Below are 60,948 nucleotides of genomic sequence, written 5' to 3' on the forward strand. Positions count from 1 at the left end.
CCACTTCTGTACATAACCCCCTCCATGTACTTATATCCAACTGGAGACAACTTAGGAGAAATTCCAACTTTTCTATCCAGTGACTGCAGGTGACATGTCCTCGGATTGTAGTTGTTCTCTATCATCTCCTTTGGGTCCAGCATCGCCATGTCTCCTCTTCCATGTATGCGTACATACATAGATTCTGGTTTGTACACAGTACAACACTCACTAAGTGCTGTCCCCTCAAACTCCAGTGATGTCCCCCATAGCCTTTACTAAGTAATGTCCCACAGCCACCAGTAAATAATTTCCCCACAGCCCCCACTAAGTAAAGTCCCTACAGTCCCCACTGAGTAATGTCCCCGCAGCCCCCACTAAGTAATGTTGCTACAGCCCCCAGCAATGTTCCCCACAGCTCTCACCAATAAGGTCCCCACCTTCCCCAAGTGTGTCCCCAATAGCCCACAGTAATGTCCTCCACAGCTCCCAGTATCATGAACAGCAAGTGATGTCCCCTTCAGTAAAGCCCACCCTCAACTGCTTCTCCCCACTGCATAATTAAAAAAATCAAACACTCACTTTTCTTTTCCATCCACCTTCCCGCAGTACAATGCAGGATGAGGCATGGCGACTCCATAAACTCGCTTTTCCTGTTACCAGCAATATAGCCTGCCGCTTAAAGCAGGAGGTGTGGTGTAATGACATTACTGTGTCTCCTGGGCTCTGTAGCTAACCCGCAGTCATTCGGGGCTCTGGTCAAAATATCTGGGGCACCAGCCCAGGGTCTTCTGACCTAGTGACACCCCTGGTTATCAGGCTCCCTGCCGTCATGTAGTATAAAATTAGTACTGTTTTCCTGAAGTGGAGACAGGAGTAAAATGACTCTCATCCAACACTGACTATATGAACACTATACTAATCTTCTGATTATAACCTGGTAACTGCACTATTTTTAAATTACAGAAAATAATTCCATTCTCATCCCTCATATTTCTTCCATAGTTCAATCAGAAGACATTTAACAATGATATTGCACTGTTGGAACTAACAAGCAGTGTAGTAGTATCTCCAAGCACAATTCCAGTGTGTCTCCCTGCAGTACCCATGGACCCAGCTCCTGGAACAAACTGCTACATTGCTGGATGGGGTTCTCTTTATGAAGGTCAGTTTACTAATATATCCTTCATCAATTACATTTAAAGGGAACCTGTCAGGTTATTTCAGAACCAGTAGTTGGCCCCTGTATCAGATGCATCTTCGAATCACTTTTCAAAAACTCCATGTAATGTAACTGATGGATGTGCAATCCCCCATTCTGTAAAAACAGTGGGGCAGATTTATCAAGCTGTCTGAAAGTCAGAATATTTCCAGTTGCACATGGCAACCAATCACAGCTCCCCATTAAAATATTCATGAGCACTGGTAAAATGAAAGCTGAGCTCTGATTGGTTGCCATGGGCAACTAGAAATATTCTGACTTTCAGACTGCTTGATAAATCTTCCCCAGTATGTTGGTTCATATCATATTTAATGAAATATTGGATGTTTATTTTCTGTACCTTTTTCTGCTATATGTTAAAAACAGATGGTCCTCCGTCAGATGTTATAATGGAAGCTCGTGTCCCAGTTCTGAGTCAAGAATCATGCAAGAGCACCTTGGGGAAGGACATGTTGACCAATACCATGTTCTGTGCTGGCTATCTCACTGGGGGAATAGACTCTTGCCAGGTAACTTCTTTTCACAGGTCTGGCTTTGTCCTCTGTTTATAGGACTTTTGGGGGCTTTTTTACTGGTCAGGTGTGTCTTGGCAGTTTTTCCTTATTGACACATGTGGTGTTTGGAAGGGGGGCTGCTGAGCATTTCATTAGTGATAGGAGGCTGCTGGGCATTATAATAGTCAGGGGAGGCTGATTGACATTTCATTAGTGGGGTAGGCTGAAGGTCATTATTAGTGGGGGAGGCTCCTGGGCATTTCAATACTGGGTGAGGCTGCTTGGCATTTCATTAGTCGAAGAGGCTAAAGGGCATTTTATTAGAGGGGGAGAATGATGGGCATTTCATTTGTGGGGGAAGCTGTTGATTATTTTTGTGGTAAAATTACATATATACTCAACTATATACAGTAACTGAATATAGAATTAAAATCTAAAATAAAAAACTGTATGCAGTATAAACAGTAGGTGGAATAGGTATCCACCACATAAAAGTGCTTGACATAAAATTCCCACAAGATGTCATTAACACATCGCACAAAAAGTATTCAACAAGCCTACTGAAATTTATTTTATACTTTATACAAAGACTTTGATGGTGATGCCTCCTACAGTATGTGGAGAAACTAGTCACCTGCATTGCTCAGGTGTGAGTTTGGCTTATTCGTCCACGAATTCTTCTTCAGATCTTGAAGCTTTTGTGGGTTTCTTCCATTAACTTGAAGCTTTAGTTCAGTTCATAGATTTTCTATTGGATTTCCTATTGTCTCAGGTCAGGTGATTGGCCAAGGTATTTTAGCAGCTTTATTTATTTTATTTCTCTGAAACCAATTGAGAGTGGAAAAACAGCCGCACACCATGATATTACCATCTCCATACTTCGCTGTTCACATGGTGTTTTTGAAATTATGCAGTGCCTTTATTTCTCCTGCTGTATATACTAAACGTCTCATTGTTTTTCTTAAATTACAGGGAGACTCTGGAGGACCGTTAACATGCCAAGATCCTACCTCTAAGCAATACGTAATTTATGGCATAACATCATGGGGCAATGGCTGTGGAGAGAGAGGAAAGCCTGGAGTTTACACTAGAGTAACAGCCTTCATCGAATGGATCAGGAATCAGATGAACAGTAAGAACATTCTACAAATATGGAAGCAGCTTCTAATTGAATGATTATGAGTATCTTCAGGCACTATGTTTCTAGGTAACTAATGGGTAACCACAAAGTAACTGGAATTTTTAGTGATCATTGACTAATGCATCTGGATGTACAGTTATCTCATTCTAAAGAAGCAGCTAAAAGTAATGGCTGAAAGGTAGGCTCCTGCAGCAGCATCTGTTGTTAGGGATAACACTAAGGGCATTTTTTATTAAACTCCAACACCATTTTCAACTTTTCATAACATAAATTACAAAAAAATACTCTATACAGACATAAAAAAAGAAAAAAACAACAATACAAGAACTTAAAACAGAACCATAGAGGTAATATCTCACTTACCCACAAGTAAAGAATTCTACTCCCGTCAAGCGCAGATGGCATGAAGATAGATACACACAACAGGTAAAGATCATTACATTAACCATGAGAATTAAATAATTCTAGGCTCAAAATCTATTTAGGGCAACAAACGTTAAGTAACGATCATCGGGAATAAGGCAGGTTGGAGACCCCAGGGCAGACCATGATAATAGAGAGACCCCAGAGTAGACAATAATAATACAGGAAACCCCCGGAGCAGATAAATAATACTGGAGACTCCCAGAGCAGAGAAAAAAAAGAAATCTCATTTCCTGTCTCCTCACACAAGACACAGAGCGGCAGGAGAGGACCTAGGACAGTGGTGGCGAACCTATGGCACTGGTGCCAGAGATGGCACGAAGAGACATTTCTGTCGGCATGCTGGCAGTCTCCCAGGCACACAGTTTGCCAGATATGGCACCTTCCTGCAGTCTCAGGCAGTCCAAGTAGCGCCCTGCTATTTTAAAGTGACCCATCCTGTGCTTCTTGGTCCTGTCCGAAGAGTGCGAAGGTGTGGACAGGGTCGGGTTGGAGCTCAAAGATTCTGGTAGCAATAAGTTTGTTACTGCCTTAATTGCTGTGTTGGCACTTGGGGTAAAGCTAGTGTGTTTTGGGTCTTATTTTGGGCACTCAATCTCTAAAAGGTTCACCATCACTGACCTAGGAGAACTTCTTAGCTGTGCTCATCACTACCCAGCCTCCTGCACCAATGTTATGGAAGCGCTCATTAGACTCTCACTGTGAGCAGGCTGCGGGACACAACTCAATTGTACTTCTAGGTGTCTACTGGGCTTTATGTCATTGATGTCCATGATTTTACTGCTCATATAAGGAAGCTGGATGAGAGAAGCAATTATTTAACTGGTTTGGCATTTCTTTGACATTATTAGTGTATAACACCCACAAACTCAGTCTAGTCTCACTTTATTTTGCCACAAAACCATAAAAGTAATTTAAGCAAGTCCAGACGCAGAAGATTTTGCTAATAAAAATAATGAATCTTTTCTAACTTAAGACAACTTAGCATTTACGTGACCTATACTGATATTTATGCTGGCAGTCTGCTTTTCCCATAACAATATAAACTCTCCGATAAATAACTGCAATATGTGCCGTTTACATTGCCTGCACAAACATGAAATGGAAACAAGACACTAAAATATTTATACTACTGAATTGTCTTCAATTATCTCCAATTTTTGTTTCTTTCTTTTTCAGAATCAACTCCAAATCGAGAGCCATCATGCTTTGAGTTGGGAGCAATGACAGATACTCAACAAAATAACCCAAATTCGGCAGTCAGTCCCCTGTGTTCTTTTTACAAACAGTCGTGTCCGGCTCCCCTCAGTCCTGCGGCCTGTACACATTTAGCAGAAGAGAAGTGTAGGCAGAAGAAAAGACGTTGTGGTGAGTCTTTATGTAAATTGCCTTCATATTGCGTTGCTTTCATATTGCGTTGCCATCATTGGAGAAATAAAGTATTACACGGTTCTTTTTGAAATGAATATAATTGATGGATTAGCTGGAGGTTGATCATCTAAAGAGAGAAATGCTTCCCTCATAGAGTGTTAGAAAAGGTTTATAAGGCAGACAACCCGTCTAACAAATGTTGTTTATCATCAAATGGCTCTAAGGGGTTGAATGTTTTTGTTTGGTGCTGGTCTCAAAACACAAATATACTTTGTGCTGGAGACAATAAACATTATAAATAAAGTAATCAATGTCCCTGATAAAAATGCGAGACAAGGAAGTAAATTTAAACCTCTATTATGTATCTTATGTCTCCTCCACATTTTCCACTTACTTATGCAGCTAACCTATACACGTAGGAACCTTTATCTACCTTTACATAAGCAATTACAATATTTGTCAGCTTGTAGTAAACATTTGCATCAATGCCTAGACAGACATTCTATATGTAGCTACTCTTTCAAGGGGGGAAATGTATCATAGTTTTTTCTTTCTATGGTGAATTTTTGAGACATTTGGTAGCTCTTTTTTGTGCCTTATGTACAATCATGTCTTTTTACTTGTGATACAAGTATACAGCGAGGCTCCGTGCAAATTTTGGCTTCTTTTTGAGACTATTTGTTGCAAATGTCTCAAATCCACATGGACACAAGCCATGTGAGGAGTTATATGCAAAAGTGGATACAGAAAATTTGGGATTTGAGGCTGTGTCTCAAGCACTGTAGTCACATCCCAGGGAGATGACAACATATGAGGCTTCCGTCACACGTTGCATTTTAATTGCATTTTGAAATATATTACAACAGCTGAGAAGAAGTGATTTTCCTAATTACATTACTGTTAACATTTGCATTTACAAAACACATAGTAAACACGATGTCAATGCATGCCTTAACGCCACGTTTCCATTGCGTTGTGTACATTGCGTTGTGTAAAGACAAATGTTATCAGTAATGTAATAAGGCAAATCACCTCTCCTCAGCTGTTGTAATGCGTTTCAAAACTCAACCAAAACACCACGTGTGACCTCACTCTTAAGTAACCAATACATTTAATTTTCAAAATACAGGCTATTGTGCAAAATTTTAAACATTTAAAGCGTATGAAATTATTCCAATTTACATGTTAAAAAAGGGTCCATGAAAAAAATCCTTCCTTTGCACATGCCCTGGACCAGGTGCAGATTTGCACCTAAAAAGTCGCAAAAATAAGCAAAAAACTGTGGTACATAAGTGAAATGTCGTATGGAACACCTGGAAAATAAATACATAAGGCACACTGCACAAGGTGCATACCAAGGTGTACTTGAAAAACGACAACAAAAGTAGCAGTGAAAAGTCGGAAAAACTACAAAAGTCACAAAAATTAGACAATCAAACTAGCAGAAATAAAGATACATGTCTCCCAATGTCTGCCCATAAAAAATCCTTGAAACGTGAGCACAGTTTTTAGCAAGCCAACTAATATTAGCCTAAATTTAGAATAAATATGCTTTATAAGAAAGAGCGATGTGCATGCAGTTTATTTCACAATTACAGTGGATTCAAATAGTATTCAAACCCCATTACATTTTTTACTCTTTGTTCATTCCAACCTTTGTACACTCTGCACCCCATCATGACATAAAAAACAGAAATGTATATATTTTTGCCAATTTATTAAACATATTGGGGCAGATTTATCAAGCAGTCTGAAAGTCAGAATATTTCCAGTTGCCCATGGCAACCAATCACAGCTCAGCTTTCATTTCACCAGCGCTCATGAATATTTTAAAGGGGAGCTGTGATTGGTTGCCATGGGCAATTGGAAATATTCTGACTTTCAGACTGCTTGATAAATCTGCCCCATTGTCAGTATGGGATACAGAGTGTACATTAAAGAGATTTTTTGATCTTACCAATTGGCTGCAATGAAAAAGAATAAAAAATTTAAAGTGGTCTGAATACTTTCCGTACCCACTGTACATTTAATAAGAATGGCCTAAAGATTCTGCATTCTGTTTGAGCTGTGTTAGGAGCATTGCAGAATAAATGAAGTGTGCAGCTTTTTCTACAAGACCCAAAAGCAAAGCAGAAATCTACAGTAGAGTCATATGACAAGCCCAGGATAACAGGATATATAAAGTCCTCTCTGATGCTAATGCTTCCTTCATTCTGATGTGTTTGACCTACATTATGTCTAACTTCATGGAACATTTATACTTGTAATATACGTGTATAAGATCCTGTAGTCAGCAGAGTTACAGTGCAAAAAAATAACAGCCATTATCAATAATTTACGATTATTAGAGTTACAAGACACTAACTAAAAATATAGTGCTAATATAACCTATAAATATTCATTTCATGACCGTATAAAAAAGTGATGAGTTCCTACTTAGGACAGCTGTTACAGCTGACAGTTTCCCTGGGCTGAAAGGAAACTAATCATTGAGTGAGTTAGTACCTGAGAAGTGGTAGAGGTGCATAAATGTGTAGGCTTTTCGTTTCACGTTGGGCAATTGACTTATATCACATCTTGTATCAACTGGAATTATTATTTGGAATTTTTGCAGAGCTTCGTTCCTACCTCCAGATGCTCCTGAATTTGCTCCGCAAGGCAGAGGAATTCGTGCGTAACAGCGTAGATTTATCCTTCTTCACTCAGACTATTCCACAGTTCATGGAAGACATGTACAGCGATCTATTTCCCCACAGAACCCGGAGAGATCTTACTGGTATGACGTCATGAAAAGACTATTAGCATAATAAATGTACCCATAACAATTCATGCCTAAAGGCACAGTCATCTCCTAAAGTTGTCTTAAGGAACAGTTATCTCCAACCGTATTTCTCGTATGTCTGCCATTTACCCTTTTAACTCTAAAAAAGGGACCTGGACTTATTACCAGGAATTTTTCAAAGGTCTCTGTCCCTAGAGTAGCCTTGGAGTGGAGGTAAGGAAGCATATAAGTGGATGTTGTCAGGGACTAGCTGGGAGTTGTCAGCTTTAGCCATCAGGATTACCGAGAGGGTCACTAAATCACTATAAAGCAGTGGTCAATGGCTAGAGAAGTACAAAAGAACTTTGTAGATCCAAAGATAGAAAGAAAAGAAAATAATCAAAGACAAGTGGATATTAGGAACTGAATCTGAGTACACACCCATACAAAAGAGAAGACTTGAAATTCCTGTTACCAGGGTAATAGCCTTCTTACTTAGTAGCCTAATGCTGGACGACATCACATTTCATTTAATAATAGTATACTTCAGTACAGCTTCAATTGCATATAAACTCCGTTCAGAAAATGTATTGAAAATTTCCACCATCTTTCCTGTCAAAAAAACACACACATCAGTGGAACTTTTGGGGACCATGGCATCTATTATAAGAGAAATGTGATTGTCTTCAGCTAATTTTCATATGGTTTTGGAGGTGATTGTTTATAGGTAAATGGGCGAGAGTTCATGTAAAAGAGCAAATTCTAGAAAGGACATTTCATAATCGACCTGATGTGGATTAAAAGTTAGTGACAAGTTAGTAAGTCCATTTAAATCCATAATGAAATAATCTTGAGAACTGTAAACTCTAGCACAATGTACAAATACATAATTTCATAAAACCAGGCAAAGTAGACCTTGAAAAGTTAAGCAATTAACCCACAATCTACTACTATCATTTTTGAAACTTCATGTATTTTGTTGATTTGCAAACTGCTATGGAATTTGATGCCTCTCTATAAATAAAGATTATTATTATAATTTACAGCTTCCCCATATATAGACTGCATAAGGTAGTAACTGGACCTTTAATGTGTTCTTGTATTTTTTCTTTAAAAGAACAGAATCCAGTAGTGCATGCAATGGATAAAGAACACATGGAAATCATCTCAGATGAAAAAAATGGAACAGACAGCAAAACTGAAAATGATATTCACAGGTAGCCTGAATAGACTTTACTAGACAACAAAGAAAATCAAAGTCATGTATTCTTATAGACAGATATTACTTCCAAAGTACAGCTTTTATCTGTGGACTAAATTTTCATCTATTTTCACCAAATTCATCTATAAGCCAAAATGGAGAGCACCTATTGTGGAGGTCACAAGCCGTATCACGAGTAATACCAATCATTTGAATGGCTTTCATGTAATATTAAATTCATAGCCTCAGTTCCTCTGACATAAAGTCTACAATGCTATTATTCGAGCACAGAAATCCAATACCCTCAGTATTCATGTTATATATTAATATATCATTTTTTTATTCAGAGAACTGCAAAATACTTCATTTGAGGAGCTTTTTCCAGATCTTGGACAAAGACTAGATGACTGGATTTCACTTCTGCATCATATGGACCTTTCAAACTTACCTCAGAAAACAAAATACGTAGGGGAGGAAATTGAGAGTGTGGAAGAGCAGCTTTTCCTGGAGGTATTATGATAATAGTAATAATAGTATCTTTGTCTTAGATCTCATGCACACAAATGTGTCACATGTTGATAACACTAGGATAAATCTGTATGGGTTGCAAACTCTGGCAGGAATAGGACCTGCTCTAAAATTTGTGACTAAGGCAGTCAGCTTACTCACGGGATGTGTGCTAGATGCTAAAAAAGCAGTAGCGCATGGCCCCAAACAACAGTCATTGTGCCTCATATTCATTTCGTCTCTCCCAACTAGACTTAAAGACCTGTCAGGTTCCCTATAGACCTGTGGTTTAGGGCTCAAATCGACCTTTCTTAAGACTTTACGTGTAGAAAAATAAAAATAATAAACTTTTATAGTCACCGTGATGTGAGTCCAATGAGGCACATCAGACTTACATCAGAAGATCCTCTCATGATGCTGTGAGTGAATCCGGGATAATGCCCCGGCTTTACTGTGCTGTACCTACGGGGCTTGCACAGTGAAGCTGGGGTGTACTATGCCGGCTTCACTTGCTGCACTGCACTGCCACTGAAGGAAGTAAGAGATGGGGTGTGTATGATGAAGTTTTCAACATTGTAGCACATTGCCGTACAACTAGATGTGGCTGGACCTGCATGTCCATCTTTAAAAGGAACTGACTAAAGGAACTATGTGAACTAATAAACACCAGTGTCCTGCCACTTAACAATAACTCCATACTGGGACACTACTATACGCTGACTGTATAATACCAGTGTTAAAGGTTTAACTGCTTTCTTGAAAGTATCTGTATTTTTCGATTGCAAAATTAACATATTAAAAGTAACATATTAAAATATATTGTATTTAGAAGAAACTAAACAATATATATACATTCACTGGCATGTATGGATCAGCAGTGACATCTATAAAGAAAAGGGGAGCGTAACCTTAATTTTAAAAAAGACAGCTCCATCATTTCTGCTGACCATGAAAAGTAACTGAAAAAGTTTAATTCTAGGGTCAAAGCCTGTCTTGTTAAATGTACTCTACTTCTCAGCACTTTGAAACATTTTATTCTTCCCTAGTGTATAACAGTGGTCACAAATCACTTAAGAATTCTAGTCTTTCATAAAATAGCACATAAAGTCTAATCTATTCTGATGCTTTCTTGACATTCCAGAAGAATGATGATTCAGTGGAGGAACTAATAGAAATAGGACGACAGGTCGTTCACAACCTAAAGTCAGGGCTCAGAAGTTATGGAATCCTCACAGATGACCCTTTGGTTCCAGAGCAAGGTATGGGTTTGCCATACAGGGATCCAACAGCATAACCCTTCAGTATTGAGACTGTCCAGTGTAGTATGGAGAGAGTTGTAATGTATATTTCCATTATGTATCATATGCCATTACTTCACCTGTGAACTTATGTCTACTTAACAGAATCTATACCTGTTCATTCTCAACCACAAAAGAGAGACGTCCCAAGTGTAACTGGAGACACCAAAATAACTGTCCAAGGTACATTAGTAGTCAGGATTATGAATAATTTCTATACTGCATGGTTGTGAAGACTCCTGACACCAGCTCTTGTTATCTTTCACATATTGGGAAAATGCGTTACAGTGAGAGGAACTAGTTACAACAAAATCTCTCCCTTAGCCCCAAAGCTCATTAACCCTAGGCTTCTGCATAGGAGCAACGTCTTTTAACCAGGCCTCTGTGTCACCCAAGAGGTCCATGAAGAGTATTCATGTGGTCATTCACTAATAGAATGCTACAGGTACAAAAAAAGAACCTGTCAGTTGTGGTGTCAATAAATGCGGAGGTGGTGTCTGAAATACCTAGTTGCAGTATTGAAGGACCACCCAGAAATATTAATAGAATTAAGATGCTTTCCAGAAATATAGGAAATTATTCTCTGCTGGGAAAACAGTGCTGGTGGTGATGGGACCCACTACCAATTTAGTGGACACCAAAAGAGCTCCTGAAAAACCTTTTTATATAAAATAATAAAAGTTATGTCAGATTTAAAAAATAAAATATATTGGAAATCTTGGCAACTAAACATAGAGAAATGTTTTCTTATGTTTATTGGAGATTTTGAAGCCTCCATTTAAAATTCTTCTCAATAACAAGAGTAACCAGGTAAACCTTATCATAAGTCAGAAGGGTCAGTGGAGTGGGATGGTACCTAAAGCACATAAGATCCAGAAAAGCTTAGGGATTTACGTTAAAAGAGGAATCCGCTGCAATCTGAGTCATATGGGCTCCTGTTATTTTCGATACAGTGTAATGCTGTTTTGAATTTTTTTTTTGTCCTCTTATAAGACCTTAGTAAAAATGTAGACGGTTGTCAATGTTCCTAAGATTACACACCCAGCACTGAGGAGAAAGGCTACAATTTTTTACTTTATAGAATAGTTTTCTACAATGTGTTTAGTCTTCTAAACTAGTTTTAAATAAAAGCAATAGTACCACCTACATCATTGTGCCTGGGCCACAGAACTAACCAACCAGTGGATATTGGACTGGCGAGTTCTGAATATTGGTTGAAGGGATTCATACAGCCTGAATATTCTGAGTGTTTTAGTAAGCTTAGACTTGTTAGTGTTGAGACTCTTATAATCCTATTCCTAAATAATGTACTCTACACAGGTTGCCATCGACTGTCAGATGCCATTAATAAAGTTCAGTCCATTAAAGAGAGGAACAGATGGATTCTGCAGATTCCAGAGAGAGATCTATCAATGAAGTTCCAAGAGGTGAGAAGTTTAGTAAATTGTAATGCAATCCCACAATCTTCTAGTAATTGTACTCTTCAATGAAAATAGATTGGTAGCTTTGGAGCTTTGGACATACCAGTCATAAGAGGTCATAATCCATGTCTGCTAGACTCTTTCATCATTAACGGCACAAGGAATACAAAAAAAAGTTACATATGGCTTTCTTAAGCCTGGTGTATACCATGTTGCTCATGGACCCATGTGTATAACAGAATTAATATGAACCGTATAAATTCATGCACACTGGCCTCATGTTTATTACACAAAACATGGACCCATAGAACTGCATGTGTAGACTGACTTCATATGTATGATATCGAAAACATGGAGCCATAGAACTGCATGTGTAGACTGACTTTATATATATGACATCGTGAACATGGCCCATAGAACTGCATACACGGACCTCATGTATGTGAAAGACTGAACATGGACATACAGTACTGCAGGCTGTAATTCAAGCAACCATTTTTTGGACATTGGTTCATGTTCTTTGTGGAATAAATGCAGCAGTGATAAATAATAAATCAAAGTTTAAGACTGAATATCTAACTTTATACCTTGTAACTGCTAGGTTACTTTACACCACAAAGAAAATGTGCCACATCTTAGGCCAGATGCCCTTTCCCATGAAGGCAAGCTCCCCTTCACAAGGACAAGGCATTGTAAAAAAAAAAAAAAAAAGGATGTATAGTTCATAGTTTCAACAAAACACATTTGTTTTGTAAGAACCACTTTAACATTGATGATAATGATTAACCCCCCTCAAGACCAATTATTTTTTTTTTTTTGGTGTCTCCATTTTCACTCCTCTCCTTCCACAAGCCGTTACTTTTTGATTTTTTCATTTACAATGCAGCCTTGTTATATGTGAGACAAATTGTACTTTCCAGTGTTGCCATTTAATATTCTGTGGCATGTACTGAGAAGCTGGCAAAAGAAATTCCAAATGTGGTGGTATAGGCAAAAAAACACAGTTGTGCCTTATTCTGATGGGTGTTATTTTTTTTTACGACTTTCAATGTGTTTTTGAAACATTTCCTTTATTCTTTGGATCAGTATGATTGTAGAGATACCAAATTTATATAGTTTTCTTATGTCTTAATGCCTTTAGAAAAAAAATGTTTTGAAAATTGTACAACCTTTTTATCACTTTATATTCAAATTTTTATTGGCAGCAAAATGGAAAATAATGTAGATTTGTACTTTATGTTTATAACTGTTCTAGAGAAAGGGGGGGTGATTTGAATTTTTTTCATATTTTTTAAAACTTTTTTTTATTTTTACTGGGGGAGTCTTATTACTTATACAATTGTAGGTATATTACTTCTGTATTACAGTCTGTCTCAGAGTACAGAAATAGTAATGACAGATATGGGAGTCTTTAATATGGGGTGTCATTGCATCGATCAGCGCCCTCCGATGACGCCACATGCGGACCCTCAATTAAAAATGGCGGCACCCAGCAGCAGACCTGTTAGTAGCCGCAGTCTAGTTTGACCACGGCACCTACATGTTACCTACTTATATTGACAATGGGCGTTAATAAAGGGGTTAAAGGAACATGCCAGTATAAGCTAATACATTGAAAAATGCTTGGTGAGGGGTCGGAAGGGAGGAGCATAGCTCATTTGCATTGTATTCTTAGAACCTTGATAGAACCAAGAGTCCTGCTCCTCCCTTCAGGCCCTACACAAGATATCATTCAATGTATGAGCATTTGTTTCCAATGAAAAAGTATCATGTTAACCCAGATTGAGGTGTCTGTCATCATCATCATCAGTGATGATTGTCAGGAGTCAACATCAGCGAAAGCTGTAAGTTTCAGGTATAAACATGAGGAATCAGGTATATACGTAAACCATCAGCATTGCCAATTGTCATCAAGTATGGGGTGTCGGATGTCAGCATTCAGGGGCATTCACAGGTTCCGTTTCAAAACACAATCAAGGTGAAACGTGTGGGGGGGCTTGACTGGATTGTAAATGCATTTCATCAGTAACGAGCACTCTGTGTTGTATTATTTACATCGCGATACAACCCAAATGCAATGCAGACGGAACGTGTGAGCGCAGCCTGAATATGATTCTCCGCTGGCATCATATTGCCAGCCTTCACTTTCAGTTATGAGGACCAGTTTCAGCATCAGATGTCAGTGTATGTTTTAAGAATGAACATGATCAGATATTACTAGAATGTGAAACTTACATTAATATAATGTTCTCATTGTTTTAAATCCTGTTGTTCTGAAAAATAAGTGACTTTCCCTTTGGTGAATAAACACGTGAGAGCATTTTTGAAGATAAGTTTATTTCTATATAAAGTGTACAGTAGAAGAGTCATGACACTAGTCTAACTTTCCACTAGTGGGCAGAAGTTTTACTGTTTGTGCACAGAGTAGGGCATACGTCGCTGGTATGCGGGTGCAAACAATGGTCCCGTGAGCTGCATCCCGTTTGTCATCCGTGGGTGAGCCCCGCTCATATTGTGGTAGATAAATTCTATGCTTGCTTAAGTGTAATATTAGAAGTTAACAATAAAGTACATTTAATTATTGAGATAGATAATAACCATCTCCCCTCTCATAGATCCTGGTGGACCTGGGCTCACAGAATGGAAAAGGTTTGTACAGAGCTCGGGTTCGAGTGTGTGTGGCTGGAAGGTCTTCATCGTTCATCAGTCTGGTAGGTCTGGACAACAGTTCCCTTTATCGTAGTATGCCAGGACTCATTGCACTTTCAATGGACAGATTGAAAACTTAAGAAGCTGACAACAATATAACAGGCATGGAAGAGATCTCAATGATCTATACAGATGCGGTTACTGCATAAACTCATCCTGTTCATTCAAGGAACTTAAAGGGAACTGCCAAAATCCAATCTTGAAATGAAATCAGCATCTTCTACCTTACAAGAAAATGTGGATCCTTATGACTTTTTGGATGTGCACTTTTAAGACTTTGGGGCTTTATTATTTAATTAACCAAACATTATTAGGTGGTTGAAGCAATGACAACTATATGTTCATGTAAAGATCTGTTCATTTCTACAGGATGGAAGCAATGACTTACACCAAATTGACATTGAATAATATAACTTATTCACTTAGCAATGCCATGAGATGAGTGCTGTGGTACCTTCACTTTCTACGTAGAACACTGCTTTACAAAGTACAGAAGCTGTGCTGTATATGTCAGCTTAGCCCTGTTCACTTGTATAGGACTGAGCTGTCTATGAGTCATATGAGGGATGTAAGCAATGTCAGTGGCCTATGAAGAAGAAGAGACGCTTAAAGAAGTTCTGTGAACGCTTTCTGTAGTTAAAAGGCTGATGTTGGACTACAAATAGGTCATCAATTATTTAAACTTAGAATATCCATTGAATATAAAGGGCTGCATCATGTAGCATGTCAATATTAATTCATATTTATTAATTTTTTCTGCCTCAACTATGCATTCATTTACTTTCCCTTAATGTGATCTGCAGTCTTGAACACGCACATGAAAAACGCAAGTGTGGAAGGGGCCTAACTGAAGCTGAGATGATGGAAGGTAAGAGTTAGGCCCCTTCCACACTTGCGTTTTTCATGCGTGTGTTCTGCACGTGCTTTTGACACGTAGAACTTGTATTGCACTCTGTCCCATTGTAATCAATGGACTTTTTCAGTTTTGCATTATTTTTCACGCACGTTTTTTTAACGCACGTTTAAATCTCAGCATGCTTTACTTTTGCAAGTCACGCGCATGAAAAACGCACTATACAAGGCTTAACGCATTGCACTCTGAGACACATGCAAGTGCAATGCATTTTTCACGCATCAATTGGCATAGAAAAGATAGAGCTCATTGTCTGTGCGTGAAAAACGCATTGAAATTGCATTGAAAATGTGCGTGAAAACCGAGACACTGAACAAACTCTGTCTGAAAACTGATTGCACTCTGATGCAAAATGTCAGTTTTTCACTGACCAAACACTGATCGCACCCTGAACAGACTCTGACGTGATCTAGTAGTAACTAGTTTAACTAGCCATTTTTCACATACTTAATAAATGACTTTTATTGCAATCCAGGCATGGTGGCCTTAATTATGCAAATACCTGTGAAAAGTTTATGTTTTCAGCCAGATCTTGTCATTTAACAAATATCCTCATTTTGTCTTAAAGGACATCTACTATTAGTTTCACTGATGGTAGATGTGTAGCACTTAATGCATGTTTACTTATGCATTAACTGTTCTTTGTGAATAAAGAAACGGCACAATAAGTGAGAAAAAGAGCTTAAAAAATATGTAAATTAGCTGGCATCGCTGTCTTTTAATTTCTTAATGCCCCACACTGCTGGTCCTGCTCCCGCCCAAGTGAAGTCACCAGTTAGCTCTTAGCAACTTGGACGGGAGCAGGACCAGCAGTGTGGGGCATTAAGAAATTAAAAGACGGCGAGGCGTCAAGAGGCGTTCCGGTGACGTCAGCCTGTGCGCCTCGGGCTAATTTACATATTTTTAAAACTCTTTTTCTCACTAATTGTGCTGTATGCAGGTGTTTATAAAGTTGTATATATAGTTATGAAGCTGTTCTACCCATTTCATTGTTTCTGTGTGTTTTCAGTGTTGCTCTCCGGGGGTCTTGTTGTAAATCATCATAATCATTCCAATGTTTGGGATAATTGTATATAGTAAGAGATGGGGTGTAATAAAGAAATGGGGGAATTTAATTGGCCATGAGTAATGAGATGAAGCTAATTGTTCTTAGAAAGCCTGTTTATCTGCAACAATAAAGGTAAAATGATAATGCAGATTAAACAGGACAATTCAATACTCTTTTTTCCCCTGATATGTGAGTTGTTTTAAATAAACTCATGCAATCAATCCAAATCTGGTCAAAGTAAGAATGATAAACTGATGGTAAACTGCAGCTGATGATCTACTGGTGTATATATTGACTATATAAAATATAAATAGCTGAGCAAAGACAAGACATCTACATTATATTCATACTTATTTTGTACATGTAACATTTCCATTACACATACCCTCAATGAACAGTGCAGAACTGTTCAAAATTAGGGTTCATCAAGTTCATTAAAATACCGGGAAAAATTTTGGTTCAGGACCTGGAATTCAGAATGAACTTGAACCCAAACACCAACCACATTGAAATCAATGATGACCCAAAAATAGCTGTAACTTGGAAGTAGTAAGGGCTAGAGGGCCGAAAAACAGTGATAATAACAGGGCAGTTTAAATGCCCAAAATGGGATAGGGAAAGTACTTAACATAATAATATTACATATAAAAATTAATAAACAAAGAAATAAAGGTAAAAAAATATTGTTGAAACCCAGTTCATTCACACAGAAGATTAAAGAATCAGTGGAAAAACTACACACCCTTCCTCTCACTATAGTGAGATGCAGGTAATGCAGAATTTGACAATTTCAAGTTTAAATTCAGGTAATGCAGAATTAGACAATTTTAAGTTAAAATGTAGGTACTGCAGAATTTCATAGTTTCATAATATTATAAGTCAATCAAGTTCAAGAACAAAGGTTGTGAATAAAGGTTTATGATGCGACTTGCAACTGTGGCTGGCTTGTAGTGCATCCTAGCTCCAGGTATATGTCACGGGTGGCTTGGTCCAGGTACAAACGCCTCATCAATGTACGTCAGAGCCAGCAAGAGGATGCAAGAATAGGGGGAGACCACAGTGCATTGACAATTTCTCCCTGGGGGACTCTCAATGTATGTGTATTGATAGATCCTCATGCAGATGGTGAAGGGGAGACCCACAGTGTCAGCCAGGGATCACACTTGAAGACAGGGATGTTAAACAATAAACTCACAATCTCTTTACTGGACATTAAGTCCAAAGCAGCAGCAGTTGGTAACAGGTGGTAATGGTTACTGGTCTTTCCTGGTCCGGTTAACAAAAAAATTAACATATGTGGCCATAGCTCCCAACCGTCCCATATTTGATGGGACAGTCCCAGATTTTCACCTCTGTCTTGCCATCATGGGCAGCTGGGAGATTGTCCCGGACATTCCCTCCAGGTCTCGCACTGGCTGGGGTTGTCCCGGCTCTGTGTCCCGCCTAGTATAGTTTCAAAGACAGAACTTGCGGCACTGAATGACTTCTACAGACATTGGCAGGGAATCCTTTTGATTTAGCGCAGAGCAGGGATCACGTCATTAGGGAGAGATCACCATCTGTCTCTATTTAATTCAATTAAATAAATTTCTGCCAAGCCCAAGATTTGAACCCACAACCTCGAGCTGCCATAGAGAATCAGAGCCTCTATCCACTAGGCCAGTGGTGGCGAACCAATGGCACGGGTGCCAGAGGTGGCACTCAGAACCCTTTCTGTGGGCACTCAGGCCATCACCCCAGGAAAGAGTTCACCAAACAGGACAAAATCCACAGATTATTCCTTCCTCCCAGGCAACTTAAGAAATGCTCCCATCAGCGCTATTTAAAGCAACACTTCATTGATTGTGTGGAACTGCAGGAAAAATGAGAAGGTTTTGATAGAAAAACTTTGAAGGTCCTTCTGCTGGACCCACAATTCTTCTTGTATAGAGAGACCCTGGAAAGAAGCTACAATCATGGGCTGAATTTGCAATCTTTCTTTCAACTGTATTGGTGGCCTCAGGGGGCCAATACAATTGAAAAATGTTGAAGAACTGGTAGCAATAAGTTACCGCCAGAATGCTATGTTGGCACTTCACAGTAAATAAGTGGATTTTGGTTGTCGTTTGGGCACTCGGTCTCCAAGAGGTTCACCCTCACTGCACTAGGCTATGGGCTTAATGGTCGTTTATACAGGTACACTGTGACATAGGCTCCATACACTGGTATATAGAGAGATTATTATTTTTAATGAGATTATTATTATTAGTATGGAGATTATCATATTTTAGACATATAATACAGTTAAATTAAATGAATAAAAATGTATAAGACAAAAAATAAGGGCTCATTCAGACGGATGTGGCTGCTTATCTACACAAATTGCAGACACAATGTCTGTGATCAGTCCATTTTGTATCCGTACACCATCCGTTCTTTTCACATTTGGAAAAAAAGATGATGGGTTTCTTATCTACTAATAATGATCTCCATAATAATAATAATCATCTAAATAATAACAATAATAATCGCTGAGAAGATAGATCCCTTTCTATATAGCAGTGCATGGAGCCTGTGTCACTGTGTAACAATGAAGCTCTTGGTTACAGAAAATCCTGCCATAAACAACCACTAAGACCATAGCCGGCGACTTTTTATATGTGCTTCTTGGCAAAAGCCTCTTGATGTATGCCACTGCGAAAAAACATGAGCGCCGGCATTTGATAAATATGCCCCCTTGTGTCTGGGGAAGCCCTGGGAGATGTAGAGACCATATATGGACAGATGGTGATCTCTCCCTGATGATGTTTTCTTTATAACTAAATGTCCTTCCTAGTGACAGTATTAAATATTCCACACATTTTACTGGGAAGCTTGGAAAAAATCCAAATATGGAAAATTTGACAAAAAACCCCCACAATTTTCTTTCTGGACCTGCTTTTATGGCTTTTACTGTATGCTCCAGATGACACCTCCCTTTATTCTTTGAGTCAGGACAATCAAGGGAATACCAAATTCAGACAAGTTTTATAATTTTTTTTAGCAAATCAGGCCTTTTGGGGAATATAATGGAAGGACTCCCTGTCTGCCGACCGAACTGCAGTAATCATGATGCTTGCTGGTGCAAATATGGGGCGTGGCTAGGGTGTGCTTAGGGGTGTGGCTTAGGGAGAATAGCTGTGGCACGCTACATGTGCCGCCATTTTGTCCCTCTCTCTCTTCCAGAAATGTTGTGAGAAATGTACACATATATGCGTCCTCTGTCGATACAGCATCTTCAGAGGAGTTAAATGACTAGATTTGTAAATAAAATAAGAACTTACAATCCAATGAAGAACAGAGTTCAGACTTTCATGGGTCGCTTCCTTTGTGTAATTATGCAGACAGATGTCAGCTTGTGAATGACAACAACAGCCTGTCATCTTCTTAGAGGGTTGCAGGGAGGAGCAGCTGATGTCTGCCTGAAGTAGGTGGTACACATCATGGTAGGGATTTATACAACCAGTGCTGGAGCTAACTAAATTAATGACAAAAGGATATTTATTTTTAGGCAAATGAAAGTGTAGTTATCTTGGGATAGTGGTGCATATAGTTTTAATAGGGGGACTGTATATATAATTATTATAGGAGGCTATATATAGTTATTATAGGGGGACTGTATATAGTTATTATAGGGAGGCTGCATATAGTTATTATAGGGGGACTGTATATAGTTATTATAGTAGGTGTATATAGTTATTATAGGGAGGCTGTATATAGTTATTATAGGGGACAGTATATAATTATTATAGGGGGACTGTATATAGTTATTATAGGGAGGCTGTATATAGTTATTATAGGGGGGTTGTATATATTATAGGGGCTGTTTATATATTAGGGGGGACTGTTTATAGTTATTATAGGGGGACTGTATGTAGTTATTATAGAGGGCTGTATATAGTTATTATAGGAGGATTGTATAGTTATTATAGGGTAGCTGTATATAGTTATTATAGGGAGGCTGTATATAGTTATGAAAGGGGGATTGTATATAGTTATTATAGGGGGGACTATATATGGTTATTATATGGAAGCTGTATTTATTATAGGGGTGCTGGATATAGGTATTAGTGGGGCTGGATATTTTTATAACGGGGGCTGGGTATAGGTATTAGGGGGGCTGGATATTTTTATTATGGAGGTCTGGATATATTTATTACTAGCAACAATTGTATGGAATAACCCCGCCAGTTTGCACCCAGGGGCCTCCACCACCCTAAATCTAGCCCTGGGCGACTGCATATTATTAATCCATGGGGGCGAGGCTGCTGTATACAATTAATCTGTGGAGTTGAGAAGACTGTATATAATTAATCCATGGGTGGGTGCATATAATTAAACCATGGGGGTGTGAAGGCTATATATAATTAATCTATAGGTGGGTGTACATAATTAATCCATGGGGTGAGAAGGCTGTGTATAATTAATCCATGCTGCCACATGAGTTTACAGGGCCCACTGAGGCTCTGTCAACCATGAGCCTACTGAAACCAGCCCTGGCCTCAATATTAAAGGTGTACCAAAATAGTTGGTGCACTCTGTCAGAGCAATTCAGGGTGCACCAGATTCCTGAAGAACGTGCGCCACTGTCAGGATTCGGATCAGTGGATCCTCTGGACCACCGCAGGAGGTGGTACTAGCCGACACCTGGGATCGGAATCTAAGTGGCACCTGGTCTTCACCAGAGCCCACCGCAAAGCGGAATGGTCTTGCTATGGCAGGGTACCACCAGGTCGTGCACAGGTGCAATTAGCCTTGGCAGCCAAGGTCAAGATACCTTAGCAGAAGACAGTCTCGTGGTCAGGTTCAGGCACAGGGTCAGGGCAGGCAGCAGAGGTGCAAGGTCAAGTCCAATCTGGGGTCAGTAATGGGAGGTCCAGGCAGATGGTAACAGGAAAACAGGAACACACAGGAGCACGGGAACTGGAACGCAGGAATACACAGGACACCGAAACACGGGAACTCAGGAGCAGGAACACATAGGAACGCAGGAATGTTGCAGGGGAGCTTTCTCTAATGCGTAGGCAATAGATCCTGCACAGAGTGCAGAAAGAGGCAGGCTTAATTTTGCTGAAAATGGGCAGCGCCAATTAACGGCGCACTGGCCCTTTAAATTTACCAAAGGCGGCACTCGCGCCGCGCTGCCAGTGTCAGCGCTAGATCGCGGCGAGGTGACTGACTTGCCGGGGGACCGGGACAGCAGCGGAGAGGGGCACGGAGATTGCAGGAGCACCCCTGACAGCCACAATTCATGAATCTGGGGCACCAGTTTGCAGTGGTTTTAATAAATGTGGGCCATTGTTCTCTAATTTCCATCTCCAGTGTATGTATAGATCTGATGATCTGAGGAATTGAGTGGGTGATTCGCCCTTGTATCCTGTCGGCAGTTGGCTCTTTGATTCTTTTTTTTTCTGTGTATTCATGGTATGTTATTTATTTCCTAGTGTCCTGCACCTGCTTCTGTCTATCTACATTGCGGGGTCACATTTCCTTTTCATAGTCTCTTCTATGCTGTGAGTCTGTATGTGGAGGAAGGGGCAGCAAAGGGGAACAGAGATACTGCCCCAGGAACAGCAGTGTAGCTGTGAATTATGGAACTATTATGGGTTATTGTCACACTGACTTTTGCTCTTTATTGTCAAGGTAAGGACTTCTTATTCTTTATTATCCTACTGCTAGTTCTGATAATTTGAATGTTTTAGGACTTACCACCTATCAATAGAACGTGTTATGACTTATCTACTGTGTCTTGTCTTATGAATAGAACCTTCAATTCAAGTTTTTACTTATTTGTATGTTTTATGTCTTATCAATATTATCATTTGTAGGCATTTGTATTAGATTTCACATGCATTGGGTTCAAACTTAATTTATGTAGGATAATAAGGAATTTATTGAGTTTAAAGATATATATATATACACAGGGTCGCCATACCAAGACAAATTTGTTTCCCATGGTGTACACATGGTATAGTGTTAGTATAAGTTTAACATTATCACTGGACCTGGCCTGTAAAGAGAATGTGACCTCACAATGCCCAAGAGTTTTTAATCTGATATTAAGTGCATACAAACTAATATATAACATAGCCTGTTACACAGAAATTATTATATTAGATAGGGACAGAACCAATCCCAAACTTACTACATAGATACATAACAGGAACCAAGCTGAATACATATAAATGTTACCAGAACCAAGTTTTCTACATAGAAATGTTACCAGAACAATAAATACTATACAGATACAGATACAGGACCAGCACCAAAATGACTACAGAGATATAGGTACAGAATCAAGATCACTACATAAATATCTTAGCAGAACCAAGATTACTCCTTAGATGTCAGAACTTGCAAATTGCTTCCAGAACTACAGAACTGCCTCTGATTGACAGCTCCTCCTCAAGATCTTTCCTTGGGAAAGCTGGGTGTGAGTTTGAACTCGTTTTGTCTGCATCTGTAGTTTGAGTGATGGACGGCTGAACCAGTAAGTGTTGGAGGCAGTGTCCATTACTCGCCTTATATTTTGCCCAGTCCCTTCAGAGGGTGCTGGTTATTTAGTCTTTTCTCTGCTCTAGTGCTTTTGTCATTTTGTGGTTGCGGGTCTGTGTATTTGACCTCTGCTACATGTAACAACCATTTTATTGCTATACCTTTGGTGTCATCTTGTTTTTTACCCGCTTCTTTCCGACTACGTCTGTATCTGTTGGTTGTCCATTAGTGTCGTGTATCTCCTGTGTTACCCCGATTCCCCTGTCCCAGGTATGTTTGGTTCATGCTTGACACTTTTCTGTAGTTTCTAGTTACCTGTCCGAGTCACATTTGTGGCGCACACTGCACTAGTCACCATGCTACACACATTTCTGCACTGAAGTGAGCGTTCCGGTGCACAGTCGGACCATGCAACACATTTATCATGCAGCGTCCAACAGAATTGTGTCAACATGCTAAGTAAAAGGTGCACCAAAGAAAAGTTGGTGCACTCTGTCGGAGCAGTGCAGAGGGCGGCATGAAGAAGGTGAGACACATCTCATGAATCTGGTGCACCCTGCACAATCCACAGGCAAACTGCATCTGGAGCAGTTTTCACTGTTTATGATAAATGTGGGTAACTGTCTGACGCTGAATGATAACTATGATGTAGTATAAGACTGTAGTATAAGGTGAAGATAATAGGGAGTCACAACACAGAGTATATGCTACAGATTTATGAGTAATACCAGCAGTTACTGTAAAGCTTGTGACAGATGACGCCTTTGATCATAGGACTTTTTCTTTTCTTTTTCTACCTGGCCACCATGTGTGCTTCTTCCAGCTACCAAGCCTGGCCATCATGTGTGCTTCTTCCAGCTACAATTCATCTCTACAGATTTAGCAACAATTAGAAACTTCTGTTCTGCTATTCTTAAAGAGATCACTATTCGGCCCCTACAGTAACCAATATAGCAGTACAGTGACAATACAGTGACATTGCCCAAACCGTAGTACCCAATATAATAACTGTGTCCCCATAGTAGACACTAAAGTTACAATGCTGCTACTTTATTTGTTAGGCCAGGGACACACATTGCAGAGTTGCCACTGTTCTTCCCTTATCAATGACTAGCAGCATGAAATATATTATTAGCTGGCAAATGGTAAAAGTCAGTTATTGGGCAGAAGTGAGTCTGATAACCCCATTGCCTATTAAACCCTTGAAGGGGTTGTCCAAGATAAGTTCTTTATTTTGAGCCCCAGAGCAACACTTGTCTGTGGGTGTGGCCTATATAACGCAGCAGCGGGGGCTTCCTGTTAATGTCTGCCTCAGTGATGGGCCTCTGTATGACCTCTGCATTGATAGGAGGTGATGCACTACATTGGAGAGAGTTACAAATGTAACAAATGCAAATTCTTGTTTGTTTTTGTCTTGATTTTATTTTACCCACTGGGACACACATTTAAAAAAATCTAATCCTGAATAACTTTTAGTACATACAGTGTAAAAATTGTTGTTTGGTATACTTGGTGCATCTTTAGATGTTGTGTCTTTCTTTATCCATATAGGTTCTACATTAGAAAGTGAAGAGGGACATTTACTTAGATACCTGTTCCAGGAGAAAGGTTACAGGAAGGATCTCCGGCCAGTGGAAAACCCAGATGACACAGTTGATGTATATATTGCTTTGACACTTTCCAATCTTATCTCACTTGTAAGTCCATATGATGTGTTGCCATCATTTTACCATTTGAGATTCACAAGTGGTGCTTTATGATATTTTAAATGTATGTCATGCATAACCATGGAGTAGACGCTGGAACAAAGCAAAGATTATGTAGAATGACAGGATGGCATGAGTAGATGCTGAACCAGTGAAAGAGTTTGGTCCAATATTTAAAGTTATCCATTTGCAACAGGCAGGGCCGATTCTAGCATATTTGCTACCTGAGGCGAATATTAAAATGCTACCCCGTCCCCCCACCCCCGGCTCCCTGTTAATTAAATCCTTAAACTTTACTAACAATTAACAACCCTACAGACAGCTCCCTGACACTGTGTGACTGACTACAGGTTCGGGGAGTCATTAGTGGCATCTAGTACCTTAGAGATGACAATCTCTTCCATCAGTAGAACTTTATTCTGGGTTCTCCAATCCATAACATATCACTGCTGAATTCACGGCCTGATATCTTCAGCTCCGTGCAGCATCTCCACCCGGCGTCCCTAAAAATACCACAGTCACTTACAGTATAAAGTCTCCTGGATAACAACACTGGGCTCCTAAATAATATATACCCCTCACAACACAACTGACCGCACTCTCCACACATACAAAACATCCCTTCACTATATAGGGATAAAATCTTGCCCCACATATACAGTCCCCTCCCAGCTTAGTAATATACTGTATCCCATATACAGCCCCTGCAGCTAAGTTATATACTGCACCCGATATACAGCCCCCCCAGCTTAGTAATATACTGTATCCCATATACATCCCCCCAGCTTACTGATACAGGCAGTCCCCGGGTTACATACAAGATAGGGTCTGTAGGTTTGTTCTTAAGTTAAGTTTGTATGTAAGTCGGAACTGTATATTTTATCATTGTAATCCAAGCCAGAACTTTTTTGGTCTCGGTGACAATTGGATTTTAAAAATGTTGGGTTGTCATAAGAATCAATATTAACACTAAAGCTTCATTACAGACACCTGTGATAACTGTTATAGCTGTTTATTGTAGCCTAGGACTAAAGTACAATAAATTACCAATATCCAGAGGTCCGTTTGTAACTAGGGGTTGTATGTAAGTCGAGTGTACTTAAGTAGGGGACCGCCTGTATACTGTATCCCATATACATCCCCCCAGCTTAGTGATATATAATATATACAGTACCCACCAGTATAAAATGATTCTGGTCCCATATAATATATATAGCATCCCCCCCAGTATAAAATAATTATAGCCCCAAATAATATCTATAGCATCCTCCCCCAGTATAAAATAATTATAGCCCCAAATCCCCAAACAAAATATACAGAACCCCCCCCAGTATAAAATAATTATGGCCCCATATAATATATACAGCACCCCCCTAGTATAAAATAATTATAGCCCCAAATAATATCTATAGCATCCCCCCCAGTATAAAATAATTACGGTATAGCCCCAAATAATATAAATATATATAGCATCCCCCCCCAGTATAAAATAATTATAGCCCCAAATAGAATACATAGCATTCCATCACCCCCCCCCCCACCCCAGTAGAAAATAATCCTGGCCCCATATGATATTTATAGCGCCCCCCCAGTATAAAATAATTATAGCCCCAAATAAATTACATAGCATTCCATCATCCCCCCCCCAGTATAAAATAATCATAGCCCCAAATAATATATATATAGCATCCCCCCCCCCAGTAGAAAATAATTACGGTATAGCCCCAAATAATATAAATATATATAGCATCCCCCCCCCAGTATAAAATAATTATAGCCCCAAATAAAATACATAGCATTCCATCACCCCACCCCACCCCAGTAGAAAATAATCCTGGCCCCATATGATATTTATAGCGCCCCCCCAGTATAAAATAATTATAGCCCCAAATAAATTACATAGCATTCCATCACCCCCCCCCCCCAGTATAAAATAATCCGAGCCCCATATGATATATATCCCCCCCCCCCAGTATTTTATTAGCCACATTTAATTAATTAAAATACATGAAAAATAATAAAATATATACTCACCTGCAGGCAGCTGCTCCCTCGGCACGCGGCTCTCCTGTAAGCCGCGGCTCCGCACAGTGACACAGGCGGCGTGACGTCATGAAGCCTGTGTCACTGATTAGAACGGAGCGACGCAGCTGCCAGAAAGGCGCCACATATAAATCGTGCCTGTTTCTTAAAGAGACATGCGCAATTTATTTAGCTGGTGGGCGATTCGGGCATTAATGGACGCCCGAATCGCCCACTTTAGAGCGGCAAATTTCGCCGCCCTTTACAGGGACCCGCATTCTGCCGCCTGAAGCAAGATTTTCATCTCGCCTCATGGCAGATGCGGCCCTGGCCACAGGATCTAAAGAGTGGAGATTCTTATCGGCCTACCTACTACAATTGCAGAAAATGAAAACAATGATATACATAAACCCGGAGCTGGAATCAAGTGTATAACTAGTACTCATTCTAATGTCTACATTAAATGCACGGACCCCAGTACATGAGTTATAGTGGACAATCCCCTTAAAGACCTGTCTACATTTCTAGAATACTAACAAGCTGTATATTTATTGCAGAAAGAAGCAGATGAAACACTTACTACCAACGTTTGGGTCGAGCAGGTAAATTAGTGACTTTTAGGAGGCTTTTATCTTCAACACTTTTACTTTCATTTTTTTTTTTTTTGTGACTTTTAATCTTGTTCCACAATTAAAACGCCCCTCACTACAACAATCATACACAGATGAGATCATATAGATAAGTCCACATAATTATCAGATCTTACTTCAGGTTCCATTATCTTTGATATTGAGTTTATTGTACAGAGCTTTAATTACAGATATTCTGTTCCCACACATTGACATGGTCATGCCCTGCCTCTTGGGTTATTGATTTTATCTACCCTTCATCTTGTGTTCCATTATGTCCTTTTATTGGGCAACTAAGGGAGGGTGTTGAAATGAAAGGGGTCACATGATTATATTTCAATCATTTTATTAAATTTTCAGTAACACATGACTCAGTGATGATGAACAAGATGCGTGTTGAGTCAGGCCTTCACCTTGTGCAACAAGATGATGTTATGATGTTATGTTTGTCCTCAGCTCTTAGGCAAGAAAAGATCTATCATGCATAAACACCACTTAGAGTCCAACCTGTGAGGGAGAGAATGCGCAGATATCATTCCAGGGGTAGCTCAGAATTCCACCCCTGGTAGCTGAACCCTGTGTAGAGAAAGCTTACGAAAACACCACGGCTGTCCACCACCAGGGAGTAAGATACTGGTAAACTAGGGCTAGCATGCCAACAGTCTCCCTGAGGCCTATTGCTCTATTAATCGGTAAAGTGATACACCACCAGACAGGACGCCTGCACACATTTTGGACAGGACGCGTGGAGGGTACAAGACAAAGAACACAGGGATAACACTGAAAGGAGACCGGGGAGGGAAAATGCAGTGGAAGGAGTGTAATGTAAAGGGTGATACATGGACTATGTATCCATTCCTGGCAGGGTGCCCGAGTCTAAGAGGTTTTTGAATCTCCTGGAAGAGCATCCAGGGCTTCCACAGCTTTATGTGTTTCTCGGTGGTGTCAAGGGTGTCTGCCATTATTTCCTCCATGCAATAAATGGACAGGAGTTCTTGGGCCCAAACGGAGATAGATGGAGGTGTAGCTGTGCAGAACCTACGGGGGATGACTGTGCGGGCATCTATGAGGGAGAACCTCAGGAGGCTGCTTTTCTGTTTCTGTATGGTACCTGGAAGGATAGAGAGCAAACTCCGGAGTTTTGGGGGATAGTGATCCAGTAATTTCGGATGTCACCTCAAATGTCACCTGGTTCCAGAAAGGAATTATTTTATGGCATGTCCACCAAACTTGTAGCATGTCACTGCTATCCCTTTCACATCTCTAGCATGTGTCCTGAATCGAGGGGTAAATCGAGTGTAGTAGGGTTGGGACCCTATACCATCTGGAGAGGATTTTATAATTTCTCTCTTGAGCACCGCAGGAAATTGAGAGTTTGTGCCTTGTCCCAGTCTTTAGGAGATAGAGGGATGTTCAAGTCAGAAGCCCATTTGTCAAGAAAGGGCGGAGGTGAACCATCCGATTCTTTTATGATAAGGCCATAAATCAGTGATATGCAATGCTCCAGAGGGAATGCTGTGCGGAACAGAGTCTCAAAGGGTCTGAGTGGGGCATTAACCCCTTAAGGACGCAGGGTTTTTCGGCCGATTTCTCGCTCTCCAACTTCAAAAATCCATAACTTTTTCATTTTTACGTGTACAGACCTGTGTGAGGGCTTATTTTGTGCGTAACAAATTTTACTTTCCCGTGATGTTATTTATTTTAACATGCCGTGTACTGCGAAGCTGAAAAAAAATTCCAAATGTGGAAAAATTTTTAAAAAACGTCACGTGCGTCACATTCTTGTGGGCTCTGTTTTTACGACTTTCACTCTTCGCTCCAAATAACACGCCTACTTTACTCTTTTGTTCGGTTCGATTGCGGTGATCCCAAATTTATATAGGTTTTATTGTGTTTTAATACATTTTCAAAAATTAAACTAATGTGTACAAAAAAGAAAAAAATTTTTTTGCCATCTTCTGACGCTAATAACTTTTTCATACTTTGGCGCACGGAGATGTGTGAGGTGTCATTTTTTGCAAAATGAGGCGACGTTTTCATTGCTACCATTTTGAGGTCTGTGTGACATTTTGATCATTTTTTATTTCATTTTTTATGTTATGTAAAAAGGTGTAAAAGTCGCATTTCGGACATTTGGGCGCCATTTCCCGCCTCGGAGGTCACCGCCGGCCGTAACCGTTTTTATATTTTGATAGATCGGGCATTTAGGCGATACCTAATATGTTTGTGATTTTTGCTGTTTATTATGTTTTATATCCTTTCTAGGGAAAGGGGGGTGATTTGAACTTTTAATATTTTATTATTTTTTTTTATTTTTTAAACTTTTTTTTTTCTTTTTTTTTTTCACTATTTTTTAGACCATCTAGGGTACATTAACCCTAGATGGTCAGATCGCTCCTACCATATACTGCAATACTACAGTATTGCAATATATGGCATTTTTGCAGGTCATACATTACAATGAACCACTGGCTCATTGTAACGAACCTGCATAAGCCATGTAGCCTCGTGTCAAAAGAAGACCCGAGGCTACCATGGTAACCGATCGCCGCCCCCCGATGACGTTCGGGGGCGTGGCGATGGGAAAAAAGATGGCGGCGCCCGCGCGCCGGCGGCGTTGAGAGGGTTAATAGCCGCGATCGGTGCAAACACCGACCCATGATTATTAGCGGTGGGGGTTTTGTGCAAAATGCAAAAACCCCCACCTCTGTATGAAGAGGACTCAGCCTGTGAGCCCTCTTCATACATCCCTTATACCTCTGTGCCGTAGAGCTACGGCGCAGAGCGTTAAGGGGTTAAAGGCAGCTGCGGTCCCTGGTTGTTTGAGGAAATCTCCCAGTTGAGTCATTTTCAAACATGAAAGTTTTGAGGATGAAGCTAAATCCAGTAGCTCCGCATGAGACAGGATAGGGTCTTTCCCCAGGATATCATGCATGTGTATATCTTCGTGGCTGGAGCGGCCTATGAACGTGGTTCTAGAGAAGGCCAGTTGGAAGTCCGGATTGTGAAACAATAGGGTAAGGGGGCTGAAAGGTTGGGAAAGGATTTCCCGTTGGACTAAGGATCTCCAGAGTTTTAGGGTTTGAGCGAGAAACAGTGTTTGGGGTTCTATCTCTACCTGTTGGGAGGACACCTATGTTAGCACGCGAATAGGTATCGGGGAACTGTATTGTTCCAGTTGTTCCCATTGCTTGGTATGTAGGTGGTAATGCCAGTCTATTAACCTCACCAGTACTGTGGCCTGATAGTAGGTTTTGAGATCAGTTAAGCCCAATCCTCCCGCTGATTTTGGTTTCATCAGGATCCGCCAGCCAGTACGAGGGCTGATGAAACGCAGGATAGCTGTACATAGGCATGTGAAGAACGAGGATGTTGGGGGGCTCCCTGAAAAAGGTAAAGAAAGCGGGGCAGAATATCCATTTTTATTACATTAATTTGACCGAACAAGACAGTTGTTTCCTATTATAGTTGGTGATGTCCCACATAGTGCGTTCTAATAAAGGCAAGTAATAATTGAATATATATTAAAGAGATCCGTGATGTAGGGCGCCAACAAAATGAAAAATTATCTTTTACAAGCTGGATATCGTCTGCCTGAAGGGAGATATTCAATGCCTCAGACTTATTGAAGTTTATTTTAAAATTACTCAGCTGACTATAGGTTTTAAATTCTTTGAGGAGAGATGGGAGTGAGATCCTTGGTTGAGAAATATAAAGCAAGAGGTCGTCTGCAAACAAAGCCGCATTATATTGACGCTAACCAACATGGACGCCATGTATGTCACGATTGTTTCTAATAGCGTTGGCCAGGTGTTCTATTACTATTACATTAAGGATGAGGGAGAGGGGGCATCCTTGGCGGGTGCCATTTCCAATATGTATTGGAGCAGAGAAAAACCTGTTTGCTTTGACCCTGGCCGTTGGACGATTATAAAGGGCCAGGATTCGTCCCAAGAATTTAGGTCCCAATCCTAAGTGGGAGAGGGCCCTGGACAGGAAGCCCCAATATACCCTGTGAAAGGCTTTTTCTGTCTATTGTCTATTGACAAGAGGCAGACGAGGACCAATTTTTTCTGAGCCTGTGCCATTAAAAGAAATATTTTGTTCAAGTTATCCCTGGCCTCTCTACCTCTGACAAATCCCATCAGCCAATATCTTGGAGTGCAACTTCAGGTCCACGTTTAAGAGAGAGATAGGCCTATAGCTGGCCATTGACAGAGGGTCTTTATCTGGTTTTAGAAGGATGCTGATGTTGGCCTCCAAGGACTGTGGGTGAAAGGCGACAGTAGGGGAGATGGCATTGAAGAACCTTATTAAAATTGAGGGAGAGCCTCTCTGAATAGCTAATGAAAGGCTGGGGAGAAGCCATTATGGTCGGGACTTTTCCCTGAGGGGGGCATTGTTAATGGCAGTAAGAATTTCCTCTGAGCTGAAGTCCGATTCCAACGCCTCAATCCCGTCCTCATCAATGGGGGGCAGAGCCGTGTCTCTGATATGCGTTTCTATTTTCTCCAACGATAAGGCTGGGTCAAGATCCGCTAGCTGGCCCTTTATATTGTACAGCCGGGAGTAAAACAAGCCGAATTCCACACTAATATTAACCAGGTTGTTCGTGATGGTACCCTCAGCTGTTTTGATGCGGGGGATATGTGTCAATCCGGACTAGGTGTGTAGAAACCACGCAAGTGGGCGCCCACATTTGTTTGAATGTTCGTACAGGTGGCTTTTAAACTACATACGCTGAGCCAGAGATTTCCTGTCTAGTAGAGCCCTAATCTCATCTCTGTCAAGTCTGTCAGGTCCTCAGAGGTTTGGTTGGCCTTATGTCTAGATTCTAAATGATACATCCTCTGTAGTATGGAGTTAAGTTTGGCAGAATTTTCCCTCTTCAGTCACAACGCCATGTTCTGTGAAGTGGCTCCGGAGTTCGCATTTAAGAGCCTCCCATTTCATTGGGAGGCCTTCCAGACAGAGATCAGGAGTAAGTATTCAATGGTGCTCTTGACATCCCGTACACAGAGTGCGTCCTTTAACAGATGGTCATTCAGGCGCCAGGACCACGGTCGCTTAGCAACTGAGGGACCGACAAGTAGATTGGGGCATGGTCCGACAGAACAATATTACCGATAGAGGCCATTGGTTCCCAAGAAAGGGTTCTGTGCTGGATAAGGAAAAAGTCTATATGACTGTGCAAATCATATCAAACGGGGAGTAGTAGGTATAATTTCGGTCCATAGGGTGTAAGATCCGCCAGACATCTACTAATTGGAGACTACACAAATCCTTCCTAAGGGAGCTCAGCTGCTGCAATGGAATATGACACTTCTCCAAGGAGGTGTCAAACCTGATGTCCAAAGTGAAGTTAAAGTCTCCGCCTAGCACTAGCATCCCCTCCGAAAACACCGACAGCTCATGTAGTATCTTCCTGCAGATACTATTACGGTTAGGAAGATATGAAAATCTGTTCAAAGATTTGCAATTTAATAAAAACAAGTCGCTCGCCCAGGACAACATGTGGGAGGGAGCGATGGACAGCAATCGACATGCCCCCAGATCGTGAATAAGGATTGCAGCTATGGAACCAGGTGTCGAAGTATCGATCTCTAATCACTGGGAGTGGCCAGTTTTAAAGTGTGTCTTCTGTAAAAATAAGACTTTGACACCATATCTGTGCATGCCATAAAGAATTTTGGATCTTTTCTGTGGGACATTCAACCCCTGTGCGTTCAGAGACCCAAGTTTCACAGTCACCATGGGTCTAAGGCGGTGTACGCGCAAGCCCCAGAGGGGAACTAGCAAGCTAAGGTGGGAAGGCAAGCGAGTTGCATACACCCCCCTTTAAGCTGTAGTTGAAAATAAGTTAAGAAATGTGAAATGAAAGCCATCTAGCACTAAGGTAATATTTGATCCTCCAACAGAACCCCTATTATTGGCTATATAAGCTAAATAACATGTGATAAACTAAACTTACAGGGGTAAGGTAATCAAATACCCTCTGCTTAGAATGTAATATGTAACGTGTTATAGAGAAGTGACTACCCATAACTACACTTCCGGCCCAGAACTCAGATGCGGGGGCCACATGTTTACTTGCAATATGACGATCCAGTGGTGGCAGTCCCGATCTCTGGTCCGCTTAGGGACGTGGGGCTCTCGGTGGTTGTGGAGACGCTGGGCATGGGGAGACCGCTCTACCACCCCTACCCCCGCGACCCTTGTGCCTGGGAGGTCTAGCCAGCAGCGGAGGAGGGGTCCCCCCCCCTCTGAGACCCTCTTGAATGGGAAGCCTTGGTCATTCAGTTATAGCTGGAGCTATAAATCCCAAAGTGGCAGAAATCCCCAGAACATCCATTGGATGTTGCAGGGTGTATCTTCTGGCCGAATGGCAGATGTGCAGGCAAAATGGGAACCCCCACGAGTAGTGGACATCTCTGCCTCAATTCCCCCAAAGAATGTTTTGAGCGCCTTGCATTTGAGAAGGGTAAGAAGTGATAAATCTGGAAGCAGCTGTAGAGCTACATCCTGGAAGACAACTTCTCCTGCTTCCCTGGCTTTGGACATGATAGCATCTTTGAGTTGGTACTTGTGGACCCTGCAAATGACATCTCTTGGAGGATCTCGGACAGCAGGCTTCGCTTGTAGGGAATGGTGAGCTCTGTCCAACTCTAGGGGTGTGTCTTCTGGGACCCCGAGTACGGAGTTAAAGATTTGCAGGGTAACACTGTAGCTGAGCTGTTTATACCGTTTCAGGCAGCCCTCACACCCGAATGTTTTTGCACGACCTCTATTTTCGGTGTCATTCAATTGATCAGCTAGAAGCTGGAGCTGGAACATGAGTGTGTGGCCAGAATAGAGGCTTGGTTATCCACTCGCTCACCTAGAGTGGTCTGGTTATCTTCAACAGTGGTAACCCTGATAGCTATTCTCTGAACATCTTCTCGCACCACGTTTAGCTCCGCAGTATGACTACTCCAGCCTAGCCACATAACTTTCCATGTCCTCTCTAGTGGGAATTAAGCGGAGGTGTGTACGAAAAGGAAGAGCTCTCAACTCGGCTAGGGCGCCCAGTTCTTGTGTCAACATCATTTGTGGCTGATGTGGAGGCGAGAGCGAGCTGCTAGGGCAAGGTGACATCATGAGGTCCAAACCTTCCAGACCCTGAAGGGCAGATGATGGGATAGAGGAAGGCGGAGGTACGGCCGCTGGGGAGCCCCCTGCAGGTGTGGAGGGCCATTCTCCCCCTTGCGACGGGCACAGAACTGGGGAATGCAGGGTCTCATATGAGCACCTTGGTTGGGGCAGCATGGGTGGTTTGGGGTGTGCCTGGGATGTCCTGGGTTGAAGTGTCCATGATGTGGATGTGCCAAACCAGGCCTGGTGGTAGGGTACCCAGAGGGGATGAGTGGCTGTGAGTGTCTGTGAGTGCCATCTCATAGTAGACCTCCGGAGGATGATCAGAATGCAGGCTGTGATGCAGAGCATAGATGGCACCCCCAGGGGCAGAGACCCCCTGAGGTCCCACTATGTCCAGCGCCCAAATCTCCTGTTGCTCCCGGCCACTGTGGTCTGGCATCACCTCATTTGCCGTGTGAGTTGCTGACGCTGGTCCTGCGATTCCAAGCCCAGGTGGCTGCAGCTCACCTGCCCCATGGTCTTCTTCGAGATCCGTGAGCCTGCCCTGCTAGTCTCCTCCTCAAGGTAGTGCAGCTCCGGAGATGTCGGGCGCCTTCCATCTTGCCTGAGCGGTTAGACTGAAAGCGTGTGGGATTCGCCGGGACTCTATGCAGAGATGCGGCTTCCTCTTTCTTGCCGCCGCCGGGAGTGTCGGGTGCCACCTCATTCTCCCCCGCGATGTCCTGGATGGGCAATGTTCGGGAGGCTCGTGCTGCGGCCAGGCCATTTGCCATAGTGGAGCCTTGTGGTGCAGGTGCGGGAGCCACGGTGTGGTTATGGGGGTGCTGGGCGCCTTAGGGTCTACTCTTCTTTTGGGTCCCATCTAGGGTGTCAAAAAGTGCTGGATAGCAGAGCTGCACAGCTAAAGCTGGGGGTTAGAGCAGGAGTTAGCCCAAGACACGTCCATTCACCACCATAGCTAGGCCACGCCCCCGGGTCACATGATTATTACTACAATATATTGAGCTTTTATTTTATGGGCCACTAGAGCAAGAGTGGAGGAGATGACAATATAATCTTTAACTCTTTTAAGATCCACAATAGATTATTACTGTATTTTTCATAACTTTCTTTTCAGGAAAGGCACAGAGGACTATTTGTTGGCTCTGAAAGGTCCTTTGTTTGCATGCTAATGTACTTGAAATAGGTTGATTCATTTCGTATAACCATGTGCTGGGAAGTAGACAGGTGAGAGGAGGTCTGGTCTCCCTATTACAGGGCCATCTGTACTTATGCGTTAGAAGCCCTGAGAATACACCCCAGTCAGCTATCCCATTTTGTACAGGATAGATGCATTGTTGATTGATCAACCTAACTATGATTTGGGGTGGAATAAATGGATGATTCCAGGAATGTTATAATAAGAATATGAGCATCTGTGGTATAGAAATAATATGTGATGTTTCTGTAATATCATTCTTCTTATGCTCTTTTAACAGGGCTGGTATGACACACGACTGTCATGGAATAAGACAGAGTTCTATGGCATTGATATACTCCGAGTTACCCCAGACATGGTGTGGCAACCAAAACTTATCCTGGAGAACAAGTAAGGATGGCCATTAAAGGGCCAAGATTCTTAAATATACTCAGGATAACAAAATAACACATTCTCTTAGTCACAATTTTTACAGAAATACAGCAGCGTTTCACAGATATAATTCCAACCTGCCTCTATCAATTGTATACATTTGTATAAAGTTTCGGTTGCCCATGATCCGACCATAAAGCTTCTTATTTTTATGGTCGGGCAGATTCTTCTCATGAATAGCTTATCCTGTCTGCAGGATGCAGTGTGCTCTCTGCCCCTCCCCCTCCATTACAAGATGAGCTCACACACAGACACTTCCTGCTCGCAAGCAGCCTGCACAGACTTACTCTACAAGCTACAGGCAAAATAAGATCTATATAGCAGTGGAAGGAGTTATAGCAGAGCTAACTGTGTGTGTGTGTTTAGCTTAGTGCCATTGTGTGTTATATGGTGCAGTAGACAGACCCAGATGAAGATATTGGAAGTTCAGAGGTTGCCGGCACTTATACTAGTAAAGGTTCCTCAGTCCAGGTTCAGATGAGGATCTTTTATTAAATTTTGCAATGCGTTTCGGCTCGGGAACCAAGCCTTCGTCAAGCATACCATTGTGTGTTATATGCATCTCATGGATCTCAGCATCTCTCATCTGTGATAAGATAAGATAATCCTTTATAATTCCCACAGTGGGGAAATTCACAGCGTCACAGCAGCAGAGAGAGTACAGTACAAACAATGTCAGAACAATAGTATTAGGGGTAAATGAACAAAAAGAAAAAAAAGATAAAAGACAAACAAAAAAAAGAAGACAAGCAATCATCAGCAGTTTGGTATTCAATGTGTGGATGGGACCTGCAGGGACTTGTTAGGTGCTGGGCACAGGTTACTTCTGTTTGGGCCTTGTTTGTTGCACAGCCTAATAAAAGCAGGGAGTAATGACTTATGTTAACACTTCCTTTCACACTCGGGGTGAAGCAGTCGGCAGGGCCGGTGCTAGACAAAGTGGGGCCCTGGGCAAAACTAAAAGTGGGGCCCCAAAATAAAATTTTATGACCAGTCACAGTCAGTAAGAGGCTCCCTTTAGTATGGTAAAACAAACTGTAATATGGGAGAATTATAGGAGATAGATAGATGATAGGGAGAATGATGGGCAGCGCGGTGGCTCAGTGGTTAGCACTACAGCCTTGCAGCGCTGGTCAACATCTGCAAAGAGTTTGTATGTTCTCTCTGTGTTCCTCCCACACTCCACAAAATGACTGGTATGTTGAATAGATTGTGAGCATTATTAATTATAATTATTATGATAAAAGATAAATGTGAAAGATGATAGAGATTTCTAGATGCAGAACTATAACATAGTCATAGTATATATACAGGAGATGGATGAGAGATAAATACAGTAGAAGAGAAATAGAAGATTGATTGAAAAATAGATAGAGAAAAAGCGAGATATATAAATGGTCAGATTATATGAGATAGATAACTAGACAGATAGATATATAGACCGGAGATAAATGATGAGCATCCTCACCCAGGAATTCAACCAAGGGGGATTAACCCTTTCACCACCAAGAATTTCTGGATATTTTGTCGCGTTATCGACCACAGCAATTTTTACAATTTGACGTTTAAAAAATAAAATTTTTCCCCATTTTCAAAATTGCATTAAAGAGTTTGTAGATAGAGGCGCCTTCATGCAAATTTGATTCAAACTGAAACATTTTATAAAAAATACTTAAAATTTGAACTTTGATGGCAAAAAATGTGCTCCAAACCGAAAATATTTACCTTCACATCTCCTAAATGTAATAGATGGACATGTGTAGAGTTCACAAATGTCTCATATTGATACGTTCACATAAATAAATCATCATAATATCACTAACACTGTAATAACCAGGTATCTGCTTTTCAGCAAGAAAATTTAAGACAGTCACAATCTGCAAAATATGGCAATAAAACAGAATAAAAAGTAAAGGAGCCATAAAACCTATAAAATTTTGAAATCCAACAACCAGGCCATGCATTTGGCAATTAACATTCAAAATTGCCTCTAAAATATGTACAAATCCAGATACTTATATATAAAAAATATAATTTCCTAAAACAGTAAGATGTGAGGGGATCATACATACTCCACATGTGGATAGTCACCAAATTATGCAGGAAAGGGAACGTTACACCCACAGGGGAAACCAAACTATTTGTGCAGAAAATTGCACTGAGCATCACACAGATCTATTATTGTATGCTCCTTACACAATGGTCACCCAAATAATAACTATATATCCATAAACCCCTCTAATGACATAATAACAGTCACTTTTAGATGTTTGCCATTGTATTATCTGCACCATAACAGAACCCTCTGCGCTTCATAAGAATGTGAGTGAGAACGTCATAACATGGGTGTAAATAATGGAGGATGGTGTGTATAACAACTTTATTCCAGAACATGTGGGTGTTTTTGGTGTTGCATATAACTTAATGGACATGTTCTGGGTCATGGTGTTAATATGTAGCGACATCAGGCGAAGAGGATCGAATGTTCATCATATCAGTCAATTTTTGCAAATAAAAAAAAAACTGGCACCAAATAAAAGGCAATAAGAGAGCAGGTGTGTTCTTAGATAGTTCTGCATAGAGAAGGGTTAAAAACATGAATATTAGATGATATTATTCCTTATCAGAATGTAGTAACATATAAAGTGACTATTTCCATTATCTGTGAGGTGCAGCAACTCCTGTGTGCAGCAAATTCTCCCTGTATCCTGATGGCTAAGAATCTGGAGGGGGGACACTTCAGGGGGCTGTATCTCTGGCTCTGTGACACATAGAACCTCACTTCTTTTTTCCTATGAAAGAAGAGAGCCTCCTCTTTTATATAAATGTGTTTCTAAGTGTCAGGAAAACGGAGATATTAACTGTTAAACTGCTGTTGGCAGTGATTTTTATTTATAAAAATGGCACCTGATATTCTCACTTTAAACCTGAATATCTCTGGATCCATAGCACCTAGAAACAAAATTCAAGATTCATTTGAAAGAAGAGATTCTCCTCTTCCAGGGGACAGGGGGCCCTGGGCAATTGCCCACTTTGCCTACCCATAGCGCCGGCCCTGGCAGTCGGTAACTAAAGATGCTCCCCAATGCCACCACAGTCTCATGCATGGGATGGGAGCTATTCTCAATAATCTGATTTCACCTATCATATTTCACCTGATCTGTCTCATCTCTCTTTTTCTATGTGTCAGATACTAGTAGAATGTTCAGAAACTAAATGAAAATGTATATAAAACGGCACTCACTTTTCTCAATCCACGATTCCTTTATTCAAGCGTTAAAACATCAGACATCTGAGGACGCCGGGGTCCACAAGGTAACAGCCTGTTTCGCGCGTATAGCGCTTTGTCGAACCTCCTCGTCATGTCCAGGACTCCACCCTTATAAAAGCCAAGGGGGAGGTGCCTGTATCATGGCGAGCAGTAAAAGTTACATTCATTAGTCCACAACACAATGTAAACTACAGTGCAATGAGTGGGTATGCATCAGACATAATTTTCACAGAAATACACTCAAGTCATTTTTATCATTAAGTCCGCTCGGACCCATAGCCCCCGTCTTCATAATCCATCTTGCTTCTTCTCTTAGCAATTCCCTCTGACGGTCCCCTCCCTTTGGGTTATTCCTCACATGTACAGTTCCTGAAAATTTCAAAGAATGTGCATTACCACAATGGGGAGCAATGACATGCTGAATCAATCTTGGGGAACCTTTTAGGGTCGCAATAGAGTTGCAATGCTCCCGGAATCTCACAAACAGGTTACGTATGGTTTTACCAATATAAAAATGTTTGCACGGGCAAAAAATTACATATACAACAAATGGTTAGCATTTGATTGCAAAAATTACAATGTCCACATCTAAAGTTGCCTTTTGGGGTACATGTATCTAGCCATGTTCCCGTAGGTGTACTGAAGCGACTATCAACCAATAGACTTCTAAGGGTTTTACTTCTTCTAAAGGCTATTATTGGTTTTTGAACCGCTAGTTCTTTTAAGTGTGGATCCTGTTTAAGAACACCCCAGTTTCTGTTTATGGCCGAGCGGATCTCCGCTTCGAAAGTATTATACTTGAAGGAAAAAACAAAGCGATCCTGCTTCTTGGTGATATTTCTACTTCTCACTTTCCCCCTCAGGGCTTCTTCTCTCGAAATGGAATAGGCTCTCTGAGCTGCCCCATCCACAATATGTTTGGGGTACCCACGTTCCTCACGTCTCCTCATTAATTTTGTAGCCTAGTCTAAAAAGGTGGAATCGTCACTGTTCAATCTACGCAGTCTGAGGAATTGACTATAGGGGACCCCTGATTTTGGATGTTCCGGGTGAAAACTTTTAAAATGCAATAAGGTATTGGAGGAGGTAGGTTTCCTGAAGCGTTCTGTTTTCAAAGAGGTATCCTCAATGGTGATCAAAACATCCAAAAATTCCAGTTCCTTATCCCCAAAATTAGCTGTGAAGAACATATTGTATTCATTAGTGTTATTCAAAAAATTTACAAATTCAGCAGGTTGCTCCACGGAGCCTCTCCACACAATGAACACATCATCCATATATCTGAGGTATGTATGTACATACCTCAGATAAGGGTTTGATGTGGAATACACATGTTGTTCCTCAAGAGCGGCCAAAAATAGATTTTCCAGGGCACAGGCAACAGGGGTCCCCATGGGCGTACCACTTTTCTGGACGTACCACCTATTGTTAAAGACAAATGCATTATGTGCTAGTATGAACTCCAATGATTCACAAATAAAGTCCACCAGTGTATCCTCTTTGGCAGTATTAGTAAGAATCCTTCTAATGACTTGTACCCCTAACATCTGTGGGATTTTTGTATACAAACTTTCCACATCTATTGATGCCAAATGAAAGTGTTCCTGCCATACAATATCTTCAAGTGCCAAGAGGAACGAATTGGTATCCTTTATGTATGAAGGTATGTCCTGCAACAGTGGTCGCAACAACCAGTCTATATATTTGGACAGGGGTTCCGTTAAGGAACCAATTCTTGCCACTATCGGGCGACCCGGGGGTTCTTTTAACCCCTTGTGCACTTTAGGTAGAAAATACCATGAGGGATAAGTTGGGTGTAATGGCAGTAGTTTTTCTGCAAAACGCTCAGAAAAGATTCCTCTTTCCACCCCTGTTCTCAGTAATGTTTGTAATTTTCCCTCAAACCTCGTGGTGGGATTAGCGGACAAAGGGATATAGGTGTTCACATGATTTAACTGTCTCTCCGATCCTTTAACGTAATAGTCCCTCGACATCAGTACCACATTGCTCCCCTTGTCTGCCGGTTTTACCACTATGTTTTTTTTTTGACCTTAGCCACTTGAGGGCGCAAGATTCCTCTTTAGTAAGGTTAGAAGGAATGCTTGGGTAAATGAGCGCAGGAAGGTCACTAAGAACTTTATTCTGAAATTCATCTAAGTGGCCGGCAGACAAAGGGGGGCAATATGTAGAACGTATACCACCTCTAAAAGGTTCATTTGCTCCCAAAGATACACAGGGGGTGTCATCCTCATCTGAACAGTTACCTAAATTAGACAACAGAAATGCATCCGACATATCCTGAAAATAGGAATCTGTAAGTAATGGACGGGTACTAAAGCCCAAAGGGCCGATCCTACAGGAAGTTTCTCCCTGTTTCGGGGTAGAAGTGGGGAACTCAATTTTATTATAAAAAACTTTTTTTAAATTTAAGCGAAGTAGTGCTTTAAAAAGATCTACCTCGAAGGAAACAGGGTCGAAATTCTCCACAAAATTTAGACCCTTTTCCAAAAGTGAGACACATGCATGATCCAATACATATTGAGTAAGGTTAATGACTTTCCTACCCGGGTCTTTAATGTGTGAATGAGTCTCTATTTTCTCCAGGTGACATGCTTCCTCTTGTGAGGACAGCTTTGGAAACCTCTTCTTTCTCGGTCTCCCTCTCCTGGTTCTTTTCCTAGGGACCGCATTGTCTATACAGTTCACCTGCGTTTGTGCAGCCGCTTGTGAACTATCATCCGACACACTGGAGTCCGACTCGGTTGTCCAATAATCAGTTGCTTTGTTCTTCCTTCTGTTTCTGTTTCTATTGCCATATGGAGTGGACTCAGTTCAGTAGTAACAAGCGTGTACTCCTGTTCATTCCGTTTAAGAACTAATCGCATCAAGCTGAGGGAATGTTGTAAATGGAGTTCCTCCCACTCCTTGATGAATACTTTTTTAAAGACGACTGTGAGGCGTCTTTAAACACGCGGAAGCCTCTTGGTGTTCGATTATTAAGACTATATGAATGTAGGGAGCTATTCGTCCAAAATAATCGGACTTCCTTTTCTGCAAGTTGAAAAATTTTTTGTTCCAAATTCTTGGTGCTCAGCAACTGAAGTGCATCCTTCTCATTACATTTCTCAAAGAACACACCGGCGTCCTCTCTGCCCTGGTTAAACGCAGCCTCAGCTGTGGCTACACTGGTACCGCATTCCATTTCCGTCATGCTGTTGAAGATATTGTATGGCAGGAACACTTTCATTTGGCATCAATAGATGTGGAAAGTGTGTATACAAAAATCCCACAGAAGTTAGGGGTACAAGTCATTAGAAGGATTCTTACTAATACTGCCAAAGAGGATACACTGGTGGACTTTATTTGTGAATCATTGGAGTTCATACTAGCACATAATGCATTTGTCTTTAACAATAGGTGGTACGTCCAGAAAAGTGGTACGGCCATGGGGACCCCTGTTGCCTGTGCCCTGGAAAATCTATTTTTGGCCGCTCTTGAGGAACAACATGTGTATTCCACATCAAACCCTTATCTGAGGTATGTACATACATACCTCAGATATATGGATGATGTGTTCATTGTGTGGAGAGGCTCTGCGGAGCAATTTGCTGAATTTGTAAATTTTTTGAATAACACTAATGAATACAATGGGGCAGATTTATCAAGCTGTCTTAAAGTCAGAATATTTCTAGTTGCCTGTGGCAACCAATCACAGTGCAGTCTTCAATTTACCAGAGCTCATGAATATTTTAAAGGGGAGCTGTGATTGGTTGCCATGGGCTACTAGAAATATTCTGACTTTCAGACAGCTTGATAAATCTGCCCCAATATGTTCTTCACAGCTAATTTTGGGGATAAGAAACTGGAATTTTTGGATGTTTTGATCACCATTGAGGATACCTCTTTGAAAACAGAATGCTTCAGGAAACCTACCTCCTCCAATACCTTATTGCCTTTTAAAAGTTTTCACCCGGAACATACAAAATCAGGGGTCCCCTATAGTCAATTCCTCAGACTGCGTAGATTGAACAGTGACGATTCCATCTTTTTAGACCAGGCTACAAAATTAATGAGGAGACTTGAGGAACATGGGTACCCCAAACATATTGTGGATGGGGCAGCTCAGAGAGCCTATTTCATTTCGAGAGAAGAAGCCCTGAGGGGGAAAGTGAGAAGTAGAAATATCACCAAAAAACAGGATCGCTTTGTTTTTTCCTTCAAGTATAATACCTTTGAAGCGGAGATCCGCTCGGCCATAAACAGAAACTGGGGTATTCTTAGAAGTCTATTGGTTGATAGTAATTTTTGCAATCAAATGCTAACCAGTAATTTTCTACGAATGGGTGGTGTTACACATGAAGTACATGATTTCATAAACTGTAGATCGTCATTTGTTGTATATGTAATTTTTGCCAGTGCAAACATTTTTATATTGGTAAAACCATACGTAACCTGTTTGTGAGATTCCGGGAGCATTGCAACTCTATTGGGACCCTAAAAGGTTCCCCAAGATTGATTCAGCATGTCATTGCATCCCATGGTGGTAATGCATGTTCTTTGAAATTTGCAGGAATTGTACATGTGAGGAATAACCCAAAGGGAGGGGACCGTCAGAGGGAATTGCTAAGAGAAGAAGCAAGATGGATTATGAAGACGGGGGCTATGGGTCCGAGCGGACTTAATGATAAAAATGACTTGAGCGTATTTCTGTGAAAATTATGTCTGATGCATACCTACTCATTGCACTGTAGTTTACATTGTTTTTAGTGATAGAAAGGTGGATGTTAGGAATTCACGGTAAAAGAAAGTTTTATTAAAAACAAATTTTAATAAATGAATGTAACTTTTACTGCTCGCCATGATACAGGCACCTCCCCCTTGGCTTTTATAAGGGTGGAGTCCTGGACATGATGAGGAGGTTTGACAAAGCGCTATACGCGCGAAACAGGCTGTTACCTTGTGGACCCCGGCGTCCTCAGATGTCTGATGTTTTAACGCTTGAATAAAGGAATCGTGGATTGAGAAAAGTGAGTGCCATTCTGTTCTTGGACTTTCCACTACTGGTTTCTATTCTATTGGGAACAGAGCACCACAATAGATCCCATTATACCAGCAATTGGAGAAGGTACCGTCCTGTGCTATTGGGGAGAGTTCACACTATGGAGAGACTTGGGTAGTGCCTGTTCTTCTGCATCTTTCTATATTTGAAAATGTAGATAAACCTGGGCCCTGATAATCTAAGCATATTGTCAGCACACAGGGATCATATTGGGGCTCATTTACTAAGGGTCCGCGGACCACACTATCGTCGGATATTCCGACGATTTCCGATTTGTGCTGCATTTAACTGGGGATTTTGGCGCATGCCATCAGATTTTGGCGTCAGCTTTCTTGTGACACAAATCAGGGGGCCGTCCGTCAGACAATCCGACTGATTCGGACTAAGCGCGGGATTTAACATTTAAATTATGTCACAAGCCAAGCACTTACATTCAGCGGGAAGAAGAAGGTGAAGTCCGGCAGACCTGATCAGGGAAGCGACAGATGCAGGATATCAGGCGCACGCTTATAGTAAATAGCGGCAGCCAGGGCCGGCTCCAGGTTTTAGTGGGCCCCTGGGCGACAGAGCCTTAGTGGGCCCCATCGTGGGCCGCCCTCCAGTGGCCACACTGCCCCCCCCCCCCCGCGGACACACTGCCCCCCCCCTGCGGGCACACTGACCCCCCCTGCGGACACACTGACCCCCCCATCCCCCTGCGGACACACTGACTCCCCCTACCCTAGCGGACACACTGGCCCCCTCCCCCTCTATACACAATGACCACTCCTCCTCTCTCTGTATACACACTGACCCCCCTCCCCCTGTATACACACTGACCCCCCATCCCCCTGTATACACACTGACCCCCTCTGGGAAAAAGGGCTCACCTTTCCTGGTACCCCCGGAGCAGCGCGGGAACAGCTGCCTTCTGTCTTCGGCCTGGGCCTCCCATACGCGCCGGCCCTGAAGCCGGCACACGTGATCTGATGACATCATCATGTGCACCGGCTTCAGAGCCGTCGCATACCATGCGGAGCGCAGCTTCGGGGGAACCAGGACAGGTGAGTTTTAGATGCTGTCTCTATACTGCGCTCCCGACCAGCGCAGCATAGAGGCAGAAAAGTAATTGATCCGGATGGTGATAAATTGTACCAGTGTCTTATAGCGACACTGGTACAATTGATCCGGACCCCTCCAGCACCCCGGGGTCCCGGCACTCGCCCGGGTTGGCCAGGTGCTGGCGCCGGGCCTGGCGGCAGCTGTGCTTTCTCGTCGTGGAGTGACAAGAATATATCTTACCCGTCCCTGCGAGAAATATTGTAAAGTAAATGGGTAAAAATGATCTTCATCATGTAAACATCACCATGGGGATTATAATTTGAGAACTTTCGTTCATGGGCAAACTGTGACACAACAGAAATGTGTTTTAAAAGCCAAATGATCCAGGAGGTGTCTTTTAACATAAAAATTAGAATAAGTAAAGCTTGGCACGCATGGTGATGCTGGTTGGTACATTGAAAACAGGGAGACAAACAATGGCTTTCTACAAATACCTTGCACAGCGGTGTATTAACAGCCATTTCTTTATGACTCTTTATTATTATATCTTTTTATATTTCCATGCTTTTAGCAATAATGGAAACTTTGAGGTGGCCTACTATAGCAATGTGCTTATACATGAAGATGGATACATGTACTGGCTTCCTCCAGCCATATTTCAAACTCCTTGCTCCATCAACGTCAACTACTTTCCATTTGACTGGCAAAACTGTTCTCTCAAATTCAGGTAATTATTGTGTTATGGGGTTTTTAATGGAATGTCACCTAAATTACTTCGGAACTAAAATGGAAATATTAAAAGTGTAAATTCCATAGATATGGCCCTTCTACTAGAATGTTTTAGTATCTGGTTGCATTTTGCATCTTTGGATATTTTGTATTCACTCAATACACTTTTAGACTGACCAAAGGGAAACCTGTCTCCGTTGCTATTAAAGACAGAGATACATCTGTGCAAACCATCTATTGTTTTCAGCAAAATGATATGGTCAGTATTATAAAAGCAGAGTTGGTTAGACATACTGTACTATTTAGAAATTGCTCTTGATTTTCTCAGAATGACATTATGGTACAAGGATTTATTGTGTGTGCATGTGTTTCTAGCTCCTTGACTTATAATGCTAAGGAAATTAACCTGCGGTTAAAGGAAGAAATTGATGATGAGACTACAAGAAACTATCCAGTGGAATGGATTGTTATTGATCGAGCAGCTTTCACAGGTAGCCATATATTTCTTTCATATTTTTTTTCTCAGATAAAGATATTGGGTATGAACATTTGTGTAACTTGAAGCTGCTGGGCCCCAGTGCAAAGTCTGTGCTAAGCCCCCCCCCCCCCCCCCACTATAATGTATGGTATATAGTACTAGTCTTCTCGCCCTCTCAAGTTACACCCCTGGGTATAAAGATATAACATGCTGTTGGCCTTACACTGGCTGGGCTTATTGACAATGCTGGCTGAATATATATAACATTCGGCCGGCACTGTCAATGAGCCCGGCGCGGCCGCAGCCACTGTCAGTGCAGTAAGCAGGTCCGCGCCCGCATCGCGGAGAGCTGGCAGCAATTACGCAATACATGCAATGCTGACGACTTCTCCTATAGGTCCCTGCTGACAGGGGCGTTCTGGGGGAGTGTCGGCCGCCTCCCTTATGAATAAAACTGACTGCAGAGCAGGAGATATGCAGATCTGTTTAAACCACCTTTCCAAACATACATTTTTAAAAAACTGGCTGGGGGGCTAGGGAGAGGGTTATGGTGGGGGACTTTTTCGGGGTGACAGGTCCTCTTTAAGGATATAAATATCCAGGCTTCACCCAAAGTAAAATTATGTGCACATAGCCTTACATGACATTGATGTCATTCATTGGTAAGGGATGGTGAATCATGGTGGTAGAGTCCTTTACAGAAGAATTACTCTAAAGGCTTTACAAAGAACATTATATGAGCTGTGTACCACTGCCATGAAAATTATATGAATACATTTTATATTACTTCTAGTTAAATATTTGCAATTTGTAATTACTCTTTTAAACGAAATCGACCACCAAAATCCAGCATGGATAAACCAGGGACACTTTCTCATAAATTCAGGCACTGTGACTGAGATAATCTTCTTATATTTGTTATCTATGGCCTCCTTCCTTCTAGAATCAACTTTTATTTATGCTAATCAGCCAAAAGTGCTCTAAGGAGTATAATCAGAGCCCCTCTGTGCTGTACTAGCTGTCACATTGTCTACCCTTCCCCCAGCTCCTGCAGTATATATTCCACTGCCTGAAGCAATCTCACGGCAGCAGAGGAAGTTAGGAGGGGGAAAGTGCTTCTTGTACACTGTAACAGCTGCAGGACAGAGGGACTCTGATAACACCCCCAGAGCACTTCTAGCTCATTAGTATAATTTGAAAAGTTGATTTTAGAAGTAAGGAGGCCATGGATAACAAATATAATAAGATCACCACAGTCACGGTGCCTGGATCTATGAGTAATTGCCCCAGGTTCACCATGCTTCATGTTGACGGTCGATTTCTTTTAAAGGAAATCATATTATTTAACCTCTACAGAGCCCAACTACAGAGAACAGGCATTCCAGCAAGAGAGTCTACCTTCAAATAAATGAAAATTCAACATAATACAAGACAAATGATTTAATGTGATTGTTGTGTGATTTTTGCAGATAATGGAGAATGGGAGATTGTCCATATCCCAGCCAAAAAGAACATTAATAGGAATGTTTCACCAGAAAGCACCAAATACCAAGACATCACGTTTTACCTCATTATTAAGCGGAAACCCCTTTTCTACATCATAAACATTTTGGCTCCTTGTGTGCTGATTGCTTTGATGGCCAACCTTGTCTTCTATCTACCAGCTGACAGTAAGTGCTCTTTTATTAGTAGATAGCAAATCTAACAGGAAAAGGAGGAAAGAATGTGAGGGATGTAGTGGCCGTGCTTAAGGCCAATTTTTGGCAGTAGTGGGTGAAATGGCACCCTCCCATCATGACACCGGATCGGTCTGTATGTAACATCATATTTCCGGCAGGTGGGGAGAAGATGACCCTGGCCATTTCTGTGCTGCTGGCTCAGTCTGTGTTCTTGCTTCTGATCTCACAGCGCCTCCCAGAGACCTCCTTTGCCATTCCTCTCATTAGCAAGTGAGTGACTTTAATTATTATTTATATACAGTAGATTGTGAAATGGTAAATAATGCCAAAAAAGTCCATCTTGTAAAACTCACAAAACTTGCAGTACCTATGTATACATCAGAGCTATAACACCATTCCCCAAGACCTTTCAACCACAAGGAGGTGGCAGCTATTACAAAGCCCTCTCCTCTCTCACCCTCCTTAGATGTCAAGGTCACTTTTTTCCATGGCATCTAAGGTGATACATAGATTAGCCATAATTATGTCAGGGAGTCTATATACTAGCCAATACATGATGTGCATTTATTTTGGGGAATGTAAAAGGGCTCTATAGGTTCTGCCAACATTATTATATAAAGTGCCACTTAATATTAGGAATGCCTATATATTCCTATTTTTGGTTTGTGTTTTTATTTTATAAGTCCCCCATGAGGTCATAAAAGACCCCTGGGGAACATTTTCACCGTTTTTTTTTTTATTTTACATTTTTATTCTTTTTCATGTTTCCATGTGTAACTGGGGCTAACTGACTAGCACGGGAGCAGAAGAAAACTAGACTCAGGATCTTGTAATCGGAAATCAGTAATCAAAATTAAGTACAATACACAGAGTAACTTAACTTAAAATCAACATGTACAACTGTGCTATAGAGCCAGAAGGGCTCCGGAAGGGGGGGGGGGGGAGGCGTTACTAGAGCCCCTTCGTACTGCAGCTTCACATGCTGTCACACTTTCTCATCCTTCCCAAGAACATGCCCCCTCCTTCTGTCTGCTGTAATCTCACTGTGCACCTGCACAGTCTAACAGCCTGTGAAACTACAACACTGAGGGTGTCACAGTGCTTGGATCTATGAATATCCCTGGTTTTTAGTGCTTGATTGTGATGGTAGATTTCCTTTAAAATCAACTTTTTTAAGTTTAAAATTGAAAATTATTGTACATCTGTTTTTTTCAGGTACCTGATGTTTATCATGGTGCTGGTGACTATTGTGGTGGTCAGCTGTGTTGTGGTGTTGAACATACACTTCAGAACTCCAAGCACACATATCATGTCAGATCGCATGAAAACGGTATGTATAGAAAAACATGTATACTGTACATACAGCAAAGGATGACACGACATATGAACAATCATTATCATTTTTCAATCATCCGTAAAAGATGGGTTAAAAGTTCTACACTGGATTTAGAGGCGATACTTCCACCGTAGTATGAGAAAGATCCAAAAGGGTAACCTTTATGCATGTGAAGGGATTTTAGGTCTAAAATTATTGATGAGTGATGAATAGGATAGAACATAATTAACTGACCAGTGAGGATGTGGCAGCCCTACACTATGGGTAACTCTGAAATTAGACAGTTCTGTACAGGGCCGATTCTAGCATTTTTGCTGCCTGAGGCGAATATTAAAATGCTGCCCCCCCCCCCCGCTCCCTGTTAAGTAAATGCGGAAAACTTTACTAACAATTAACAACCCTACAGGCAGCTCCCTGACACTGTGTGACTGACTACAGGATCTGAGAGGCATTAGTGGCATCTAGTACCTTATAGATGACAATTTCTTCCATCAGGAGGACTTTATTCCGGGTTCTCCAATCCATGACGTATCAAAGGTGAATTCACAGCCAGATATCTTCAGCTCCGTGCAGCATCTCCACCCGGCGTCCCTAAAAATACCACAGTCACTTACAGTATGAAGTATATACCCCTCACAACACAACTGACCGCACTCTCCACACATATAAAACATCCCTTCATTATCCCTGCTCTCATATATTTAAAGGCCTCGTTATTCACCACCCAATTAAATTATATACAGCTCCCATATACAGATCCCCTACAGCTTAAATAAAATCTTGCCCCACATATACAGCCCCCCAGCTTAGTAATATACTGTACCCCATATACATCCCCCCAGCTTAGTAATATACTGTATCCCATATACATCTCCCAGCTTAGTAATATACTGTACCCCATATACATCCCCCCAGCTTAGTAATATACTGTATCCCATATACACCCCCCCCCAGCTTAGTAATATACTGTATCCCATATACAGCCCCCCAGCTTAGTAATATACTGTACCCCATATACAGCCCCCCAGCTTAGTAATATACTGTACCCCATATACATCCCCCCAGCTTAGTAATATACTGTATCCCATATACACCCCCCCCAGCTTAGTAATATACTGTATCCCATATACAGCCCCCCAGCTTAGTAATATACTGTATCCCATATACAGCCCTCCCAGCTTAGTAATATACTGTATCCCATATACAGCCCTCCCAGCTTAGTAATATACTGTATCCCATATACATCCCCCCAGCTTAGTAATATACTGTATCCCATATACATCCCCCCAGCTTAGTAATATACTGTACCCCATATACATCCCCCAGCTTAGTAATATACTGTATCCCATATACAGGCCCCCAGCTTAGTAATATACTGTGTCCCATATACAGCCCCCCAGCTTAGTAATATACTGTATCCCATATACATCCCCCCAGCTTAGTAATATACTGTACCCCATATACAGCCCCCCAGCTTAGTAATATACTGTACCCCATATACAGCCCTCCCAGCTTAGTAATATACTGTATCCCATATACAGCCCCCCCAGCTTAGTAATATACTGTATCCCATATACAGCCCCCAGCTTAGTAATATACTGTATCCCATATACATCCCCCCAGCTTAGTAATATACTGTATCCCATATACATACCCCCAGCTTAGTAATATACTGTATCCCATATACATCCCCCCAGCTTAGTAATATACTGTATCCCATATACAGCCCCCAGCTTAGTAATATACTGTATCCCATATACAGCCCTCCAGCTTAGTAATATACTGTATCCCATATACATCCCCCCAGCTTAGTAATATACTGTATCCCATATACATCCCCCCAGCTTAGTAATATACTGTATCCCATATACAGCCCCCAGCTTAGTAATATACTGTATCCCATATACATCCCCCCAGCTTAGTAATATACTGTATCCCATATACAGCCCCCAGCTTAGTAATATACTGTATCCCATATACATCCCCCCAGCTTAGTAATATACTGTATCCCATATACCCATATACAGCCCCCAGCTTAGTGATATATAATATATAGCATCCCCCCCCAGTATAAAATAATTATGGCCCCATATAATACATATAGCATCCCCCCAGTATAAAATAATTATAACCCCAAATCCCCAAATAAAATATAGCATCCCCTCCCCCTAGTATAAAATAATTATGGCCCCAAATAATACATATAGCACCCCCCCCCCTAGTATAAAATAATTATGGCCCCATATGATATCTATAGCGTCCCCCCCTCCCCCAGTATTAAACGTTTTCTAGCCCTATATAGCGCCCCACCCCCCCGGTATTAATTATTAGCTACATTTAATTTAAGTACTTGAAAAATAATAAAATCATACTCACCTGCAGGCAGCTGCTCCCTCGGCGCGGCTCCGGTCTTCACGCGGCTTTCACTCCGGTCTTCCTGTGAGCCGCGGCTCCGCAGTGACACAGGCGCATGACGTCATGACGCCTGTGTCACTGCTTAGGACGGAGCGCGCAGCTGCCGGAAAGGCGCTGCGTCGCTCCGCATATAAATCGCGCCTGTGTCTTAAAGAGACAGGCGCGATTTATTTAGCTGGTGGGCGATTCGGGCGCTAATGGCCGCCCGAATCGCCCACTTTAGAGCGGCAAATTTCGCCGCCCTTTACAGGGACCCGCATTCTGCCGCCTGAGGCGAGATTTTCATCTCGCCTCATGGCAGATGCGGCCCTGGTTCTGTACATAGTGTAATGGCGTTCGGATCACACTACAGAAGCAGCTCCCATTGAAGTGAATCAGCAGTGTGACTGATATGCTATAGACAAAGTTGTTTGGTTCTAGTTCTAACTATAGATTATAAGAGATGAGCAGAGAGGCTCCAGGTGTTACAATAGATAGGTCATTAAAAGTTTTGGTCCCCAATATTTTACTTCTTCCTTTTTGTTCCCCTTAATATTCTTGAAAAAAACCCAGTGTTTACATATGACCTACACTTGGATTGGTCTGGCTCCACATATGGATCCTTGTACAGCTCTATTCACTATTCAAATGAATGAGAGCTCAGATGAAGTAACCCAGTACCCACATTACACAGTGAGTGGAACCATTAAGGTCCGACTTTGTAAACTTTGTTACTCCTAACGCAGTTACTCCTGATTGTGGGGTGCTAGGTGACCTATTATCTAAATCCTGCAAAAACCTATAAAAATCCTTAAAAACTGGTATTAAGCATTTCGCCAATATCTTCAAAAGCGCAGTCAATGTAAGTAAGAAAACAGTGTTTGGAATGAAAGTGCTACAATATTTGAGGCAAATTATTTAAAGAAAGTAATACAGTATAAGATAATACATATAAAAATGTTTGATTTTTTTAGATATTTCTGAGCAAACTGCCTCGTTTATTGCATATGTCCCAACCGGCAGAACCTGACCCTGAGCCATGGAATGGGGTCCTTCAGAGACGCAGCAGCTCAGTGGGTTACATTGCTAAAGCAGAGGAGTACTTCAGTGTGAAGTCTCGAAGTGAACTAATGTTTGAGAAACAATCAGAACGCCATGGTCTGACCAGTCGAGCTACACCTGCCCGTAAGTGCTGGTTTATGAGCCATTCATAAAACATACTAGTGAATGTAGAGGAGAATGGGCAATTTTGGCATGCATGTTTACTGACAAAAGTAAAGAATTTAAGAAGTTATCCAAAGAATATAAAAACTAAGTTGTGTATTCCCTGCTGAGTGATGTTATTAACTCTTTTTATTTCCTTATTGCCTCTGTTTTTGACATAATTGATTTGAGGGACCAAGAAGCAGTGCGGGGTATTTCTCAATTTTGGTGCTTGTAACTTTTTTTTTTGCGCGACTGTTTTTTGGCCAAAAGAGCCATTCTAATCTAGGGTGAAGAACAAGTTCTGCATCTGGAACTTCACTAATGAACCAGCTGTGCGTCCAGATTAAAACAAGTATGCTAAAGGAGAGGCCAGGACGACCCAAGCAGCATGGAGAGGGAGGCAGAGCAAATTCCAAGCACCCTTGCATTAGAACCAAGAACGGCAGATATTTAAAAGCAAAAGGCCTTCGGAATGTAGCCATTCCTTGTGGATAAGCAAAGAAGCCGTAACGTTGAACATTCATTTCTCACAAATGAACATAGGGACATGTAGAAGTTGATGCAGTTGGTCAAAACCAAAACTTACATGTAAAATATGTTGTCCTATCAACCAATAATATAGATTAGTGATGAGGGTCTGGGTCATTACATCATTGATAAATATTTTAGGTATTATGGAAAGACCTTCACTGTTTCTATTTGTTCAGCTCAAAATGACTCTAATGGAGAACAAAAAGGCCCACATTTATTAAAGCATTTGTGCAAGTTTTGTGTCTGACTTTGCACCGAAAAGAATGTGCAAACTTCTTGCACATGTATTTATAAAGTGTCTGCGCCAGTCTTGTGTCGTGGCTGTAGCACCTACTGCTTATTCGGAGTTTGCATCACATCTCTGTCTGCGCCACAATTCTGCATGGAAAAAATGGTTCACACTTTGCAAGCAGTGCAGGGGGCAATAGATTAATAAGGACTGTGTGCAGTGTCGGACTGGCCCAGCGGAGCAACGGAGAAACCTCAGGTGGGCCCCGCTATTTGAACTTACAGACAGGAGAGGACACCGAGAGGAGTAAGCCCCGCCCACCAGCTCGGAGCTTCAGCAGATCTGCAGCTCCTTGCTCTCTTGAATACCGGCGAGCTTTGGCTTCAGTACAGGCTTCTCGCTAGATATCCTGTCTCCCTCCCTCTCCAGCTCCTCACCAGAGGTCCTATCTCCCTGCCTCTCCAGCCCTGCACTGATTAAATTGTTATGCAGCTGCTTGCTCTCTCTTGAATACAGCTGGAGCTTCAGTACAGGCTCCTCACTAGATATCTGGTCTCCCTCTCTCTCCAGCTCCTCACTAGCGATCCTGTCCTCCTCCCTCTCCAGCCATGCGCTGATTACATTGTTATGCAGTCGGCAGTGACAGGAGGGGGAGGCTGAAAGAGTTGCACAGGAAGTAGAATGAAGCCAGAAGACAGGAAGATTATGGCAGTTTTCTGTAGGCTGGTTCCTCCTCTCTACTGTCCTCTGCATCTCCCTCCTAACTTCATTATTAGCTCTCTTCTGATTTATTCCTTACTTTTCCATTTCCCTTTCCACCTGTGTCTCCCTCCAGCTGCTCAGTCCTGTGATCCATCTCAGCTGCTTACTTCTATGTTTACTTCTTACTGCTGTACACTTATGATATTTCCCCCCAGCTGCTTTTAGGGCGCTGTCCCACGTTGCGTTTGCAAACGCAGACAAAACCACGCCCACCGGGGCGGTCCGCGGTCAATGGAAACGCCTGCGATCGGGAACGAGCCACCGGTGTTTTGCATTCATTTAAAGCAATTTTACTCCCTTGTTTTGCCCCTCCCCTAATCTTTTCATTCTTATCATCTGACCACCCCCAGCAGCCTTTATGCCCCCTCCAAGCCCCAGCTGCAGATCTAATATGATTGCCTTAAAGTATACTGTTGGACAGTAGTTATCTAATATGTATGTATGTGGAATGTAGATGTGCATGTAATGCAAGGATGTATGTGGAATGTTCATGTACAGGTGGTATTTAGTGTGAATACAAGTGCAATTTATGTGTGTATTCATGTAGAATGTGTAAATGTTCATGTGTGATTGCATGTTTACCATGGCTGGTTTTAACCCCCTCACGCTCCGTGGCGGATATATCCGCCACGGAGCGCAGTGACTTAGCGCTCAGTGGCGGATATATCCGCCACGGCGCTTATGCCGGCTCGGCTCTGGATCAGAGCCGAACCGGCATCGGGAAACACGGGGTGCCGGCTGTAACTAATAGCCGGCACCCCAGTGTAACACCCGCGGTCGGAGTCGGCTCCGATCGCGGGTGTGTAACCCGTTAAATGCCGCGGTCAGCACGACCGCGGCATCTAACATGTCTCTGGGGTGTCTTTCCCCCACGATCGGCCCCCCCGAACCGTTTTCGGGGGGCACCGATCGCTGCTATGGAAGTGCTGGGGTCCGATCTGGTCCCCAGCACTGCCTGCAGGCACTGCCAGTAAGATGGCGTCTGTGACGTCATCTTACTGGCATAGTGCCAGCCTATGCAAGTGCATAGGCTAACCCTGATAATACCCTGCAATACATGATTATTGCAGAGTATTATCATGAACAAGCAATCAGATGATTGCTTGGTCATTTCCCATGGTGGAAAAGTGAAAAAGTAAAAAAAAAATGTTATTCAATAAAAAATAAAGTAATAAATCAATAAAAATGCCCATAAGCCCCATAACATATAAAGAGACATATAACCCCAAAAAAGTCTAAATCATAACAAAAACCCCACATATATAGTATCACCGCGTCCGTAACAACCCGTAAAATACAAGTAAATCATTATTGAACCCCCACGATAAACGCCGTAAAAAAAAACTGCTATAAACCTTCTAAAAATTATGATTTTTAGCTATTCAATCCCACAAAAAATGCTATAAAATGTGATCAAAAAACCATGTGTACTCCGACATGATACTGGTGCAAAGTACAACATGTCCCGCAAAAAATAAGCCATCAACCAGCTCCGTAGCCAAAAAAGTAACAATGTTATGCCACTTGGAAGACGGCAATACATAAATGATAGATTTTTCCCCACATTAGGGTTTTGTTTGACAAATTTAGTAAAACGTAAGAAAATATATTCAAGTCTGGTATCCCCGTAATCGTATCGACCCATAGAATAAAGATAACAGGATTATTAGTCTATACGGTGAACACCAAAAAAAAAAGAGTAAAAAATCCAGTACAGAATTGATGCTTTTCTACTCCTGCCCTCAAAAAAAGTTCCTAAATTTTCAACAATAGGTGATACCAACCCCAAAATGGTAAAAATGGAAAAAGCATCTCATCGCGCAAAAAAAAATGGCATCACATGGCCCAAATAACGAAAAAGCAAAAATTTTATAGCCTTCAAAAGGGGCCAATGAGGAAACTAAAATCCTGGCAGCTGCAGGGCGCTCCTTCCCTTCTGCGTCTCGCTGTGCCCCCATAACACAAGTAATGTCCACATGTGGGGGGTCTTTGTACTCAGGAGAAATTGTAGAACAAATTGTATGGTGGGTTTTCTCTTTTTATATTTTGGAAATGTGTAAATTTTAGTGCTAAATGAACGTATAAGGGAACAATTTGACCATTCTAAATTTCACCTCCATTTTGATTCAATTACTATGAAGATCTCAAGGGGTTAACAATCTTCGTAAAAGCTGTTTCTGATAGCTTGAGGGGTGCAGATTTGAAAATGGGTTGGTTATATAGGGGGTTTTGGTGCTAAATATGTAAAATTTCATTCAAAACTGTATTTATCCCCAAAATAGTCAATTCTGAAAATCCGGAAAAGCGATATTCTTTTTGTAAGCCGCGTGACATCAAAATAAATTATCCAAACATTTCAGAAATTATGAAAATGTAAAGTAGACAAATGGGAAATGTTATTCAGCAACTTATTTAGGTGGTAAATCTATCTGCCTGAAAACGCAATGATTTTGAATTTCGAAAATGGCAAATTTTTCAAAAAATTTATCATATTTTCTTTTTTTTTGTAAGTAAACGCAAAACTTATCAGCCAAAATTTACCACTAAAATGAAGTACAACATGTGGGGAAAAAACAATCTCAGAATCGTTTTGATAAGTAACAGTGTTCAAAAGTTATAACCATATAAAGCGACGCAGGTCAGAATCCAAAAAATCGGGCTGAGCCTTAAGCTACAAAATGGCTGCGTCCTTAAGGGGTTAATAAGTTTTTTTTTTTCCATTTATTGAAAGTGTAAGCAACTGTGAACACTGTAAGGCTGGTGCCACACGTAGCGCTTTGTCTGTGCTTGCAAACGCAGACAAAGTCGCGCCCACCGGCGTTTCTATGGAAACGCCTGCGATCGGGAACGAGACGCCGGTGTGTTGCGTTAATTTAACGCAAAACACCGGCGGCTCGTTCCCTATCACAGGCATGCGAGGCCCGTCCTGGTGGGTGCGACTTTGTCTGTGTTACGCTTCCAGTGTAGCCAAATGCATTATAACATTTAACATTTATGCATTCTGAAACACGCTTTTTGACCCATCCAAAACGTGGATGTGAATGCACCCTCAGGGCGTTTTCATTGCATTTTAAAACGCATTACAACAGTTGAGCAAAGGTGATTTGCCTAATTACATTACTGTTAAACATTTGCGTTTACCTCTCTTCAGCTGTTGTAATGCGTTTTAAATGCAATCAAAGCGCAACGTGTGAACGTGCCCTGAGGGCGCGTTCACACATTGCGCTTTGGTTGCATTTTCATTATGTTTTAAAACGCATTACAACAGCTGAGGAGAGATGATTTACCTAATTACATTACTATTTATATTTGCAAACGCTATGTTAACACATGCGTTAACAATGCGTTTTGTAAACGCAAACATTAACCGTAATGTAATTAGGCAAATCACCTAATCTCACTGTTGTAATGCGTTTTAAAACGCAATGAAAATGCAACCAAAGCGCAACGTGTGAATGCGCCCTCGGGCTGCGGTTTTGAAACGCATTACGGGTGCAGTCGCACGTTGCGTTTACCGCATGCATTTAAAAACTCAATGGAATAGCTGAAGAGTGATTTGCCTAATTAAACAGCTGTTAACACATGTGTTTGCAAAACGCAACCGTTAACATATTGTTAACTCATATGTTAACACAGCGGCTAACTCATGCATTTGTTAACACAATGTTAACACATTTCAGCTCTTCCAATGCGTTTTTAAACACATGCGGTAAACACAACATGTGATCGCAGCCTAAAAGAACTGAGGAGAGGTACAAAACACAATATAAGCATGTTAGCATATGTGTTTTGTTACCACATTGTTAACGTAAGTGTTAACTGCTTGTTTACATAGCATTTTGTAAACAAACATGTTAACAGTAATGTAATTGGGCAACTCAGTTCCTCAGCTGACAAATACATGTGAAAACGCGACCAAAACGCAATGTGTTATTTTAATTTTAACAAAATGTTAACAAATGTTTTAACTTCATTCACATTGTGTTTTGTAATTGCACTTGGTAACAGCCTTGCAATGAGGCAAATCTCTCCTCAGCTGTTGATTTATACTACATTTTGAAATGCAATACAACAACTGAGGAGAGGAGATTTGCCTAATAACAGTCCGTTTACAAAACAACACAATGTGAATGTGGTGTTAACACGTGTTAACATGTTATCATAAAACTGAAACATTAACACAATGTTAATACATGTGTCAACATTGCATTAAAATTGTGTTTTGTGAACACACATGTTAACAGCAATGTAAATAGGCAAATCTCCTCTAGGGTGATGTCAGACGTGATGTCCGATCGGGCCGCAGGCGTTTATTGATCTTGTGTGTTTTGTACTGGCCATCACTTGTAGGGCTGAATCCACTGAATGCAGACAGCTCACATGACCAGCTATATGGAGAAATAAAGCCAGCCATTGATGGGGCCAACTTTATAGTTAAGCACATGCGGGAAAAGAACAATTACAATGAGGTATGTGTGAATATTTATGTTATATATATAGAAATGTTTTGAGGGCTTTAAGCAGATAATTATTATTCCTAGCAGTTGAAGTGACTTCATGTAACGCACAGAAAACTGTCCATGAGGTAGAAATATGACATGTGTGTTACACCGTGGAAGGAATTTATCAAGGTCTACAAAACAAAATCCCTGTCTCAGAAAGTCGTAAAATAGGGTTTTGCACATTTTTTGGGTTTTTCCAATAAAATGTTCTGGGACATTTTTACACAACTCTGTGGGTAGGTAAATGGGCATGTCCAGCTAATGGGTCACAAATAATTGTTGTAATAGCACTACAACTGGGCATTGGTGTAGAAAGAATAACATTTCAGGATGGATTCGCTAAATTTACAGTTCAGCAGTCTCCATCAAGAGTTACTTAATAATATCCCCCCCCACCTATAGACTAATTTTCCATTGAGGAATGTTATGTTATATACTAGCCGTGATATACTTGCTTACTGTTTCTTACTCCTTTTATTTGCAGGAGAAAGATAACTGGTACCGTGTAGCTCGCACGGTCGACCGCCTTTGCCTGTTTATTGTGACTCCAATTATGATCATCGGGACCCTTTGGATATTTTTGGGAGGAGCCTACAACCAACCACCTACATACCCATTTGCTGGAGATCCCTATGATTACAAGGAAGGACATAAAAGATTGATATAGAAGCTGAGGATATACCTGTCCATCATAAAAGGAAATACACTTTTTACACATATGAAAGTATTAATTCTTATGGGATTTATCAGTGTGTAAATTCTATTAATCTTTTATATTTGTCATGTGTGTCGCATCTACAGTGGATTTTCTGTTGCCTCTTTTATGTTGACTATTTTATAAAATGAACAATCCTTAAAATTGTTTTATTAGTCTATAAATGTGTTAACACAATAACAGAACAGAACATTTACAAGCCAAAAAAATAAGCAATGAAAATGACATCAACTACAATAATAATGTAGACTTGCTTCTAATCCTTCTCCCCTCTCCTGACACAACTGGATGTTACTGTAACATTGTTTGTTGGAATTTAAACCCAGATGTAACTGTTTAATCAAACCTACTATATTTGATTGTAGTTCTGGATTCTTATGGCTGGAGAGACAAATACTTTCAGGTTTTGGGTGCAAGTCGCTATGAATGTTATAATCCTTCTCACAGCATATAATGAGTACCTAGCATGGGCATATGTGATCGGAGGGCACCAATCAGATAGCATGACAGCAGGGAGCCTGTAATAGAGCAGTAGTATACTCACAATATACTGCAATACAGTTGTAACACAAGACTTTTTTTTTTTTTAATGCAAAGTTTTTTATTTTTTCTAGCTATATACTATATAATGTATATGTACCTCCCCTGTAGTATATAGCCAGCCCGCTCCCTCTGTAGTATATAGCCAGCCCGCTCCCTCTGTAGTATATAGCAAGCCCGCTCCCTGTGTAGTATATAGCCAGCCCGCCCTATGAAGTATATAGCCAACCTGCCCCATGAAGTATATAGCTAGCCTGCCCCCTATAGTATCTTGCCAGACTGCCCCCCTATAGTATCCAAGCAAACTGCCCCCCCTGCAGTATATAGCCAGCCTGCCCCCTGTAGTATATAGCC

The 60,948-nt window shown here is 41.4% G+C and overlaps 2 protein-coding genes across 3 annotated transcripts in view; both read left to right on the forward strand.

The window, feature by feature from the left end:
* Window positions 1–16,141, forward strand: part of PRSS56 (serine protease 56) — a 26,544-nt gene extending 10,403 nt beyond the window's left edge. For both annotated transcript variants that reach the window (XM_072142481.1, XM_072142482.1), the window contains exons 7-17: window positions 985–1,144; window positions 1,568–1,710; window positions 2,668–2,827; window positions 4,439–4,627; window positions 7,245–7,406; window positions 8,509–8,608; window positions 8,940–9,102; window positions 10,241–10,358; window positions 10,503–10,580; window positions 11,718–11,824; window positions 14,434–16,141. In XM_072142481.1, the coding sequence (XP_071998582.1) occupies window positions 985–1,144; window positions 1,568–1,710; window positions 2,668–2,827; window positions 4,439–4,627; window positions 7,245–7,406; window positions 8,509–8,608; window positions 8,940–9,102; window positions 10,241–10,358; window positions 10,503–10,580; window positions 11,718–11,824; window positions 14,434–14,607 (1,554 nt within the window). In that variant the 3' untranslated portion in view covers window positions 14,608–16,141. The remainder of the gene's footprint in view (window positions 1–984; window positions 1,145–1,567; window positions 1,711–2,667; window positions 2,828–4,438; window positions 4,628–7,244; window positions 7,407–8,508; window positions 8,609–8,939; window positions 9,103–10,240; window positions 10,359–10,502; window positions 10,581–11,717; window positions 11,825–14,433) is intronic.
* Window positions 16,142–21,989: 5,848 nt separating this feature from the next.
* On the forward strand, window positions 21,990–60,413 carry CHRND (cholinergic receptor nicotinic delta subunit). Its single transcript, XM_072142483.1, has 12 exons — window positions 21,990–22,149; window positions 24,553–24,698; window positions 27,287–27,331; window positions 35,971–36,080; window positions 46,065–46,220; window positions 46,598–46,713; window positions 48,170–48,370; window positions 48,538–48,649; window positions 49,595–49,709; window positions 53,084–53,294; window positions 59,188–59,306; window positions 59,824–60,413. The coding sequence occupies exons 1-12, from the start codon at window positions 22,098–22,100 to the stop codon at window positions 60,004–60,006; spliced, it is 1,566 nt and encodes a 521-aa protein (XP_071998584.1). The 5' UTR covers window positions 21,990–22,097; the 3' UTR covers window positions 60,007–60,413.
* Window positions 60,414–60,948: the final 535 nt, after the last annotated feature.

The sequence above is a fragment of the Engystomops pustulosus genome, chromosome 3 (genome assembly GCF_040894005.1).
Source record: "Engystomops pustulosus chromosome 3, aEngPut4.maternal, whole genome shotgun sequence".
Classification (NCBI taxonomy): Eukaryota; Metazoa; Chordata; class Amphibia; order Anura; family Leptodactylidae; genus Engystomops; species Engystomops pustulosus.

Bases quoted from the DNA above. Each gene is read 5' to 3' on its own strand.
- CHRND (XM_072142483.1), top strand. From the start codon at position 22,098: ATGGAACTATTATGGGTTATTGTCACACTGACTTTTGCTCTTTATTGT. The intron at 22,150-24,552 runs GTAAGGACTTCT...TTATCCATATAG, and splicing joins TTTTGCTCTTTATTGTCAAG to GTTCTACATTAGAAAGTGAA. The intron at 49,710-53,083 runs GTATGTATAGAA...TGATTTTTTTAG, and splicing joins TGTCAGATCGCATGAAAACG to ATATTTCTGAGCAAACTGCC.